General features: G+C 35.4%; 1 protein-coding gene across 2 annotated transcripts; it reads left to right on the forward strand.

The window, feature by feature from the left end:
- The first annotated feature begins 1,013 nt into the window (after positions 1-1,013).
- On the forward strand, positions 1,014-57,608 carry LOC128199920 (protein obstructor-E-like). Of its 2 annotated transcripts, none has more exons than XM_052891514.1 (6): positions 1,014-1,085; positions 25,626-25,680; positions 45,615-45,854; positions 48,464-48,652; positions 54,491-54,702; positions 55,175-57,608. In XM_052891514.1, exons 1-6 carry the CDS (start codon positions 1,029-1,031, stop codon positions 55,247-55,249), a joined length of 828 nt encoding a protein of 275 aa, XP_052747474.1. In that variant the 5' UTR covers positions 1,014-1,028; the 3' UTR covers positions 55,250-57,608. The 2 variants fall into 2 exon arrangements, with proteins under 2 accessions (XP_052747474.1, XP_052747475.1); XM_052891515.1 differs by lacking the exon at positions 1,014-1,085 and adding an exon at positions 1,092-1,234.
- The last annotated feature ends 1,450 nt before the right edge of the window (positions 57,609-59,058 follow it).

Below are 59,058 nucleotides of genomic sequence, written 5' to 3' on the forward strand. Positions count from 1 at the left end.
CCTGTCGATGCACAATCGAGCCTCAATCTACTTTCATAAAACAAAAGCTTCACCGTTTTAAGTTACATTGGAAAATGATTGACCGGAAAGGCCGGTATTGTCACTTTTCGCTGTACATTTTCCAGTTAGTCGGCTGACAATGGAAAAAATAAAGTGGGACGATCTATTTATAGAAGATGTACCGAAGCTTTGCGAAGGCTTTGAATATAAAATGAGACCGTCGCCTGAGAGGCATAACAATCGACCTCAAGTAGGTACACTTAGGTCAGGAGTCCGTGGTGACTAATTAAAATTATGAATGCTAATGTAAGTTTGGTTGTTACTCTTTCTAAGCTACTCAACTGATTATTAATAAATGTTTTAATACACAGGATCAAGATAATGGGATACCGATTTAGTACAATAAAATTAAATTGCAATGATTACGAGCGAAGCCATGGCTAGCTAGTATGCTAATATAATTTTGCAATCTACTCATCTGAAAGCATCTGCCAACTGATCCTAAATGCGATATTTATAGTAGTTGAACGGGTTGTTGCTGAGAACTCCTTGGGAAAAAGGAAAACTCGAGTGTAACCCAATATTTGACTTAGGCCTTCATAACCAAAGAAAATATGTAGAAAACCAACGAGGTAGTTTGTGCTTTTCACAAAGAATCCGAAAAATATAACTGCCTCTCACCTCTCTGATATCCCTGCAAATGACCTTACATGATTAAAATTTCAAAAGCCCTAAGCTTAGATCTAAAACTTCTAGAGTACCATAAAAAATATAAAATAGCAGATCCCCTTATTTTTTTAGAAAGGAAGGAGAATTGGCATCCAGCTCCTTGTCTACAAGCTAAGTTCAATGATTCAATACAACAAACAAGTGAAGATACACCTATCGATTTAAAAAGACAGGTTACCGATTCGCATTCGGTAAATACCAAAGAGCATTTACTAGAAGACGGGTTGCATTAACGAAACAGAAGTGGTTAATGGAGTTATAAGCCAACCGATTTGAAGAGGCAAGTAATTAATTCGCAAATGTTAATAATTATACGTGCACATATCCAGTCGTGCAGCCAAAGTGAAACAAGAGTGGTAAGTGACGTTCACATTCACCTGCGTCTGCGACGACTCCCCAGTCATACTTGGTATACCGAACAAGCCGCTTCGATTTTCAAACGCGTTTCGAATCCTCTTTCGTTTTTTTTTTGAAGTGCGTGTTGCCAGTTCCACAGTTTTGAAATGTGAGTTATTTTTTTTTTATGTAAGCTACTTTAATTTTTTATGCGTTTAGAAATAATTTATAATTATTTAAATTATTAATGTAAACTGTCTTCACCTGCATATTGTTTGATCTAGAATTTGTTACATTCTTCTTCTTTAATATCCATTTTAAGGTATGACTCGAAAAAACGGTTTGAAACATCAGTCATCACTTTATTGAAGTGAAATATTTTTATTTTTCAAAATATTTTTTTTAAATAATAGTTGGAAAATTTTGAAACAAATACAAATTTGAATTAAATTACTATCATGTAGAGGTATTAAAAATATGTCGATTTGTAGACAATATACAAATTGCATAAATGGAAATTAAGCCTAACCATAGTGCAACATAAACCACAGTTGGTTTTACTATGCACTGGTTATTCAATTTATTGGCCGGGTCACAGAATAAAAGTGGTGAAGCAGGTGAAACCTATGAAAAAAAAAACCCAACCAAACCAAACGTCACGTGTCCATCTGCATATACAAACTTTTTTCATAATTTTTATTTTAAAATTTTACACTAACAATAATTACGTAAATAAATATAATAATCAATAATTACCAATTATTTTTTGTAAACAATATTTAAAATTATATAATGATTTATTTATTTTGCTATCATCCGTGAAAAGTCAACGAACCCATGCGACAACGTCACCCAACAGAATACTCTCTACGTACGTTTCACCCCGAAACCGGAGCATCCTCAGGAGATGTTGACTCTACAACGTGCAATTGCAAAGTCGTCGTACTGACTCGAGAATGTATCAATTTTTGAATTTTGTATTTGAAACTCTATCTGCCTATTATTCTTTCATCTGTGGGCCAGGTATAGTGAAAGTTGTATTCGGTATTTGATGTCCAAAGATGTATTATTAACATTAACATAATAATATGTAATAATCTGCTGTTATATAACGCTAATTGCACTAAAATCATTCATTATATTTTAAAAACCCAGTTAAAGCACTACATTCTTAACTTAAAACTGAATCTCAAGGAAACCATTATTCTGTATAATTCTGGTAATTCAATTACTTAATTAACTGTAACTGTAATGTAGTATTAATTGATATTTTAGAAAATCATGTTAATTAATTGGATTTCTGTAAGATATTACTTCTTCCAGGATATAACTATCAAGACATATTATTTTATGATGCAAATCAGTATTGCTGTCTTCGCCTCGCCGGCAAAGACGAGGTCTCCGATATCTGACGTCATTCAGACGTGGTTTTTTTAACTCACTTTTTTTTTTAATAATGAGCTTTACGGCTCTGGGTTCTAGCCCTTTTGAGCCTTTTAACTCACGATCTCATAAGCACCCAGACTGATACACTCAGGTCAAAACACCCTTCCAGAACGGCTCTCTAAGCCGAAGTCCGAGTGTAGTCTCCGAGAGGAGACGCCCTTAGAGAGTTTTTCCGTCCATCTCTTCTGCTTTTGCCTTCAGGCCCCATCAGGCAATGCTTCTGTGCTCGCCCATCGCCGGAGACGCCGCTGAAGTCCGATTAAAGCACTTACATAATCAGAAACAAGAGGTTTTATAACTATGCCTCCAGTTGAATAGTGATGGGCGTAAAAGCAGTGCATTGTAGCAATTATGTTTTCTTCTTTCTTTGTATTTTAATGTTTTTAAATAAGTTAATAAATATGACTTCGATTCGGAGGGCGTAGGTTCGAATCCGTCCGGGGCATGCACCTCCAACTTTTTACTTATGTGCATTTTAAGAAATTAAATATCACGTGTTTCAAACGGTGAAGGAAAAATATCGTGATGAAACCTGCGTACTAGAGAATTTTCTTGATTCTCTGCGTGTGTGAAGTCTACCACTTCGCATTGGGCCAGCGTGGCCTATTATCCCTCTCATTCTTTGGCTCTTGGACTATGGAGAGGAGACTCGAGCTCAGCTGTGAGAGGAATATAGGTTGTTAATGATAACAATCACTATGACAAAAATATGTTTTGTCTTTGTCATTTAACAAAATATGTTTAGACTAATCAAACAAAGGTGTATTTATCTATGTACGAGTATCCTGTATCCTACTAATATTATAAACGCGAAAGTTTGAATGGATATTTGTTTGTATGTTTGTTACTTAACGCCGCAACTACTGAACCGATTTGGCTGAAATTTACAACAAGGATAGATAATACCCTTTAATATTATAATATAGGATTAACACATAGGCTACTTTTCATCCCGAAAAAATCCATGGTTCCCGAGGGATTTGAGAAAAGCTGAATTCCACGCGAAGTCGCAGGCGTCCGCTTGTCTACAGTATGTAGCTACAGATGGATATACTATACCGTTCGTATTAAGTGTAATTTCATCTCTTAACGATATCTTGTATAGTCTGGAAAACTTATTTACTTAGCAAATTAATATTATCAGAATCGTATAACATCAAGAAGTTATAATCTATTTGTGAGCTTGATCACAGAGCGGGGAATTCGCAGAATTTATCATTACGCCTGACCTTTCAGTGTAACTAGCTACATTCAAGACTTGCTCCAGTATTATGTTAATGTAATGTATTATAATCATTTGTATGTATATGCTACTGCACAGGCAGTGTGTTTGGGAATTGGAGCAGATACTCCTTCGTCATCTTGTAGAGATCGATTGACACTAACTGCATTATTGATGGTATGAATGTTCTGTGGTTTTTTCTGGTCTGGGGAAGGCCTACTACTATTCATATTTCTTTTTTTTTATGGAATATAGGCTTGGGCTTGACTACAATTAAGTCTGATGCTATAACAATTAAGCACGCATAGAAAGACCCCTGTTCACTCTTGCTTTAAAGGTGTTTAAATATAAGTGTAAACATTAACGAAAGATTTTTTTTATCTGAAAGGTGTGGTAACCGGTGTAATTAACAACCATATGAGGTTTAAAACCTAAGGTTGATTTTTTTTTTTTAATTTTTAGGTATTTTTGAGTTTTTGAGTAGTACTTAGTAATGTATGACTTTTTGTGGTGACTAGCAGGTTCTGTTGAAGCAATAACTTCAACAGTTGCTCTTTTAAAATCATCATTCTTTACAATATTTAATATGATTACATGAAAATTATATGGACATAAATAATTAATTCTACTTCTTGATGTTGATAAAACTAAAGCTGCAGTGTAGAACGTATTACTTTGCATGTCCTGCGAAGAGTTGCTTTGTTTGTAGCATCAGTCAATTATTACTATAAAATACCTAAATTATATTTTTATGATGTATTAAAAATATCATACATAAATAAAAATGTTTATCACCCATGCTTATGGACCAACTCGTAAAATATCTTTAAAACGCTTTAACATTAAAAACTATAATTTTATTCTCCTTTTATTATTTCTACACACAATTAGTTTCTAAATTAACAAAGTTTGAGCAGGGTATTGGACTTTTACATCCTTAATTTCTCGATTCAAACCCAATTTTCCAATTTAGCGGTAAAATACCCGTACGGTCAGGGGACGCAAACTTTAGGTTCGCCTGTTCGCATAATTAACACTATACAAGCAAACCCAGTTAGTTATTTGAAAGTGAAATATTCTAGTGTTTATTTTAGCAGGACCACTTTGGAAATCGATTAAGGTAAACGACGGGGCTCTTCCTTTGCCCCTTTTGTTGTAGCGGATAGTATTAGTTGCTGGGATATCTTTGGTACTTAGTAATTTAGGTACCTCTTCCTTGGTAGGTTTAGGTTAGTGCCTCCTTGGTCCAGTGATTAGTCTATGTGGCTTCGAATCACGAAGTCTAGGGTTCGAGTCTTGGGTAGGACTAGGAGATGCACTTTAGTTTTTTCAGTTCTCAACCCAGAGCTTACATTAAGCGCATCATCAACATTAACAACTCATATTCGGCTCACTGTTGAGCACGAGTTGGCTCTCGGAATGAGAGGAGTTAAGTCTTAGTCCACCACGCTGACCAAATTCGGATTTGCAGACTTCACACACGTATGTTTGTTTACACACGATGTTTTTTCTTCACCATTTGAGACTAGCTAGTAGTAGCTATAAAACAAAAAGGTGTGCATTTCGAAAATCTAACAATTTAGCTACTTATCCTTATCTGAAGTGCTGATTGAGTCATTTTTTTTATTTGGTGGAGATACTCAACAACGTGCAAGGTATACTCCCTCATACTCGTATTTATCTGCTGCGCTCGAGTTAATCCAAAAATGCCCATTCGGCCATGCACCTTTAAATATGGTCGGGAAAATATAGTCTTCACTGTAATTTTCTTCACTTACCATCTCACACAATTGCCCAATCGCAATGTAATGCTAATGATATCAACCTCTAAAATAAATGTAATTCGATACACGTAAGTAAATTGACTAACAGTTAAATGCTAATATGCAAGCGGCCATAACTAAATTAGGATAAAGGACATGCCGTGCGTACACACTGACATACATATAGTCTTTGTTGAGTAATGGGGACAGTAGACTAGTGGCAAGTCATACACACTAAATAAGCAATGCTTATTCTAAAGTATTTGGATTGAAATGAGAACGTCTAATGAGAAAATCATCGTCTATTCATCAAAAAAAAACAAAAAAAAAACAAAAATTCATTTATTTTAAGTAGGCTCAGTATACAAGTATTTTTGATACGTCACTTGACTATTTGCTTTATTTTTTTTAAAGATTCCGCCATCATCATCATCATTATATCAGCCAATGGACGTCCACTGCAGGATATAGGCCTTTTGTAGGGACTTCCAAACGTCACGATCCTGAGCCGCCTGCATCCAGCTAATCTCTACGACTCGCTTGATGTCGTCAGTCTACTCCGAGGATAGCTTGTTCCATCGTCCGCTGTTCTATTATGTACATCGTTTTGCAGGAATTTTCTTGAACAACTAGTTTTCTTGTAAAACAAAATCACTAAATTCTTTGTTATTTGTGCGTTCATGTTTATAGTTCATTTATTGAAAACTATCACATTTAATGTAAGGAAGCTAAAACTGTATGAATTTTCATCTAATTACGATAAAAGATTTTTAATAGATTTTGAAATTTTATAATCTGTAATTATATCTATTTCTTTATTGCAAATATCCAGTCAATCTTCTTTTTTTATGTATAAATTAGTTAACGTTGAACTTATTTACTCGAATGTATCATAAAAATCAATATATTCAAACCTAGTCATCATCCCTATTGAAATAGGGGGTGGGGAATTTTCACTAGGCCCCGGGCGGCGAAAACTTCGGCGAAAAACGCCACAAACTAAAACAACGTTGCTGCTTGACTGTAAAAGTAATCATGGTATTCGCTAATACAAATGCTGCTACTTAAAAGATACGATGGTTTAGCTTATTTTCTTGATACGAATATATGTTACTCCTAACTTAAATTCCTCTGTGGACTTATATAAATCAAGCTTATCCGACATTAAATAAATTAGATTATATTCTACCTGCACCTCTTTCAAAAAGATTTATCTGACAGGTCGTAACATCTTCGGGACAAACTCATAGTGTTTTTGTGACGTCGTGTCTAAAAATAGCTTCTTAAAATGGTCTCCGCGTATTTATTACTGACAGCTTTATTTAGATTATATCGATGTCTCGAATATTTTATAGGTATAACAAAGTGTGCTACTATATTTATGAGCCGCGATAGCCCAGTGGATATAACCGAAGGGTATAGGTTCGAATCCGGTCCAGGGCATGCACCTCCAACTTTTCGGTTATGTGCATTATGAGAAATTAAATTTCACGTGTCTCAAACGGTGAAGGGAAAACATCATGAGGAAACCTGCATACTAGAGAATTTTCTTAATTCTCAGCGAGTGTGAAGTCTGCCAATCCACGTTGGGCCAGCGTGGTGGACTACTGGCCTAACCCCTCTCATTCTGAGAGGAGACTCGAGCTCAGCAGTGCAAATATGGGTTGATAATAGTATTTATGGACTAGCATTTTGTCTGTCTATCACGTCCGTCTCCTAACGTCCAATTGAGGATGCTAAGCAGTCCAGCAGGCTTATTCACTATCTTTGTCGTATGCTAGTTGACATACTTATACGAAGTTGAGATTCTATGTAACAAATGTCATCCGGTGCATACCTACTGGTGGATATCATACAGTAGGTAGATGACATTTCTCAATTGATTTGATGTTTATTTTAATAGGTTGATAATAAAGACCAGCATAGTGAATAGGCCAGCTGGGTTAGTCTATATGTTATTTAAGCAATTGCTTAGGGCATCGGAGGGAACCAGAGACAGTCAAGAAAAAAAACGAGCAGAGTTTAAGCAATTTCAAAATCCGCGCGTTTTATTTATTTTATTAACCGACTTCATTAATTCTTTGTAGTTGCTATCGACTACAACTTCCCCTAGAAATTAGAAGGTCTCCTATTTCTTCATATTTCTAGCCATTGGCTATTAGTGGAAATCAGAGGTATGTGAGAACGTGTGATTACATAAAGACCTAACAGGCTCAAAAGTGTTAGAACCCCGAGCAATGAAGCAAGAAAAAAAAAAATATTGCAATATGTCGATGATATTTAAACCGTACTTATAAAACAAATCTACAATTCCGATATTATTGTATAACCAGTAGAAAAGGCAATAAAAGTGGTTATTAACATGAATAACCTGTCACCAAGACGGCTACCGAATTAGACGCAGTGCGAATCGTAAATGGTGTTACATAATCTATACTTTACGACTTATGTACAAAGAATAAGCATATTTAATACGTTTTAATCAAGATTTTATACTATTAGATATGTCATTAATAAGTCTAAAATGAGGCGCACAAAAGTGGCTAATTGTCTTAATTTAATTTAGTCGCATACGACGATATTTTATGCTATAGATATGTTATATAAAATCACAGCAAAAAGTGATCCACACATGCATAATTTTGTTTTAATCTCATCATATATTTAAGTGTATAGTTTTTACACTTCCTGAACACATAACTCAACATTATAAACAATATTTAGGTACTTATTATTTGTTTAAATAACGTTCATTGTTTAATAATAATTATTTAACTTTGACGGCCTCCGTGGCGCAGTGGTATGCGCGGTGGATATACAAGACGGAGGTTCTGGGTTCGATCCCCGGCTGACCCGATTGAGGTTTTCTTAATTGGTCCAGGTCTGGCAGGTGGGAGATTTCAGCCGTGGCTAGTTACTACCCTACCGAAAAAAGACGTACCGCCAAGCGATTTAGCGTTCCGGTACGATGTCGTGCAGAAACCGAAAGGGGTGTGCATTTTCATCCTCCTCCTAATAACTTAGCCACTCACCATCAGGTGAGATTGTCAAGTCAAGGGTTAACTTGTAAAGAATAAAAAAAAATAAGCGACTTTAAGACAATTATGCACATTTGTGAGCCTCAGTTTTGATGCGCTGTCTCTAGTATAAATTAACGTTGGTCGCATAGTTAACAACGAAACAAATAATACCTAAATATTGTCTACAATGTCTAGTTGTCTCTCCAGGAAGTGTAAAAATCTATCCATAAATGCATTATAATGTAAGTGCATGTCTGCGCTCAGTAGTGTAGCTAAATCACTTTTTGCGTTGATTTTGTTTCGATGTAACATATCTACAGTACTAAATATCATTACGTTTAAACGAATAAAATAAAAAGCCGTGATAGCCCAGTGGATATGACCTCTGCCTCCGATTCCGGAGGGTGTGGGTTCGAATCCGGTCCGGGGCATGCACCTCCAACTTTTCAGTTGTGTGCATTTTAAGAAATTAAATAGCACGTGTCTCAATCGGTGAACCTGCATACCAGAGAATTATCTTAATTCTCTGCGTGTGTGAAGTCTGCCAATCCGCATTGGGCCAGCGTGGTGGACTATTGGCCTAACCCCTCTCATTCTGAGAGGAGACTCGAGCTCAGCAGTGAGCCGAATATGGGTTGATGACGTCGACGAAACGAATAATATTTGTATAATAACTGGAAAATAAAAATGTACATGATGTTCATGCAAATTTATAAACATAAAGATTATTAAGCGTAACATTATTTCGTAAATTACATCCAAAGAAATGTAACGACAAGGAATATTAGCAACTCAATGCATATGAGCTTTCAACATTAGGTACACGCCGCGTTAAGTAATGTCATTTATGTCATTATGTTGACAATACATGTTAGATAATGGTATATAAGTACTTTATATGTCTACGACATATTTTCTAATTCAAATACCGTTAAGATATTTTCCGTTTTTTTTTCCGCGACTAAGGGACTGTCTATCTCTAAATTTTTTTTTTAAATTGAAGCAGTTGTAAGTTCCTGTTGATTAGAGCGTTTGATCAAACAAACAAACTAACTCTTCAGCGTTATATTGTTAGTATAGAGATAGATATAGATAGTATATACTTATTAGAAAGTATAGAATCTATATTTTCTAACAAGATCTATCTTGTTAGAAAATATAGATTCTATACTATATGCGAACAATACGCTCAATTTGAATCTGAAGATTCATATTTTGTTATTTTTATTGTGGTAGATATGTTTATAACTTAACAACTACTAAACATAATCGGCTGAAATGTGGAGTGAAAATAGATTACACTCTGAATTAAAAAATACTTTTAATTTAATGGTTTAAAAAACATCAAAAAAAATTAATGGAATTTCTGAAAACTACAATTTCATATACGTAGTCTAGTCATAGATGTCCGCTAATATTGTAACTATTATATAATGTTTTTTCAAAACCATTCGCTACAATTAGAATGCAACGTAATTATATCAATCGTAGCTTCTGTCAAAACAGTCATCTATCTTTAAATATTTTTTATTACAAATGTCATAACTACACGTCGTTTTAATTTCTAACAATAAAAAGTAAAACCAAACACAGCACATAAACTAAAATGACATATGAAATTACTTTCAACCAGTCATATATACAGGAAGAAATTTTTTTTAGTGCGGATATTTTTATATTTTGTACATAAACAAAATTTAATGATCACGTATTTTTTCTTTTTTTTTTAACTCAAAAATAACAAAATTATCGTTAGCTAAAGTTATTTACTTTTGAACAGAATTTTAGGGTCACCCTATTGTGCGTTTATTTTATTTTCGTTTGATACCTAAAGGACGTCACCAGATCACTTTTAAGCTGAATATCTTGTTTAGTAATAATATGTACATTATTTTGTTATTTTAGATACATAAATTAAAAAAAAAAATTACATAAAATGTATCGAACTGTTTGTAGATTTATATTCTATTAATGATACAGAACCACGAAAAAAAATATCCGCACTAAAGACCGAATCACCCTGTATATAAATTAACTATCATTTTGTCATGTCATACAGAAAATTGGCGATCGCACAATCAAATCTAAGCACTTGACAGTTTAACGGCAAATAATTACCCAATTATAGGCGACATAGTAAAGATTTCTGTTAGTTTCTTTGCGGCTAGAAATCTATCCGTAATATGTCATAGTCACGCAACTGTCATGTAAGCGAGCTAGTACATTCACCTGTTACATACCGGAAAATGATGCTAACAAACAAATACGATTTATTATTATAGACGGAGAGCCCGTGAACTGATTTTCGTCATTTTATAAACACTGAAAGTTTGTCAGCTCATGCTCCTACCTTATGTAAGTACGGTAGCCAATTATAGAGTTTGGACCGTGGTGGCTTTGGGAGGTAGCAGGTTTTAAGGATCCAGACACTCAACCGTCTTTATCGGCATATTATGAGAACTGATATCCCCTTTTGCCAGACACTTGACTTCATGGCAACCGTTTGCTAGAGCCCCTGGAAGTTTCAAATTAAGAAGTGTTTTTCGAAGGGTTGCCGCAAAACTAAGTGACTGGCGACTGGGAATATAATTTCTCATATTATGCCGAGGAAAATATGAAAAAATTACACTTTATACTTAGACGGTTGAGGGTCTGGATCCTTAAAACCTGCTACCTCCCAAAGCCAGCACGGTCAAACTCCATAATTGGCTACCTTACCCACTTATGGTAGGAGCATGAGCTAACAAATTTTCAGTTTTCATAAAATGACGAACGTCTGGAGTTCACGGGCTCTTAGCCTATTATGCCTGTCAAAATCTTTTATTCTTTGAATATTATTTTTATTTTTATTTCCAAATCATTGGTAATTAGATTCCTTAAGATTAGCCTTATATAGAAATTTTAGCCCCACTGCTTCTATGGACGCCCATTTTTAAACCGCGTAGTTCCTGTTCTATATAATTGATACTTGATGTTATCTTTACTGATATTGTAAAAAAAACATACGCGTTGAATTGAGAATCCTTTTTTTTGAAGTCGGTTAAAGAGGTAAAGTTTGTGTTATTGTAGGCGATAATTTCTGGATCTACTGGATTATCTCCTTAACCGACTTTATAAATTATTTTACTACTAGAAAGCCACGTTATTTGTGAGTGTACCTAGTACGAGTAGATGACGTATGTACATTATAGTTAGACAATATACACTAGACCGTAATTTAGCAAAATGTTATGAAATAAGTGTCATCGTACCCGAGCTGACTTCCAATTCTCACAAAGCGATTAGGACAAACACTTTGAATACAAATAACGGATATTGTTTTAGAAACTCGTTAGTTAACACACATAATGTTTGACTTTTATGTAACGCTCGTGACATAAAACTTAATTCTCAAAATAGAATCCTTAGTAATATTATGTCTGAAGTAAAATGTACGGCATTTGTTTTTTTTTTTTTTTGTTTTTTTTTTTAGGGAGCGAAACAAAAGAAAATATTTATCTAATTAATGCCGGTGAATTTATTGTGAACAGCCAGCCCAATACAATAGAATGACGAATAAATAAATTAAAACTAAGAATTACACAGTATATTAAATTTAAATTTATAATAAATCAAATAATTATAACAAATACACACCATCTAATTGTTCACCCAGAGGGAAGGTACCCAATACTCTAGCGCTATTACCCTTCTGGATAGCAAGGCTTAACCTTTGGGCCAAATAAGCGCCAGCTCTTGGGTCACCTGAAGCATGGACCAATTTGTCAGACATAGCATTGAAAAATTTTTTAGTATCTGTTGACCATGGGCCTAAAGTCTCAAAGGCAAGCTTGAGATAGGCTTTGTTTATTTATATTTGTTACCTATAAAATAACAATAAATTTTAAAAATATAACTCCTTTGAATATTTGAAAAATCTTATAAATGTCAGAAATTATTTTTGCACGGCATTTATTATTAAACATTATTGTCCGGGTTAAATAATAATTTACACTTGATGCCGTACATTTTACAATGATCTTACATCTTATGGGTGTACAGATAATATTGCGACCCTTGGTTTTCGATCCCTGTACCATGTTATATGTACGACGTTTACCAGCCGGTGCTCAGATATTTTTAAAGAATATTTGCCATGTCTTAAATATGACCAATATTCCCGTTCCCCTCCAACTAGTCGGGAAAGACTGTGTTAGGAGTGGGTACGACAATAGTCCAGTGGGCGAGAATCGAACCACCTACTCTCGGTGATGATTCCGGCCCCTTCACCACTGAGCTATCGGGGCTTAAAATACTGAGGATTAAATAATATTGCGATATACTTAAGTTTTTTTTTCGTTTTATAAAAGTATGAATTTTCATCTAATTACGATAAAAGATTTTTAATAGATTTTGAAACTTTATAATCTTATTTATTTTGCAAATATCCAGACAATCTATGCTTTTTATGTATAAATTAGTTAACATAGATTTTTACATTTGGGTAAATAAGGTTACCCAAATGTATCATAAAAATCAATATATTCAAACCTAGTCATCATCCCCATACACCTTATATTTTGAAAATTTCGTGTATTTTTCATATTATATTATATCGAACTACTTTATTGAACGCCTCTGTTTAAAAATACATTAAATCTTACATGTTTGGTTGAGCCATTTTTCTTAGTAAGCAATTATCACGCTTACCTAACTATGTACATGGAATTTCAATTAAAATTATATAAAAAGCTATGTCTCCACGCAAAAGGTTAAGAATTCTCCCACGGACGTAATAAATGTCACCTCAATTAATCCTTACTTGGCAAAAATGCCATCCCGCATTCCTGATGAGTTCTTCCTAACGCATAAAAATATTTAATGAATAATACATGCAATCATTTTGTTATACCTAACTTTAATTATAACTATACTATTTCGAGGGAAAAACCGCATAAATAATGTACAAAGGAGATGGTCCAATTCAGGTCCACTCTTGTACAAGGATTTTAATAAAATCTAATATTTATATATCTAATAAAAAGAAATAAATAAAATTAAAACCCAAGTTTTAGAGTTTAATCAAGATGGCGTCCTTAATACGATTATGGTATGGCAATTGGCAGCAAACGTCAAAACGACTACTGCATTGAAAACGTCATCAATCCGCCATTATTACCCATATTAGTGTTGCATTTCTTGGGAGAGAATGAATATTATTTCGAAAGAATTAAAGTAAATTCGTAGATTTGTATAATCAAAAATAGTTTAAAAAAAATATTTTCTTTTACTTCCGCCAGGGTACAATGATTGATCCTGGGCTCCATACAATTTTGGACCATCTCCTTTGAAAAAAAAAACATTAAAATAAGCACTCATTACATTTATGTTAAATGAAGAATTGATTAATTTTGCTATTACTTGTCGAAACTAACTAATCCTAGCGACAACCCGGTCCAGTCAATTTGCCACATGCCCGACCAACATGGCCGACAGGCGTTTTGGCTCGTATTGTCAAAAACAATTATATTAAAACTAAACTTTTCATGTAATCACGTCAATTTAAGACAATGAAAGTCAAACGTTCTTTAAGATCGTAGTAGAACTTATCATTAAGCCATTTATTTGATTTGATTTATTTAACTTTAACTTAACCATTTATTTCGTGAAACGTGATAGCCCAGTGGATTTGACATCTGCCTCCGATCCCAGAGTGCGTGGGTTCGTATCCGATCCAAGGCATGCACCTCCAACTATTCAGTTAAATATCACGTGTCCCACGATAAAGTTCAACGGTGAAGGAAAAACGTCGTGAGGAAACCAGCATACCTGAGAATTTCCTTGATTCTCTACGTGTGTGAAGTCTGCCAATTGGGCCAATTGGACTATTTGGCCTAACCCCTCTCATTCTGAGAGGAGACTCGAGTTCAGCAGTGAGCCGAATATGGGTAGATAATAATGAATAGCCATTTATTTCACCCCAGTGACCGTTTTCACACAGTAAATTACATTAGAGACTTGGGACTGTATAAAAAATGTATGGTGTTTTTTTCGGTGCTAATATTAAAGCATTATACAGAGAGCCTACTTGCTACATAAATAACATTATACTGCGAGTAACGAAGACGTAGAGGCTTTTACTTTATCTAATTTCACGGACTGTGAAATTAGATAATACGGAATTAGTTTTCGTTTGTTTACTAATTGTATTTTTCTTGAAATTTAAAAAATATATATACGGTCAATACACACATCAATATACTCTGTCGTATGATAGACGTGAGAGTATAATGATGTGTGTGACGTGTTTATTATACACTAGCGGACGCCGCGACTTCGTCCGCCCTTAGACCTCTTTAATCCAGCCTTTATTGGAGTAACTTCTCCCGTTTTCCCAACATTTCGCTTCACTGCTTTGCTCCTATTGATCGTAGCGTAATGAAAAGTAATCAACCTGCCTAGGAGTATGGAGAATAATTTTACCAAGTTTCGTTAAAATCCGTCGAGTAGTTTTTGTTTCTATAACGGACATACAGACAGACAAAAATTTTACTAATTGCATTTTTGGCATCAGTATCTATCACTAATCACCCCCCTGATAGTTATATTGGAAATATAATTCATGTACAGAATTGATCTTTCTACAGATTTATTTTAAGTATAGATTAGCGTAAGTACCTACGTCTTCATATAATACTAGCGGACCCGGTCAAGCTTCGCTTTGACTTTTGTGCACTTCTACCCTATCCCTACCCTACAGTACCCTCGTAAGTTAAAGTAATCGTAAGTTTAAGTTGTCCTGACAAATGTTGTGACCTTTATTCGATATTGGTTTTCTTATTTTTGTAATCCACTTCTGATTCTGCTAAAAAGATGAGGTCTGCGGGCCCCGACCTCTTTTCTTTCTATTAATAAAGCGTTAGCTTTAACTTTCTGTATGCCCTCGTTCTAAGGTTCTGCATTTGAGAAACAAATCCTATCGGAATATACTTTCCGAAATACATAATTCAAGTAAATGAAATCACCGCCTTTATATTTTCATCAAGCCAACACGATTGTAGTAACAGTGCCCCGAATTTCATTCCAAAGAAAATATACCTGACTCAGGTCAATATTTGAACCCTCTTAATGAACCACTCCCCTTTGCCTTGTCGATATTATACCTCGTGCCTCCTTGGAAAGAGGTTTCATTTAACTAGGATCTTGTTCGCAAATCGCAAATAAATTTTTACGTGTGAAATAGGTTAGTTGTACCAAATTCAATATAAATTATTTAGTGCAGTACATGGAATAAGGGTCCGAAATATATCGATACCGATTACTTAATAAAAGTTAATTTAAAAATTATCTATTTAATCAATTTTGTGACGTCACGATGTTACTTGATGACACTAAAGGAATAAAAGTCAAACTAATTTTTGACAAACACTCCCTTTGGTTTTAATGGTTAAACTCCGTTATGGTTTAGTGTTAAAGTGACGTCATGAAACAGTTAAAATATAGACCATCATAGCCGACAGCATATTGGCTCGAATTGTCAAAAAAAATCAAAATTGAAATTTTTAATGTGTCTCAAAAAATATACATTTTTTTTAAATCTAGTAATAAGCTTATAAACAATTTAGGACCCTTTTAAAAAGTCAATTAGCCTTTTGGTAATGTAACTCATAGTTTGAGGCAATTCAGAAAACTAATGATTACGCTACGGAGGCATACGGTTTATTTTTAATTAAATGACAAGTTTGTCCTTGAATGCAATTGTAACTGATGTTAAAATGACGGCCATGCAGTATAAGGTTGAAGCAGACTTACTTGAAAGATGTAGAACTTTATCTACCCATGACGGTTTTTACGCGGCATCGTACCAGAAACGAACCGGAACGCAAAATCGCTAAGCCTTTGCCGGTAGTTAGCCATGACCGATGCCTACAACAAGAACTGAATAGACTTGTAAATTATGAAATCTCAAAGTAACAGGATCACTTAAGAACCGCAACACTACGATAACCTAGGTACTGTGCCAAAGAGGTCGTCAAGTTGTTATAACATGTGTATAAATAAAAAGAAATTGTCTTGTATTTATGACGGGAAATCAGAAATTGTTCGGACGATGTCGCCGATATATTATAATGAGAAAATAAATTGCGTCCCTCGAAGGTCACACGTGTATCGGAACGTGGCCATTTTGGGGCATACGAAAACCTTTTTGGCACTTAACCGCTAAAGCGACAAACAATGGTGCAAGGATTGTACCTAACATTAAACTGACGTGCCTAACATAACAGTCATTATCCCTTTCAAAATATTTCTTATTCAAGAAAATCTCACACTTCATCATCAACAACCCATATTCGGCTCACTGTTGAGCACGAATCTCCTCTCAGAATGAGAAGGGTTAATAGTCCACCACGCTGGCCCAATTGGCTTCACACACATTGAGAATTAAGAAATTTCTCAGATATGCAGGTTTCTTTACGATGTTTTTTCTTCACCGTTTGAGACACGTGATATTTAATTTCTTAAAATGCACACAACTAAAAAGTTGGAGGTGCATGCCCAGGACCAGATTCGAACCCACACCCTCCATAATCGGAGACAGAGAATTGTTTGCATTGAATAGGCTCCGAAACTACTGAACCGATTTGAAAAAATCTTTCACTGTTAGGAAGCTATACACTATCCCTAGATGCTATAGGCTATATATTTTATTACGCGAGGGAAACCGTGGCTTTAAGAAATTAAAATGAGGAAAATTGACTCATCCGAGAATCGAATACGGGATACTGCTTTGCCAAAGATACAACATTGCGAAATATTTAATATTCCTTTTATTCGGAGATGTCTTAAAGGAAAATCCCGAAACATTTGAGGAAAATTCTGTTTTCCCTTCTATTACGTAATTGCGTCCATTTTGCTTGACAACCATTTATCTCGTTATTTGAGTTGTTGTTATCCTGATTTATTTTGTCGTGATATTATTACAAGTTAATTAATGCAATAGACACGACATTGTTGTTTTGTTTATCTTAATTGTTTCCCTGATCTGATAAAATTATATCTATCTATATCATTATCATTATAGCCCAGTGGATATAGAGCCCCTGCCTCCGATTCCGGAGGATGTGGGTTCGAATCCGGTCCGGGGCATGCACCTCCAACTTTTCCGTTGTGTGCATTTTAAGAAATTAAATATCATGTGTCTCAGGAAGTGAAGGAAAAACATCGTGAGGAAACCTGCATACCAGAAAATTTTCTTAATTCTCTGCGTGTGTGAAGTCTGCGAAACCGCATAGGGCCAGCGTGGTGGACTATTGGCCTAACCCCTCTTATTCTGAGAGGAGACTCGAGCTCAGCAGTGAGACAAATATGGGTTGATAATGATGATATCATTATCGATATAAAGTCACTGACATAGCTCAGCGAGTCGCGGAGCTGAAGTGACATTGGGCAGGCCACATAGTTCGATGAGCCGATGGACGTTGGGGTCCCAAGGTACTGAAATGGTGGACCACTAGGTGGACCAAAGACATTGCTAGATGATGATGGTTGCAGGGAGGCGGCTCGAGACCGATGTGCTTGGAAGTCCATGCAAGAGGCCTATGTCCAGCAGTGGACGTCCATCGGCTGATATCCTTATCTCTCTAAACACAATCCTATTTTCTGTGTTTATAACCTTTTACCGTACTTTTTTTCTATTACCGGGAGACGATTTGACTCTGTCAAACGCTTGCCTAATGGCATGCCTGGTACCATGAAGTTGGATTTTCCTTTTTAAAGTCAAAGTTTATTTATTTCCTTTTACAAGCACTTTCGAAACATCAGGCAATAATATTATTAGATAATAGTGATAATAATTGATCGAAAGCTTAGAATTAAAGTTACAAGGGTTCCAAACGCGCTTTGGTCTGAGAGTTTAGGGTTCCGTAGTCAAAAAGGAACCCTTAGGATTTCGCCATATCCCGTCCCGTCTTTCCGTCCGCGGTTTACCTCAGCGATTTGTCTTTAGAAAACTTTAATTTAGCACAAAGACACGTGACTTTTTCCTTCAAATTTAACTCCTTTAATAAAAGTTTTCACACAGAATAAAAAGAACCAATTATCATAAATATATTATTAAGACATTAATTCATAATTTGTAATTTCCTTTCGACTAGGAAATTGCGAATGTCACCTAGATGCATAGCACGTACGTCTACATACTATTTAGAAAGGAAAAATAGCGATCATTCCCAGCCGTTTAAGGCATCATCAGATTATCCGGTCCCGGTCTGGAGCGACCGATCGTTACGTCATCGTCACACGAGCGCTTTCTCTTGCACATTGCGACAGTAATTTTTTCCTGATGACCATACTAGTGTAAGGTTACCAGGCGTCCCATTTTCCTAGGATTTTTTAAATGAATGAGGGCTTTTGAAAAAGGAAGCAAAAAGGAGGTTTTCTGATTGTGTAATTTTATGCAGTCCTTTAAAGATTCTCCTTACCTAGACCTTTAAAGATCTAACCTCTGCCAGACAACGAGAGCATAGCAGAATGTGGTAAATGGGATGATGGAATAGGCCTCTTTTGTGGGACTCCGACCTCGGCTTATGGTAGGCATCCACAGATCTATAGTGTAGGCACGTATCGGATCGCATCTAACGGATTTTTCATTTGGGTAGATAAAATCGGTTAGATGCGATCCGTACGATGCGGATCAGTGGACGCACGTGTATGACTTTCTATACAAAGAATGCGAAAAACTCTATGATGCGATGCGTCCAATGCTTACGATGCGGATCTGTGGACGCTTGCTTTTAGAGAAATGTTCAGACTGATATGGTATGTGCGCTGAGCGAGATAATTCGTACCTCCCAAGTGGCTACAATCCATGTGTAGAAGGATTAGGATGAGCGGCAAGACATAACGAGAACAAAAAAAGTGATAGTATAAAATAATTATTACCTACTCTCTTTTTCATTGCAATTTTTCAAAACGACAGAAAAAAATATATTATCTCTTCCCGCGCATTTTAATATATGTCGTAAAAAATCTGGAATATTTTTAATTTATGTCCACAGTAAAGTCTTGTTTTTATCTCCTTTAAATATAGTATCCCTAGTGTTACGCAATCCGTGCGTGAGAATACAGTTATAAAACATTTCAATAAACCCCGCGCACGGATGTAGCAACGCTGAAGCGATGCTATCGGTTTACCCGACAATCGCTCGCTGCCATTGTCTCGGCGATTTCCATCGGAACATAACCTTAAGCCTGTGAAAAACTACCTTTTAGCTAATGTATTGTTTGTTATTAACGAAACGTTCCTTGCGTAACTTGAAGTTTTATCTTTTGGAAGGTCTAACTAGCGGAACCATGAAAGTCATTAGTATAACTTGTCTAAACATATTTTTACTAGTACCCCCATGTACTTACATAAACGTGAGTTGAGATTCAAACCTCAATTTTCTTCGAAGTAAAATGGATCTAATCGGTACTGAATAAAGTTCAATTTACTTTCTATGTTCATAAATAAAGTATATATTTACGTGTCAGGTCTAGACCGGGATTGTTTTGGTTAGCGACCAGCTGCTACTTGTGATGATGATGATGATGATGATGGTGATGATGATTACTAAACGTAATCAAATCTATATACATATATAAAAGAAAGTCGGGTTTCATACAACACTTAAAACTCGAGTCCTGATGGACCGATTTTCATGGTTTTTTATTCGTTGGATTTGTCTCCGCCAAGAATAGCATCTTAAAAACAATGAAAATTCGACGAAGAAATAATTATGAACGATGAATAATTTTCCGTTACTTTGTTTAGTACCTGTCAAACATTTGTTGTCCTTCCTGTCAAATACTTTAAGTAATGATTGACATTAATACGTGCGTTAAGAAATACTGGGAAATGACTAACATTTTCTCGTGCGTAGGGGTAGGGTAGGGGTAGAGTAGGGGTATTGTAGGGGTAGGATAGGGGTAGGAGTAGGGTAGTGCAGGGTAGGGATAAGGAAGAAGTGCAAATAAGTCAAAGCGAAGCTTGACCGGGTCCGCTAGTTTCATATAAATCAAAGCTTAGTTTGCAAGCACTTTTCAAACGTAAAGGTTGACTATTTGTAGATACTCTACCACCTATCCACTACGAAGCTATTATAGTACTTTTAAATGGTATTTCCATTTTGATACCTTTAACAAGGCTATCGCCATCCGAGACTGCCCGACGTTTTGAATTCATAATGTCCTCCTATTAGTCTATTCCGTTTTCGTTCATTTACCTCTCTGTTGAGTTTCTACATAATCCGCTTAACAGAGTCAACAAACTGAATACATAAATTCTTTGTTTAGTTTCCTTTATGTTAGGCATTTTTATCGCTCGCTTACAACTCGTTACTAGCTATAACAATCTGGACATTATATGACTTGTAATTGCACAATACACAGTCAGTCCCTCAAATGTAGTAAATATTCCAGTAACTATATGCCAATATTGCAAACTAGCGGACGCCCGTGACTTCGTCCGCGTAAAACCCTACTACTACCCTACCCTTCACTATACAGCTACTCTACCATACAGGGAATGTGTAGGGACTCAACCCTACCCCTATCCTACCCCTACTCCTGCCCTACTCCTGCCATACCCCTACCCTACCCCTGCCCTACCACGCGACGGAAGCTTAAAAACTGGAGTAACTTCTCCCGTTTTCCCAACATTTTCCTTCACTGCTCTGCTCCTATAGACAGTAGCGTGATGAAAGTATACTATAACCTGCCCAGGAGTATAAAGAATAATTGTACCAAGTTTCTTTAAAATCCGTCGAGTAGTTTTTCTTTCTATAACGAACATACAGACAAAAAAAAATTACTGATTGCATTTTTGCCATCAGATCGGTCACTAATCACCCCCTGATAGTTATTTTGGAAATATATTTCATGTACAGAATTGACCTCTCTACAGATTTATTATAAGTACTTATAGATTAAGTATTTCATAGAACGCCCAATATGTGGTTCACCAAAACAGCAGACATGAATACCTAACAATGCCGTTATACAGTAAGGATGAAATAAGACAGAATGCTGAAAACATTAATAAAGGCTACAATATAAACATTCTTGCTAAATTGCTTACAACGTCTGGCAAGGTAAAGAGAGAGACGAATATCTTAGCATTCCATGGATTCACCGTGCGGTTGCCGGGTCCATTGCGTGGTAGAGAGAAGAACTCCGAGCAGAGTCCTGAACTTGTGACTACAGGATGTAGGGTTAAGGAATTCCTTAATGCTAATGCTATTAAAACTAAAGAAGAGTCACTTAATTTATTAAACTTTCCCAAAAACATTCTGGATTAAAACAATTTTTATTAATTGATTATGAAACACGGCTAAAACTCACGTGATATTAGGTCGGAGTATGCCCGACTAGCGCTCAGTTTGGATCGTGCCGCGATGCAAGAACCAGCTCATGACTAAGGGCCCCGTATGGGTTCGAAACTAGTCACGATAGTTTAAATTCTAAAAAACAATTTTTATATTTTAATTTTGTGTTCCGGTTTCATTGGTTTGCGGCAATTTGTGGGACGTGTTTGCATACCCTGTAGTGTTTTTGTTTGTATATACTTGATGTATCACTTACCATTTGGTGTATGTTACTGTAAGAAAATATTTCCCCCACCTTTACTATTATTATCATCAAATTCCATCAGCATAATTATCGCAAAAAACAACTGCAGAACCACTATCCAAAACAATTCCATTTTTTTAAAAATGACAAATGTACCAATTCGCAAGACGTGTGACATTTTCCACGCAGCAACAAAAAGCTAAGAGGCAGTCAATTATGTAACGGCGAGTGCCCCTTATGTAGACACTTGCACACTTACATAACCTTTCCTTCATTTGGTAGTCATAGGTTTACGCTCGAGGTGACTGGCATCTGACCTCACTGAGATATTTAAATATTGTACAATGACAGACAGGCCGGAGAGTAAAACACATTGGCAAACTGGCCAATTGGCTACTTCTCACTGTTAACACATAATCTGATTAAATAGTGTCTATCAAATGTGGTTATGTGCTTTATTTTTTTGTTTACAAAATACTCAAATCTGAATATTATGATAAAGATACTTATTATAAAGATGTTATTGTTACATTTGCCATGATACCATTTGCTATTAATTCGTAATTATTTGGTTTCATTGTTTTACCGATAAATAAAACTTAAATTGGACTTTACTATGTGACACAAAAGTATGCTTATTAACAAATAATTTTTGTCTTTATGAATAGAGTTGTAACTTCTCTGATTGTAGGTTTCGGTCGTACTTAGTTACAACCTTGCAGAGAAATGTCTACAAGTTATGTATCCATACAAAAAACAGTAGGGTATATCACCATAACCATCTTCTAAGTAAATCGTCATTTATTAGATGAGATCATGTCAAGCCTTATCTTGTTTTGAACAAAACCATCGTCCAAAACAAATATCTACCTTTTAGCTATTATAAGTTAAACCAGGAAATTCTAATTAGCCAATCTATAATTTTTCGTTGTATCTTAGTCAAGAAGGCAGGCAGTACGCGACCTCTTCATCAAATATTCAATACCATTGCCGGGGGCGGCTTTGACCCACAGCTGCTTTCTATCACGCCCCAAGGCTCTGAATTTGAGCAAAACTAAATAGCAAACTAGTACAATACAATATTAATATGTATTAACTAACATTTATAGGCATCCTTCGTAAGCCTGAATGAATTACAAACAGAGCAAATTACTATAATCAATTAGATCAATAGCTAACTGAAACGCCTCATCGTTATCATCCTAATCTACATCATTATCATCATGATCCTAGTTGGAGCCCGTTGGATCAGCTTCCACCTTCACACAGGAAGTAAAACTATAAGAAATGTAAACAGTAATTGTTATCAATTGTAAATTATAATACTGTATTTTGACTTTTTCAAAAGAGCAACTGTTGAGTTTCTTGCCGGTATCTTCTCAGCAGAACCTGCCTTCCGAACCGGTGGTAGAATCTTTACAAATAGTCAACTGACGTGTCAAAAGTGCTTGTAAACTGAGCCTACTTGAAATAAATGATTTTTGATTTGATTTGATTTGATTTGATTTAGTTTATAGAACATCGATTCTAAATCAACAGTTTTTATAAACGCGTTAGATCATTCATTTTTAATCTTTGCCAGAGGGGTAACGGTTTGCGAGACAGGTCCTGTTAGGCCTCCAAGCATCTTTCTCTTTACAAAATTAATTCATTATACAAAAATAAGGTACAATAATGGATACTCATACCTAAAGAATAAGTGTAGACGAAGTTTCTCACCTTGAGTCCTTGTCCCAATAAATATTTGTAGAAAATAAAGTAACTTTTGATAACTGATTTATCACTAAAATCTGGAATCAGGTTATTTCATTTTGGCAACGGTCAAACGTCGGAAGAAACAAGTTTTCATCCAATCTCCCCACGTCAAACGGAACGCAATTTTGATCGGACATCGTGCGTAATTAGATATGGTCCACGAAATCCTTTGCTGATATCGACAGGTCCGATTACACAAGTTAAACCATCGATCCACTTAGCAAAGAGATTTGTTTTTTTTAACTATTTGACAAGTTAGCCCTGACATGAGTCTACTCCTTCGGTTTCTACGCCACATCGTACCGGGACGCTAATTCGCTTTACGGTACGTCTTTGTAGAATAGTTAATAGCCATGTCCGATGATTGACTGGTGGGAGACTTCGGCCGTGGCTAGTTACCACCCTACCGACAAAGACGTACCGCCAAGCGATTCAGCGTTCCGATACGATGTCGTGTAGAAACCGAAAGGGGTGTGGATTTTCATCCTCTTCCTAACAAGTTAGTCCGCTTCCATCTTAGATTGCATCATCACTTCCATCAGGTAAGATTGTAGTCAAGGGCTAACTTGTAAAGAATTAAAAAAATGTCTAATACCAGACCAGACCTGAGCCAATAAAAAAATATAAAACCCTAATTTGAACCAAACTTGGAATCTAATTTAGGACTTCTCTGTTTGTTATGATAAGCATAAAATGACAGTTATAGTAATGTAAATAATTAGTTTCTATAAATGTCTTAAAATACCAAAAGGAAGAAAGTATTTTGAATATTTTTATAAATCCATTAAGGTGTTAGGTATACAACTGTTGATACCTAAAGAAAATCTTAACAATAACGTCGAATTTCCATTCAGCTTTTCATCTTAGCCGTTCATATTTCAGGCCGACCGTCCCTTGATTAATGGTAGTTCTAATCGAAAGTAGGTATTGAATTCCGATTTACGACCATTTGTCAAATCCACCCGTTCGTGACGTCATTGAAACATCGATTTCAAAATAGAAGCTGAAGAAGGACACATAGACGAAGAAGTCAATAGACAAACAGAAAGCAATAAAGCATTTCTCCTCAAAAAAGCGAAGTACTTATGCGTGGACTATAAAAAAAAAACAAGTCATTTTGTTGTACAGACGCCATTTTTTCAGACAGAACGATGGTCACAAGAATAAATCGAATCTGGGTCGCTAATACGCTAGAGGCAATCCCTTCTGGAATTTCGGCTATTTTTTTTATGGTCAATGCCTTGCACTTGACTATAGTCATGCAATGATAATGTCTATAGTCTGGCAAGTTCGTTGATGACACTCCCATGATATGCGGGCGACGGGGGGAAAGACTACGCGGGTGTGAAATCGTGCGTACGGGGAAATGAGGTACATAAGTCGTGGGCCTTTCATTCACACGCCCCCCAGCCCGCGCGGACATATGCTTACATAAAAATCGGTTGTCTGTACTCTGTAAAGTCGGTTTACTGACGATAGTTGAACGTGACAACGTCATAATAAGTAAATAAATAAAATACTGTTCGTTTTTTAAAATACTGTTTAATATACTCTATTTCTTCTAAAAAATGTTGACAACCCTAGAGCGAGGGAACGACGCATGACGTCATGTTTTTTCGAGTTTGCAACCGGCTTTATTGAATTACAAGACGTTCTCATGTCAAAAAGTACCTATTCTTGCCTTGAAGGTGTTTAGATTGTAATGTTAGCATGTAAACAAACTATATTGGAGAGCAATAACTTGACCAATAACCTTCTTCATTGCAGATACTAGACACAAACCGCAAAATGTCGACGCAACAGTGCCGGGCGGGTCTCTTCGGTGAGTACTAATATAAACACCAATACACTATAACACCGGCATTCCACCAAAAGCGGGATATAGCTGAGCTATAAATCGCTTAAGTTATTCAAAAGATCTTTCTACTACGTTGATAGATACGACTAAATTAATTATTATCTACACGAATTATTTCAACTGAAAACGCGCAAACCTCTTAAACCATTTGTTAGACTTATTATAATATTTTTATTAAAGACATAGAAAATCAAGTAATTCTAAAAATTTCAAGATTTGCTGAAAAGTCAAAAAATTTTTAAGCAGTATTTATTTTCTGTTACTGTGTGTACGCAGGGCAGTGTATAAATTAATAATGCCACAGAATACATATTAGTAATACAACTAGTAATACTTATTTGCTTATTAGCTAAAATTTAGAAATGTTCCAATATCCTCAAAGTGAAGCCCCGGCAAATTCTAATTTAATTTTTGTTAAAAACAGAATTGTACAAAATTATTTAAAAACAAATAAACAAACATGTTCTCGAAACAACACAAAATGTTATTGAGCTATAAAGAAATGGTATTTAAACCTTAGTATTATCATAAGGCTAACTTACATGATACATACTCGTATAAATTATTTTGAGTAAGTATTACATAACGTCGGCATTCTGAGGCGTATCGATATCAACCTTGCGATGGTAAATCGACTGTAAATTTTGTGGTTGACGGACCTTAACCCCGCCGACAGATGGCTGTGGTTTGCTGTATCGATATTGAGTTCAAGTGGCCAACTGATGATGAACACAGTTTGCCAATAACAACACTAAATATAGCTATAAATAAAAAAAAACTATTCTAGGAAATAGTAGTCTGAGATGGATATGACGTCGCTCAATCTCGTGTTAGGTTGTGCCAACACTAGATGACGCGACTTGTTTGCGTAAAGAGTGGGGAGTTAGAGAGGGGTAGCGATCGGGCGGGAACAACAGGCGATATAGGGCGTTCGCCGTACGGTCGGCTTCAGTATTCTCGTGGCGTTCGAGCCGTCCGCATTTCTTGTTGTGTAATTCTTTATGTGTTACTTGGGTAAGGCGGAAAGAGTGACTTGAGCGGAAAAGGAGAGTGTTGGTTAACTGTCAAGGGCGCCCTTAATCCTACACACAACGTTCACAAGTGCGTAACTCCACTCAAGGTTATTCTCTACCATTTTATTGTCTTATTTTGGTTACAGTTTAATTTGTTAATTACCTTTGTACGACATTGGTTTTCTTATTTTTGTAATCCACTTTTGAATTTTCTATAAGTAGTATAAAGGCTTATACAAATAAACATAATCTATTAAGCATCCATTCACTTAATCTCACGAATCGGCTAAGCACAAAAGCATACACCCCGGATAGCTAATGCCCTAATGGCGGGCTATTACATTGTAATTGCGTTCTCGGTCATGCCATAAGCAATCTCCTAAATGGACACTTCGGATAATAACACTGTAGAGTTCACGTCGTGCCTCGTTCCTACACTGTCGCTTCACTTACTTACTTACGCTGTAATGAAAAAGAAAAACTACTATACTATCTACGCTACGAAACATGTCCCATAGACACGGCAGTAATGTCTTAATGGCGCCCATTGTCATTTGGTAATGGCGGTCTTATTGTCATCTGTGTAAGGCGCTGTCAATTTTAGTTCAGGTTTTAACTACGGTACTTCTTTCGTAGCGCGGAGTCTAACAGATGGGCACACACAGAGATAATATACTTGTGGATTCAAGCATAGGTACAACTGCTTGCCTGTAATAACTAATCACTAATGTGAATGCATTGTGAAAGCCTTACATTATGCTGCCATGAAAGGATATAAATATAATAATAGCTAACTATAATCAGCACAATCTCAGGTACAATAAATTCAGGCACTAAGCTACGATGAAATTCAGGCACAGATTTAAATGCCTGAGCTTGCCTTTATCCTGTAATAATTAATCACTAATGTGAAAGCATTGTTAAAATCTTACATTACGCTGTACTGAAAAATAATCTATAATCAGCTGGCCATAACCATAAACACCATAAATTTAGGCACATTTACTGCCTCATGCCTGAGCTTTACTTACGCTTTAATGAAAAATATAAACTACGATCATCTGGCGACAAACACAGATACCTACGTAGCATGAAATTCAGGCACAGATATAACTGCCTGAGCTTGCCTTTGATCTACACGAATTAATTGATAATAGTTTGAGTCACTCTGTTCATGCGATCTTTAATACTCGGTAAAGGCGGATTAATATTTGTCTGACGTGTCGTGATTTGTCACTTTACACTTATGTGTTGTGACATGTCGTGATGGTTTCTGATGTGCCGCATACAAAATGTATGAAACCGATTCTGTTCTGATGCGTCACAATACGACACGTCAGACAAATATAAATCCGGCTTAACACTTTATATGAATAAAAAAAGCACGCGGAAATTATTATACGCATTACAAATTTACAACTTTCGATTTCTACGCCGTTTTCGGCCAAGACGAAAGTGATTCAACCTGTTCTTTCTCAGTTACGATCTACTTCAATGAACGGTAAAGGAAAATTATTATTAGACTACATGAACAAGCAATTACGTGAACTCACATAATCAATTAACTTTAAAAATTTTTATCTTTCTAAATCTATACTAATATTATAAAGCTGAAGTGTTTGTTTGGACGCGCTAATCTCAGGCATTACAGGTCCGATTTAAAAAATTCTTTCATTGTTAGATAGCCCATTTAACGAGGAAGGCTATAAGCTATATATTATCCCCGTATTCCCGCGGGAACGGAAACCACGTGGTCGAAACCGCGCGGCATCAGCTAGTTTGTACATAACTCGTAAAACGTTGCATTTATTACCATAGAATGACTGAACGGTGACCGTTACATTTCCCTTTTAATTTAAATATGACCAATTCCTTCCCCTACTAATAAATTATGAATTAGGTAGGTACGAGAAAAGTCCAATGGGCGAGGCTTGGACTGTTGACAAAAGTTCATGGGTTCGTGATCTTTTGCTTTGAGCCAAATACCATTGAGCTATAGAGGCTTGTATAGATTATAACCTAGAATAACACATATGCATTATTCTCACGTAAATAGTTATCTAACCAGGTTTATACTTGCTATAACTACATAGGATTTATATAGATACATACATAGGATTTTTGACGGCCTCCGTGGCGCAGTGGTATGCGCGGTGGATTTACAAAACGGAGGTCCTGGGTTCGATCCCCGTCTGGGCAGATTAAGATTTTCTTAATTAGTCCAGGTCTGGCTGGTGGGAAGCTTTGGCCGTGGCTAGTTACCACCCTACCGACAAAGACGTATCGCCAAGTGATTTAGCGTTCCGGTACGATGCCGTGTAGAAACCGAAAGGGGTGTGGATTTTCATCCTCCTCCTAACAAGTTAGCCCGATTCCATCTTAGACTGCATCATCACTTACCATCAGGTGAGATTGTAGTCAAGGGCTAACTTGTAAAGAATAAAAAAAAAATTATATAGACTCTATCCCAAAAGACATTCATTCAGGTAGTTATAATGGTGTAATAGATTAGGTAAAATTTTACAATTTATCACGTCATAATAGAATGGTTCTAAAAGAGCGGAGAAGTATACCAGCTGTGCCCTAATGAATTGGATCCATCGCTAAATTGAATGGCATGAAATCATAAGCTGGTGCCGTCCGGGCCTTTATCCGGGACGTTATCAATTATTAAAAGTCCGGGGTGTCCGTGTCACCTTCATGGACTAAAAGCATGTCATGGTCAGACATACTACATTTTAACAAAGTCAAAATTTTGTCAGCAAAGATTATAGCCCTATAGCAACCATTAGATTTAGACCATCTTTTACGTTTGCCACGACGTTAAGCGACTGGCTAGGTGATATGATTCCTCTATATTTGTTTATTTTATTTATTTACTTAAAAAATACTATACAAAAAAATATAATTCCTTTTACGCTGGTCGGCTTTTATGAACACTGCAGAGTGCACATTCTTCTTATAAACTATCAATGTACAATGATTTAACTTGAAAAATTTTAGAGTTTCAAAATCTTCTAGAAATCTTTAAGTAAAAAGCTAATTTCTGTATTTTTTTTTAAATTTTTAGATACAGTAGTTTCGGAGAAAAAGAGCATGTTCAATTGTCGCCTATTCGCTTAAATAACTTAAAAGCATTTTTTTTAAAATTCCAAAATCTTCTTTTCAAGACCTTTCGTTTGATGTATCATGAAGTTTAAGTAGTAATAAGTGCCCCCATAAGTGTTTCCCATATTCAAATTTTGCCTATTCACGATACATCCTTATTTGGGTCACAAGAATTTATATGTGTGCCAAGTTTCAACTGGATTAGTCCAGTACATTCAGAGAAAACAGACAGACATTAAAATGTGCGCGAGTGATATTATAAGGGTTCAGTTTTTGTACTACGTACAAAACGTTCGTTCGTGACCCTAAAAAATATAATATACCGAGAAAAAAAAAAAAATTTACGCTTTATTTGCGAACGGATCATGGTATGGACCTCTGAAACTTGCTAATAACGCCAACACGGTCCAAACTCCTTAGTTGCCTACCGTATGCCATAAGCTATAAATGTGTCAGCCCAAGTCTCTACCTAGGTAAGTATACCTAGACACTACCAAGGCCTGACACATATAGCTTTTATAAAATGAGGAAAGTCAAGCCACCACAGGCTCTAATTCTATTGCGATTACGAGCAATCATGCTAATGCTCGAGTGACGTTTGCTTTTTTACGACTCGTAAAAAGCTTATTATTCTTACTATATAAAATTTCATAGCCGTTTTTTTTCTTGTAGTGTGAAATTGTTACAACTATCGTGTGTGGAAAACAAAGTATTTCGGTTTTTACCCGCGTGGTTCCCGTTCCCGTAGGAATACAGGGATAAAATACAGCCTATAGCATTCCTCTCAGACCAATTATAGGAGGACCTGTATCGCACTCATAGTCACGAACAAAATTGTCTGTCATTTTCTGAGGAAAACAATCTTAGATTTAGTATATATCTTATACTAAAATAGAAGTTTTTGCCCGTTTTTTACACAATTAAATTGCACTAAAAGGTATTTTTACGGAGCTCTTTAACCGACGAACACTTTACAACTATTTAACATCGATTCTATAGAGACAGTTTTTATAATCGCATTAGATCGTTGATCATATACTTTGACAGAAAAATAACGTCTAGCGAGGCAGGTCCTATACAATAATTGGTCTGCGGCATTCCTCGATAAATGGGCTATCTAACACTGAAAGAATTTTTCAAATTGGACCAGTAGTTCCTGAGATTAGCGCGTTCAATCAAACAAATAAACTCTTCACCTTTATAATATTAGTATAGATACATTTGAAAGCGTTCTTGCTTTTCGACAAAGACCTACGGAACTACATTCGTTGTAACTACCTAATTTCTTAATGAAATGAGTCCATCACGAAATTGGGGTTCCTTTACATCAAGGAAGCGGGTCAATTATTAATTGATTACCTTTACCTTCTAGCTACATACCTACGCAGTATTCGAAGTAATCGGGCTAATGCACGATTTGTAACGGACGTTGAGTCGCTGGAATTAATTCACGTTATACCAGTAATGCCTACCTACAATAAAAACTGTATCTGAATTAAGTTGCTTGGCAAATTTTCTTTTTAATATTTCATTAGAAATTAAAGCTAGCGTGTAAATTGAACAAAATTGCACAAAACATAAGCAAATTGAAATAAAAGCATAAAAGGTTCTTAAGTGTTCTTAAATCTTAAAGGTTTTTTTATTAAATTGTATATAAATTAAGAGTATGCTAATAGTAAAGTAATTTTGTAAATGTAACAGGGTATCTGCGATCATTAGTTTCGGAGCTACAGGGATTTAAAGGGTCAAAATTGCGGCACTGCCGCGGATTTCTGAAAAACGCCCCATACAAAATGGTACGAATTAATGACGTCGTAGGTACATAACGATCGTTAAATTTGTATGGACGTTCAAACAAAATTACTAATATCTTTATTATTTGTGCGTTTATGCTTAATTTATTTAAAAATGTCACATTTAATATAAGGAAGCTAAAACTGTATGACTATCTAACTGCGATAAAAGATTTTTAATAGATTTTAAAATATCCAGACAATCTTTGCTTTTTATGTATAAATTAGTTAACATTGACCTTATTTAGCAGACGCCCTTAAACCTCCTTAATCCGGCTCTGTCACAAAATCTTGTGTTTTTAGCGGACGTCTACAAACTATTATTACCTGCCTGACAAATTTCATCTTTGTACATCAATTGGTTTTCGATAATTCATGATGTAAACCTTTCACTTTTTTATATTAAGATTATCCTTTTCCTCAAGTAAGTAAGAAACTGTGTTTACATCTATAGTAATATTATAAAGCTGAAGAATTTGTTTGTTTGATTGAACGCGCTAATCTCAGGAACTATTGATCCGATTTGAAATATTCTTTCAGTGTTTGATAGCCCATTTATCGAGGAAGGCTTTAGGTTATATATTGTCCCCGTATTTCTACGGGGATGGGAACCACGCGAGTGAAACCGCGCGGCGCCAGCTAGTAATAACATAAGTCATCTAAGTTGTAATTGCTGGAACCTACGGCACAGTCATTGCAGCATCCACGCAATAGATCAGACATTAAGTTTCGTACAGAGAACAATTAACTGTAGGTGTAGTTCACACGACCTTGGGCGGCAAGTGAATGCCTAATTAAATTCTGCATACATCACGTGATGTCCACAGAATGCTGAAACAAGGAGAAATGCTAAGGAAGCTCAATTGGAAACGAAGGCAAATGCTAATTGCTTAGGTATTTTCGCTCAATCGCAGAGGGAGATATGTGTAAGCGAAGTAAAGACATCTCCTAGGACTTTGCGATTTTAGGGGCCTGCGTTCCCCCGAAAAACGTGTCTAAAAATGTTTTTTTTTTCGCGAAAAAAAAACATTTTTAGACACGTTTTAGACACGGCTTCTTGTACCCAGATTTTCACGAATAAATATCACTCTGATTCTTTTAACCCGTGCCATAAGTTTGTCAGTTTTGCAACATTAGTACAATTAACTACCCTATAATGATTATTCTTGGTATTTATCCTCTTCTGTTTGTTAATCTGTTTATTTATCCTCTTCTGTTTGTTAATAATGTTCTGTTTGTTCCTAAATATTGTATTATGCAATAATAACCAGTGCACAGTAAAATCAACTGTGGTTTGTGTTGCACTATGGTTAGGCTTAATTTAAATGTGTTGTTTGTTGAATAATAAATAAATAAAAAAATAAAATAAAATAACTAAATTTTTTTTTTTATTATATATACATTCTGTTTTCGTGTGCCATTGAATGACCTTGCAAAATACTTAGGCAGCTTTTCCACACTTCTTCTTAAACTGGCTAGAATTTCAAAGAAGATTTCCAAACGATCATTTTGGCACCTTGAATTATGATCATATCAGCCCTGAATATTGACCTATTGCTTTTATTTTACCACTTTCAAAGGTCAGCTTGTCCAGACTCGATTAAAAAATCCCCAAATATAAAGAATACTTATCCTTAAATAATATAAAGCAAACATAGAGCATATTTTAAGAGAAAACCATCACTTTCATAATAAATTCAAGCAGAGCACACATAGATAACATACTTTCTCGGAAAGCGCCCTATACGCTGTCGCCGAGTTAATGTAGTCCTCCACTTTTCATTATCCTTAATTCAAATTTAAGAGTGCTCTTCAAAAGAACACAAACCACGGCCGAAAAAAAAGCAAAGCTTCACCTTAATTAACTCTGAAACACGCAGGTCAAACTTGGAAATGTGAACAGAAATACGGTTAAAAATACATACTCAGACTTTGACGGCCTCCGTGGCGCAGTGGTATGCGCGGTGGATTTACAAAACGGAGGTCCTGTGTTCGATCTTCGGCTGGGCCGATTGAGATTTTCTTAATTGGTCCAGGTCTGGCTGGTGGGAGGCTTCAGCCGTGGCTAGTTACCACCCTACCGGCAAAGAAGTACCGCCAAGCGATTTAGCGTTCCGGTACGATGTCGTGTATAAACCTGTGACATTGTAGTCAAGGGCTAACTTGTAAAGAATTTAAAAAAAAAGAAAAAAAACGGTAATTTTTACGCTGTCCGTTCTCGTTACATAGAGTCTGCAGTGTTTAGGAAAATCGACCATCGCTTCGACTAGGGACACTCGATGGAAATAAAAATAAAATTTTATTTCACGACCCCATCGTATTGTAGTCTATTGTAGCAAAGAGCGGCTCTATCAAATGGCGAGCTGCTTTTTGTTTCCTACCTTCAAACAAAATACCCACCCACTTGGTCAATCTTGTTTGTTTTACAAAGAGTATTATCTTTTCATTATAATAGTCATCAAATGCGGGTAATATTTTTAAAGGTGCTTTAAGTCCTAATATTTACGTAGGGTAAATATTAGGAATCGTGGACTTATAAAAACATTTATATTAAAAAAAACTCCCCTATGTCATCTCGTCTATAAATTAACTGGTTGACATTATCTGTTTTTCTGCCATTCAATTGACGGACTTTTTAAAGAATCTCAAATTAATTGGTCCATTTTTTCTGGGTATCTAAAACGTCTGACGACTAACTACTTCTGTCGGACAAAATATCAGAAAACGCACATTGTCTAACCTCCATGATCTAATGAGAATTTGGGAAGAACACTCGTCATAATTATTGTCCCTAAGTCGGTAATCCAAAGTAGTTTTCTCATTGTTGTGGTTTGTCGTCTCTTAATGCGCGTTGCTCATTGGTCACTAGGTACATTGTCCGCATGCAACGAGTATAAAATGTCGGGCGTCTGGACCAATGCACTTTTTACACAAATTACATTCACATACTGTTCGTTCAAATCTCTGGGGATTATGAAATTTGCACGCTCGCAACAGAAGAACTGTTTTCCTATCAAAACGATGTAACGACAATGTAAAACAGACTTAATCCAGCTTATAATAAAGCCTAAAATAATCCACACTAATTCCTCATTCAGCGCTTCTAGCGAAACGAGTGTAAAATAAATATGAATAATAGAGAATGAGGACTTAAGCCTTCGATAGATCATACATCATTTTGTGAAAGCTGAAAGTTTGTCAGTTTGTAAAGTTTGGATTGTGGTGTTGATTTTATTCGCTGATAATGTAGCTTTCCATTGGTAAAAGACGTTTAAAACTGGCTTAGTCATTTGCGTGATTCGCAAATTGCATGAAAAAGTAACGATAAGCACTAAGCAACAACTTAGCGAGAGTGAATGAGCAAAATCTTCAGAGTATTGAAAGACTAGCAGACGCTCCACGGTTTAATCCGCATAGTTCCAGTTCCCGTGAGAATATGAGGATAATATTCTATCGCTTGACGCCAAATGACGTGGCTTTTTATAGGTGAAAGATTTTTCAAATATCCAGAGATTATCCCTCAATACAATACCACAAACTTTACCTCTTTATAATTAGTTTAGACTAGCTGACGCCGCGCGATTTCACGCCGCGTGGTTCCCGTTCCCGTAGGAATACGGGGATAATATATAGCCTATAGCCTTCCTCGATAAATGAGCTATCTAACACTGAAAGAATTTTTCAAATCGGACCAGTAGTTCCTAAGTTTAGCGCGTTCAATCAAACAAACAAATTCTTCAGCTTTATAATATAAGTATAGATTAAGAAAGGTAGAATGAATTGAAGTTTTCGAACCATCAACTTATAACTTGCACCACCACCTAAAGTATATCAACTATTGATAATCGTAAAGCGTTTTCTCTCACGAGTCTCACGACACGGACGTTGTGCACTCACGGCTCACGTCACCTCTAGACTACTTGCAGACAGAAATTGCTCACGAACGTGAGTTTTAACATTTCATCGTGAAGATTGTACAGCGTTTTGCACTTCGCTGTTTTGTTTATGATAGATTTTATCGTTGAGAGTTTTCTAGAAAGTTTTATAGTTATTATTTTATGAGGCTATTGACGTTTGTATGAAAAGTTCTCTTTATAAATACGCTGAGTTATTAAAATTTATTTTTATAATTTTAACTTATTTATTTACTTAAAGTATTTAAGTAAATAAATAAGGCTCTAATAACTTTGTAAATTTAGTAGTAACTACCTAATTGCTTCGGTGTATTGAGAAAACTGCTGATTTTGCACACAGATAAGATTTGATTTTTTATGTGTTTGTTGCGATTCAACTCAAAAATTACTCGACCGATTAAAAACAATTTTACCATTAGAAAGCTACTTATTCAGAGAGTGAATTACATAGCTAAAATTTTTTGTATGAATAATTTAATATTGACTTATTTTTCCCGAAATTTTCATAAAAATCAATATATTCAAAGGTCATATACCCCTATTGTAAGTAGGTATAATATTTTTCGAATCCGGTCCATGCACTTCCAAATTTTATAGTTGTGTGCATTTTAAGAAATTAAATATCACGTGTCTTAAACGGTGAAGGGAGGAAGTTCGTGAGGAAACCTGCACCACAGAATTTTCTTAATTCTCTGCGTGTGTGAAGTCTGCCAATCCGCATTGGGCCAGCGTGGTGGACTATTGGCCTAACCCCTCTCATTCTGAGAGGAGACTCGAGTTCAGCAGTGAGCCAACTAAGGGTTAATAATGATGATGATGATGATGATAATAAATTTCATGTAGTGTTTGTTTGTTTTAAAAAATTAAAGAGACTTGACCAGTATAAAGGAGCTGGCCCTGACAACATACCCCCAATATTTTTAATTAAATGCGCGTGGCCACTATCTTTACCGCTTTGTATGATATTTAACAGGTCCCTGAGAGATGGTCAGTTTCCTGATGTTTGGAAAGAAACTAGAGTAGTTCCTATTCACAAGTCTGGTAAACAAAACGATGTTAAGAATTATCGCCCTATTTCCATTATATCGACCATGGCAAAAGCCTTTGAAGCATTAGTTTACCAGCACATGTATTATCACTTGGAAAAATACATCAGTGACAAGCAGCATGGTTTTATGTGCCAACGCTCCACAAACACTAATTTACTACTGCATGTAACAAATATTGCTGAATGCTTAGATAATGGTTACCAAATGGATGCTATTTATACTGATTTCTCAAAGGCTTTTGACAAGGTAAATCACAGTCTGTTACTGTCCAAGCTCCATGCTCATGGTATCTCAGGCACTTTGTTAATGTGGAGTAAATCATATCTAGCTAATAGAAAGTCAGTTGTGGTAATCAATGGATTTAAATCAGGAATGTTTATAGCTCTATCAGGGGTACCACAAGGATCCAATTTAGGGCCTCTCTTTTTCAATGTTTTTATTAATGATATATCCAAAATATTTAAAAACAGTAATGTAAGCCTATTTGCAGATGACCTAAAATTAACGAGAGTTGTTCGGAGTGAAACAGACATAAAATTGCTACAGGAGGATTTGGGTAGATTGAGTTGTTGGTGTAAGATGAATAAAATGTTTTTAAACGTCGAGAAATGTCATCACATAAAATTTACACGAAACAAAAATAAAATATTATCATTGTATGATATTAATGGCAAGCAATTAGCTGAAGTTGGTACAGTTCGTGATTTAGGTGTTATTTTTGATAGCAAGTTGAGTTTTGTACCTCATATAGATAAAACTTTAGAATTAGCTAATAAATCCTTGGGATTTGTACTGAGAAGTTCAAAAAACTTCAAGCACAAGTCAACTATAATAAGATTGTTTGACTGCTATGTTCGGAGTAAACTCGAGTATTGTTGCACCATCTGGTCACCGTATACTAAAACTCATATACAAAGAATTGAAAGAGTACAACAACGTTTTTTAAAACAGCTATCTTATAAATTTAAAGTCAATCTGCATAATTATACAGACAGACTGACTTACTTTAAGAAAGAGAGTCTTGTAGTTAGAAGAGGGTTAATGGCTATGACATTCTTATTTAAATTATTTAACCATCAAGTTGACTGTTCTGATTTGATTCAAAGATTTCCGATTAGAGCACCGCGCATTAATAGGCCTCGATACCCGTGTAATCTGTTATATCATAAGACCTACAGAACAAAATTAAGCAAATTTTCTCCCATTCCTCGGATGTCGGACCTATATAATGAGTGTGTGAAACATCAAAAGGATATAGATTTATTCCACAATAATCTCAATAATTTTAAGCACTCAGTAATTGATGTACTGAATGCTAATACTTAATAATAATAATATTGTGACATCCTATAATGACTTCTTAAAATTAATAATTTCTTCATATTGACATTTAATATTAATAATAATTTCAGTATGTAAATATAATTGTATTGTATTCTTAATGTATTGTAATTTTTAGATTTAATTTTCTTGTTTATTTTTTTTTTAATTTTATGTGACTTATTTTTTATTTTAATGGCTTTTAATTTATTGTAATCCGACATTTTTTTTTAGATATTAATTTGCATTGTATATTTTTTGACATTTCATTGCTGACAACTGTAGTTTTGACATAAGTTATTTTAATTATTGAATGCTGTGATAACCTGTAATTAGCTGGGCAATAACTTAGTATATTAATGTAAATTATTGACATGTGACATTGTATCAGCTGTAGGTTGTCCTTATTAAATAAATAAATAAATAAATAAATAAATAAATAAATGTAGTGTAGCAGTGTAGAAGCAAAAATGAAGAAAGTTTAGAGCTTCCTTGCCTAGAAAACGCCTAGAAAATCCATAAAACAAAACCTCGTATTTATTAGGTAATTTATTTAATTTTTACCACGTTGAATGCTAACGAACACAATGTAAACGCATCTGGAAATTAAAAGGTCCGTATAAATTATCGACCCAAAAATGTTCCAATTAATTCCAACAAAACCGTACAGAACAAAAGCAACCCGCATCAACATTATAAGCAAGTCACTGCGCCTACTGCCTACCTTGTCCCCATGTTGTAGGAACACAATACTTCTGCGTTGTCATGGATAAGTCCTTATTCATTATTTTTTTTTTAAAGAATATTTGCCATATCTTTTAAATATGACCAATATTTCCATTCCCCTCCAACTAGTCGGGAAGACTGAATACAGTCTTTCCCGATTAGTTGGTATATTGTCATTTGTCGTCACCACTCCTTATAACCAACGGGGCGGGAATCGGACCACCATCCCTCAGTGATGAGTCCGACCATTCTTACCGTTGAGTATTGAGGTACTATCAACGCATTCGGCTATCTGTTTATCACGAGTTTCCTCTTAGAGTAAGAGGGGTTAGGCCAGTCTACCACGCTGGTCCAATGCGGATTAGCAAACCTCACACACGTAGACAACTAAGAAAATTCTCAAGTATGCAGGTTTCCTCACGATGTTTTTTCATCACCGTTTGAGACACGTGATATCTCTAAAGATATTTATATACATTTTTATTCTCTACAAGTTAGGCCTTGACTACAATCTCACCTGATGGTAAGTGATGATGCAATCTAAGATGGAAGTGGGCTAACTTGTTAGGAGTAGGATGAAATCCACACCCCTTTCGGTTTCTACACGACATCCTACCGGAACGCTTGGCAGTACGTCTTTGATGGTAGATATCTCTTACTTTTTCCTTCTAAAATAACAAGCATCGTAAATTATCCAAGTTAATCAACATAATACCCATTTGAATGTAATAACTCAAAAATTGCTCCATAAAACCTGCTATCATATAACCCATGTATGAAACATAATCGGCTTACGCAAAGTGGCTCCAATCAATTCGTAGGCAATTTATTTGCTGACTGCCGACATGGTCTCGTGACCTTTCACGATATCATATTCTAAACCGACCAATTAGATGAACTCTACCATGTTATAATCACACTAGCTGCTACCCGCGGTGCTACCCGCGAAAAATAACCTAACCGTTATTTAATTTATCTGCGATCAAAAGTAGCTTGTGGTAATCCGGGTTATAATCTATCTTCATTCGAAATTTCAGCTAATTCGGTTTAGTAGTAGCGGTCTGAAAGAGTAACAAACATTCATACCTAACCATCAGTTTTTCACAAATCTCGGGACTAAAATTTGCCGAGGTATTGATCCCTGGTATTTGTTTTAAATTTTATCCAAATGGGTTAAGTAGTTGCGGCGTTAAAGAGTAACAAACATTCATACAAACTTTCGCGTTTATAATATTAGTAGGATTCTATTTATAGGTAAAAATTGTGAATTGCTTCACAGTAAAAAGACTGGACTCACACCAAGTGGTCATGTGTTCCAACCCTGCCCGCTGGATCAATGTCTAATCCTCTAACATACTGTTTTTCAGACTAATTACAGGGAAACGGTTATAATTAATTTAATTTATAAATGTTCTGAACGTATAACCTATAAATTATGAATCAAGAAATCAAATCATCATCCCCAAAGTTTTTTTTTTAAATGAAGTATTGTTTTTTTTTTATATTCTCCCCAAACAATGAATAGGGATGATGACAGTTTTTTAAATTGTATATAAATTAAAAGTATACTAATAGTAAAGCAATTTTGTAAAAGGAACAGGGTATCTGCGATCATTACTTTCGAAGCTACAGGGATTTAAAGGGTCAGATTTGCGGCGCTGCCGCGGATCCCTGAAAAACGCCCCATACAAAATGGCTTGAAATAATGACGTCATAGGCAATGTAGTGATCGTTAGATTTGTATGCGCGTTCAAACAAAATTACTAATATCTTTGTTATTTGTGCGTTTATGCTTATAGTTCATATATTAAAAAATGTCACATTTAATGTAAGAAAGCTAAAACTGTATGAATTTTCATCTAATTACGATAAAATATTTTTAATAGATTTTGAAATTTTATAATCTCATTTATTTTGCAAATATCCAGATAATCTTTGCTTTTTATTTATAAATTAGTTAACATTGACCCTATTTACCCGAATGTATCATAAAAATCAATATATTCAAACCTAGTCATCATCCCCATTCAAGCAACAACTATAACCAGAAAAAGACCTACGTACGTCTCTTTTTATGGCCATTAGTCTGTGAAAACTCTCCGGCATCCATTATAGACAATGAGCTGGCAAACAAAGTCTGTCCACACATCCAATTGTCACATAATATAGTTTAGGAGTCCAACTAATTCGTCACCAGTCAAGTGGAGACTTGCGAATAGCCTAGTCAATGTCATAAGCCGAGATGTGTCCATTACATAACTCGGAAGAGCTTTCACCTGCGCGTGTGCGCATATAACATAACCAGAGCCATAACATAACGTAATATTTGGTTATGATTATGTTTGAGCACATTATTTACAGCCAATTGGCGTAATTTGTGTTCGATTGCAAACATTGAACATTATTTTGGATCAGTAGGTCCCATCCTTTCCGCTTTTATTGGTGTGACGTGTATTTATTGTACAAGCGGAAACCTGCGACTTCGTCCGCGTGGAATTCAGTTTTTCACAAATAATGGATTTTCGGGACTATAGTCTGGCAAGTTCGTTTTTTTTTATTATTCTTTACAAGTTAGTAGTCAAGGACTACAATCTCACCTGATGGTAAGTGATGATGTAATCTAAGATGGAAGCGGGCTAGCTTGTTAGGAAAATCCACACTCCTTTCGGTTTCTACACGACATCGTACCGGAACGCTAAATCGCTTTGCGGTACGTCTTTGTCGGTAGGTAACTAGCCACGGCCGAAGCCTCCCACCAGCTAGACCTGGACCAATTAAGAAAACCTCAATCGGCCCAGCCGGGAATCGAACCCAGGACCTCCGTTTTGTAAATCCACCGCGCATACCACTGCGCCACGGAGGCCGTCACGTCGTTGATAACAGTCCTATGATACACATGATGATGAAACATACACACACAAACTATGCTAGTGTGAAAAGCAAGGTGAAGAAATAAACAAAAATATAAATAAACACGAGGAAAGGCTCACCTTATCCCTATGAGCGATCTCCTCCAGACAACCTTTAATTAGAGAAACAAACTTAATCCACGGTATTATGGAAAATGGAACGCTTTGTCATGGATGCCTTTTCCACTTATGATCAACTGGGTTATACACTAATGCGTTGTCTTTCGGAGCATAGACAATCGAGTCCGCTTGTACATTTTTAACACCTGACGCTACAAGAGGTTGTACACTTAATACCTGTGACTTCTATGCATAGACTTATAAAATAGTCAGACGGTATATAGCTGTCACGCAACTTAATCTCCATAATGGCACCGATCTATGTGTGAGTGTGAAGTGTAATTGCTCGATATATGAGCTACTAGCAAACGCCCGCGACTTCGTCCGCGTGGAATTTAGTTTTTCACAAATCCCTTAGGACCATGGATTTTTCCGGGATAAAAAGTAGCCAATGTTAATCCATGCTACAATATATCTCAATACCAAATTTCAGCTAATTCGGTTCAGTAGTCGAGGTGTGAAAGAGTAACAAACATTCGTATCATCAAAATCATCAGATTTTTTCGGGAATATATAAAGTAGCCTATTTCTAGAGTAAAATCTATTTCCATTCCAAATTTTAACCAAATCGCTTCAGTAGTAGTGGCGTTAAAGATCAACAAACATCCAAACATCCATACAAACTTTCGCGTTTATAATATTAGTAGGATTGAGCTATAGTCTGGCAAAGTTCGTTGATGATACTCCCATGATATGCGGGCGACGGGGAGAGACTGCGCTGTTGTGAAATCGTGCGTGCGGGGAAGTGAGGTGCATCAGTCGTGGGTTTTTCATTTATCGCTACACACCCCTTGCCCGCGCGGGAGTGTTACAAACGAAGTTGCCAAGCTATATTGAGGTTATTTGCATGGTGCTGGATGGAAAAAATAACAATGGCGATAATTATTCATTGAACAAGCTCTATCACAAAGAACCCTAAAAATCCAATTAATAAAAACATCCAACATCATTTTTTTTATCCTGATAAAGTATTGCTATTACGAGATACGGAAAGCTAAATTGTAATAAAATCCCATTTCCCGTGGGCAGATTAATTTACATTGAAAACAAGGCAACAAGGCAGTGTCTATTTATACTTTACTGATTAAAACAACAATTTTCGTTTGCATTTTCATTCAAACTTTCAACAATTAATTAATTATTTCGCGAAATACAGTAGAGTGTATACTGTGAGTTCATTTAAAAATAATAGTAAAAAAAATCTTTTGTAGGTTTGGGTGTACTCTTCTATAACAAGATCCTCAAGATGGATGGACCTACCAATGCATAGCTTTAAGCAATGTGTTAAAAAACATTTACTTTCTCGAGGTTACTACACCATTGATAAGTTCCTTAATGATAAAGAAGCTTGGAGGCCATTCGATCAGCTTCCACCTTCACACAGGAAGTAAAACTATAACAAATTGTAATGTTGTTATCAATTGTAAATTATAATACTGTATAATTCTTTAAAAAAACAACTGTTAAGTTTCTTGGCGTCTCTTCTCAGCAGAGCCTGCCTTCCGAACCGGTGGTAGAGTCAAGAGAAAGAGTCAAGACAAATACCCAACTGACTTTTCAAAACTGAGCTTACTTGAATTTTATTTACGAGTATGATAATTATATATCTGATATTTTAGAGTAACTCTGTCATCTCCATCAAAGGTTGTAATGTAATTTTTCAACCGATTATGATGCTCTTTATTTACTTGAAAGCTGACGTAATAGATTTGGTAAACTAGCGGACGCCCGCGACTTCGTACGCGTGTAATTTAGTATTTCACAAATTCCTCGGAAACCATGGATTTTTTCGGGATAAAAAGTAGCCTATGTGTTAATCCATGCTATTATATATCTCAATACCAAATCCAGAGTAAAATCCATTTCCATTCCAAATTTTAGCCAAATCGCTTCAGTAGTAGCGGCGTTAAAGAGTAACAAACATCCAAAAATACATCCAAACATCCATACAAACTTTCGCGTTTATAATATTAGTAGGAAGTAGGATATGATGAAGAGTTTTCATGGACCACTACAAAACCCGCTTGATGTCCTCAGCGGGTTGCAGGGGGACACTGGATGCTGGCGGCTCGAGACCATTGTGTTTGAAAGTCCATGAAATAGGCCTATGTCCAGCAGTGTCAGTCCGTCGGCTGTTTATGATGACTATAGAACCAGCCCCTAAAGGAAGGGGGACTTACAGCTTAGCTAATACACTGCTCCAATACAAGTTAGCAGGCAAGGGGTGTTGATTGTCATTAATAAAGTAAACGAAAGTTTCCGCGAATGATTTAAGTGGCTGTAAAAATATTGGAAAACCTATATACCTCGAAATGTAATCCACTCACGCATTTATAACACTGACATCGCGTGCCGAGGTCATGACTGTGCCACGTATCGATCTTGGCGTTATAGGAACCATATTTTTCCTCTGCTAAATAAAAGTAGGAAAAGTCAGAGTTTTTTCTTTTTCTTATCTTTGACAACAAATAATTTGGTACTATGGAGTTGCAGCGCTATTCGCTGACGTTGTTTTCGACGGTGTGTGTACGAATTCGTCTCTATCTCTCTCTGTCTAACATGATACTATAAATAGAGAGAGATAAAGACTTTTAATATCAGCGCCGTGTGATTCCGCTATTTTACACTCGTCGACTAACTATTCGCCTATAACATGTCTTATTCGAATTTGAATTCTTTAACGGATGCTGAAAGTAAAATGTACTATTCGTCTTTAACAACGAAATTGCCATGAAAACGAAATCCGTCATAGCAATGTGACTTTACAGAATCACAGATGATTTTATAACTTAACAGAGTGAGTTTCGAATTTCTATCTCTCTCTGTCTAACACAATCACGATACTATAGACAGAGAGCGATAGATACGAGTTAAAAACTCACTCTGTCGAAGCAATAAATACATCGTTACAGAATAGCGCTACTGATAGTCATAGGACACTGCACAGTGCTGGATTAAGGAAACTTGATGCCCTAAACAATCTTCCGTTTTTCTAACACGCCTAAATTATCTTCACTATGTATGTAAGAAAATCAAATCTTGGAATCTTAATTTGACCCTCTTCGATTACGATGAAATGACAATACATAATAAATAATAAATAAATAATAAATATACTTAAACAATACACATCACTATCTAGCCCCAAAGTAAGCATACAGAGTAGCTTGTGTTATGGGTGCTAAGATAGTTGATATTATAATATTAATATACAATTATATACTACATATAAATACTTATATAATGTATAAATACACACAGACACTGAAAAACACCCATGCTCATCACACAAATATTTTCCAGTTGTGGGAATCGAACCCACGGCCGTGGATGCAGAAAACAGGGTCCCACCCCAATGCAAAATAATGCAAAACCCAATGCAAAACCCACTGCGCCACACGGCCGTCAAAAATACATACATGACTAGCTAAGAAACGTCATTACGAATCCAATATGGCGGCCTCCCCAATCATTTGTAACTATGTATATAAGAAAATCTTGGAATCTTAATTTGACCCAGTTCCCGGTCTTCGATTAGAATAAAATTTTTCACACGATCTGAGTTCTAATGACAATACATGACTAGCTAAACGTCATTACAAATCCAATATGGCGACCTCCCCTAGATGGCGGACTGGCTGCTTGAAATCCACCCCCATGATATGGATATCAAATGTAAGTGTTTGCTGTCAGGAATACGAAAAAAATTGTCACGTGACTTAAATCCAATATTTGTAATATTCAGTGCGTGATGGAGGCGTGTCTTTTAGTTTTTTTTTAACTATTTAAAGTTATTTCTTGCTCGTCTCTATTAGTGCTGCCCTAAACGGGATTCAATAAGCAATTGCTGCTACACTGAACATGATAAACCCTCTCAAAAACATTAAAAAAATGTTTTTCTTTTTTTTTTAATTTACTTTTAAGAATGAATTTGTTTTCTTTCCAGTACTCGTAGCGAGTTTAGCAGTGGTGTCGTGCGCGCAAGTTGAAGACCCTTGTAAGACTAAATCAAGAGTGGTCGCCGACGACAAATACTGCGACAAGTACTGGGAGTGTGACGGTGGTCAACCGGTGCAGTATGACTGTCCCAACGGGCTGGTCTTCGCTGGCAAACACCGAGGCGTGACAGAGGGGTGCGATTACCCTTGGAGATCGAACTACTGCGAATATCCTAAAGCGCAAATAAGTAAGTCAATGATTTTTTGTCAATGATAGTGATGTAACTTTCCTAACCTTTGATATATTTTTTTTTATTTATTAGGAAGCCAACGTTGTATACAAAAAACTTATGACATGCATCATAAAAATAATATATTATATCGTACACCCCACTTACAGGCTAACTCAACATGCGTTTAATTCTAGACAATTCTTAAGTTATCATTAAAAAAAACTAAATCTAAAATTAAAAAATCTGCAATTACAATAATAATAATGGGACTTTCTTCTTTGATAATTTTTTTTTATTTATTAGGAAGCCAACGTTGTTTACAAAAAACTTATGACATGCATTAAAAAAATAATATACTACATTGTACACCCCACTTACAGGCTAACTCAACATGCGTTTAATTCTAGACAATTCTTAAGTTACCATTAAAAAAAACTAAATCTAAAATTAAAAAATCTGTAATTTCAATAATAATGTGAATTTAAAATAAGAAAGAAAAAACCATTATTATTATTGTAATTACAAATAAAAAATGTGCATTTATATGATGAAAACCTTATCTAAATTGTATTACTAGACATCCAAGGATGTTCACTAATATTACAAAGAGGAAAGATTTATTCGTTTGTATTAGGCTACGAAACTACTGAACTGACCGATTTAAAAAAAAAACTTTTTTTTATTTATTATCTTCATCATCATCATCTTCATCATCATATCAGCCGATGGACGTCCACTGCAGGTCTTTTGAAGGGACTCCCAAACATCACGATCCTGAGCCGCCTGCATCCAGCGAATCCCTGCGACTCGACCAACACTGCGCTTATTAGTGCGGGGTCGCCATTCCAGCACCTTGGAACCCCAACGTCCATCGGCTCTTCGCACTATGTCCCCGCCCATTGCCACTTCAGCTTCGCGACACGTCGTTGAGAACCTCAATTTTGAGGTTGCTAAAAATTTTAAACTTTAACTTTGTACACATCTTTGTATTCTAAAAACCTTTATTTTATTTCTAAAATTTAATTTATTATACACTTGATATCTTGTGATTTATTTTAAAACATGTAGATTAAATAAATAATGTATTAATAGCATTAAAATAAACTATTAGACTTCAAAAGCAACAACAAATAATCAATTGACAGTCGCGCGGCTTAAAATCATACCTACTTACTTTTAAATAAATCAAGCTTAGATGCTCGAGACATCTTCCAGACAACCTTATTTGAGAGGACTATCGGAATAGAAATTATATACCTAATACAAATATGTACCAGTCTAATAAATACAACTTTGAAATTCTAAACATACTATAAAGTAGAGATGCGCCGAGTAACACTTTTGCCGAGTAACGAGTACTGAGTTTTACTCGGTTCAATTTTTTTTCAACCGAGTACTCGGCCGAGTAGCTCGGTTCAGTCAAATTTCTATTTCGCGCGCGTAAACAAGTATTAATTCAATTCAATTCAATTCAAAATTGTTTATTTCAAGTAGGCTTAGTTTACAAGCAGTTTTGAAACGTCAAGTTTGACTATTTGTAGTGACTCTACCACCCAGCTCAGAAGGCGCAGTCTGAGAGGGCGAGAAACTCAACAGTTGCTCTTTTAAATCTTTCATTTTAATTTTATTTAAATTTAATTGAGATTTTCAAAGATTTTCTAAATTACTAATAAATACTTTTTGAATAACACTCTTGTTCTAATTATATCTACCTAAATAATGCTTTTCTTAAACAAAGTATACTCGGCATTCACCGACCGAGTTATTCGGCCGAGTACGAGTATCAAAAAATCCGCCGAGTACGCCGAGTACCGAGTATCAACCGAGTACTCGGCCCATCTCTACTATAAAGTATTATTTATAGCTGTTATTCTAGAGTATGTTAATACATAGTGTTCCAACTTTAGCAACTAATAATACATATAATGGTCTAATGGACTATTATTATAAGCGTTAATTACTAAAGATGAGATTATCCCCTTGACGCTAGGTGTGGTCGACCAGACCGCAATGACCCAAGAGAATTTAATTATCCTAGCGTCGTATAATCGTATCAGGTCCCTTAATAACCCTATACTTTAAACGCGATACTTTATTTTGCATGTAGCAAGATTTTAGTACTTATTTAAACTATGTAGATACATAATGCGCATACAGTGGCTCGTCTTTCGGCTATAATATAAAATATAAATATAAATAAAAAGTATAAAAATTCATCATTCCTTTATCCTCAAAATAAGTCTAAGCTAAATCGCATTATTATTCGTTTCAGTATATTCAATAATGCATTCAGGTACTTAAAAGCTTAAACAAAATTCGAATTGTCATTTGATTCGGCGCATAATTTATTTAAGCACTCAGGCACGTTGAAGCAGAAATATTTTTACGATATTATTAATATTAAATTCGTATCCACTTTTATTTCTAGAGTATCTCTGATACTCATATTTCAACAGTAATTCTAATGCATATTACATTAATCTGTCTGTTGAAAATTAGATCAAAAATGTGACATAAACTATGCATATACCAAGGAGGACCACTAGTTCCCAAACTGTTTCTATTATATAAAAATGACCCACTACTCAAATGTCAACTTAATGAATATTTCACGCAATTTCCAGATCCACCAATTGGCACTGAGCACTGCGACTGGCTGTACGGTATCTTCGGACATGAAACCTCTTGCACCAGATACTGGACGTGTTGGAACGGAACTGCCACTGAACAACTGTGTATCGGCGGTTTGCTTTACAACGAGAATGCTCACTCTTGCGATTGGCCGGAGAACGTTGATGGTTGCCAGAAACATCGTAAGTTATTACCTATAACCAATTTCTTGGTGATTCTAATTATATAAATTAAGTGTAGTTTGGAAAAAATCTAAGTCGGTTAAAAATATTACGTCTGACCTTAATCATCAGTATCAAATAAAATGATCTACTATTTGGTAATAAGCTTCATTTTGTAATTTCTTATAAGCTATTTATTGTTACTACTAACTAATATATTATTTTAGTAGAAATTATTTGAAAAAAATACTATTAATGAACCGTATTAGGTTTAATAATCAATCGAGCGTTAATTATTATTATCAATAGCTTTTTTGGCAACAGGAATAAGTATTCTATATGTTCATATCAGAGAAAACGGTTTATAATATAAATTAAGCTTAATAATTACTACTAGTGTTTAAGTACCGAATACCATTTGCAATAATCCGATAAGAAAAATAATGATCTGGAATAATGATACAATAGTATTTTAATTATAAAATCAGAGATTTGCGTAACGCACTTGCAATGAATACGCATGAGAAAAACATGTCTCACAATGAAGCCATTGATTACCTGTGCAATCAACTGAATGGCATTTCCTGAGATCCAAAAAAAAGCTTTACAATTGCATGTATCGTAACACAATATCGTGTTCAAGATCCATATATAGAACGTTTCCTAGGAAAAGATATTTAGCAAAAATTCTATTTTTATCCAACCACATACACCCACGGTGCGATCTCCTACATTACCCGCTGTGTCTTGGGAATATTCTAACTTTGCTACAAAAGTTAAGTAGTTCAGTTCCCCTAAATTGGTTTTCTTAATATAATAACGTTTTGCAACACACGAGGGTATAGGGTAAAATAAATCGTATGCCAGAGGTCAATCCATTAGTATAATGGTCTTCCTCAAAGGGTCTGTATACGCTTTATTGCCAATCTTCATTACGATGATCGTAATTTATAGGACACAAGGCACGCTACCAATTTTTTATGACATTTAATAGTTCGCGGTCTGGATAAATTGTATTAATTTAGTATTAGTAGGTTTCTTTTTGAGAGAGCTCTTCCAGGAAAGTGCTGGAAATTTTTTACTTAACAATGTTAACATTACTGTGTCAATCGCAAATTTACCAATATTCGCAATGCAATTCGAACCTGTGAACAATTAGTTTAACTTTCTTAAAATACCATATTAACCGTTATTTGTATTCTAAAAAGATAATACTAATAAAATACTTTGTATATTTTCATAGCAACATAAAGCACCTATTAAAATGTTGTCAGTGTAAAATTACCATAATAATCCTAAAATTAAAGTCACTTTTATTATTCTTTACTTTTAAATCACAAAGTTTTGTCTAGAGCCTCTGATTAACATAATTATCTAACCCTAAAATAGCTTTAAAATGTGTTTCTCTTAGAATAAAAAGCGTCTTTTTAAAACTAAATTCTTAATAAAGATTTTTCATTTCTAGAACTGAGAAAGACTTGTGACGTACGTATAATATAGTGCTCGGTCACTCCTTCACTAGACTAGTGAATGGGATAATTTGTCTAGCCACTTTCACCCTAATTACATTGAGCACTAAAGCGGATAATAGCATGCGGTCAATGATTTATTGTTTTGTACAAAATGTCAGTTAACTACTAAACATTACAAAGTGACAAATGGTTTCTAAAGACTTTTGCATTGTATTTTAATAGCGGCCGTTAATCATTGCTAATGCCATATTGCACTTACATTATTATAAGAGATTAATTAATAATTTTCTGTTAACAAATTGAATAGTAATGAGAAAGTAGAGTGAGTAATCAATCATATACGGTACAATCGCATTGCAAATAATAATAATAATTAATCAATTAACGTCGTGAAAAGTCTCATTCATTATTTCAACTATTTTCTTGTCTGATTTTAAAAATAATAACAGGAAGGATTTTTAAATTATTATGTACTTTATTTTATTATTTACTATTCTTAGACACTGTTAATCATGTATTACTTGAAGGGTTTTTACAAAATTAAATATCTGGAAAAGTATCTCTAAACTGTATTAAGTATTAGGTATGTTCCATTTATTCCATACAAACTTCAATGATTTAAGGTTTGGATTTTTGTTAACAACTACCTCCATCCCAAAGTCACCATTTTTTAAAGACTGGCTGGCTATCACTTACAACTAAACAATTACGAGAAAACTATGAAACTCTTCGTGGTCTGTTGAATTTGTTTTTTTAAAAACATCATTACAATACGTTAACTCATTAAAAAGTTATTATCATACTTATCCACTCCTGTTGCGAAGTTATTTCGCTGTGTACTTACTAAACAAACCGCACTCCGATACCTTTTTAGTTACCTACAATAAATCACCCTAAAATATTTTAATACGAGAGAATCTAAAAGGTCCCTTTCACCCCTAAAAGATCCCCAAGGACCTAACAAACTTTTGATTGAAGAGAGCTAAACTTCGCAGCACATAATGAAATATGTTTTGCTGAAAGATTTTCTTAAAGGAAATCTTTTTATACGTTTACCTGCTCAAGTTTTGAATGAATTAAATCTTAATTAACACAAAAATCTCAAATCTTGCCCCTATGATAAAGCTTCTTTAAATATTATGTTTTATGTTTGAGCAATTTTCTTTCAATTCCATTTGAAGGAATTATGAAACTTGTAAATTTGGTACGTTTTAGTTAAATTTTACTTAATATAACTACAAATACAAACTTGTAAAAATTTGGCAAATGGCTGTTTATCAATTAAAATAAAGCCTCAATATATTTACAGTTAACAGGTAAAAGGCTATAACAAGCTAATTATCTGCTAAAACCTATTTATAGATGAAATCCAACCATTTCCGAGTTAACGAAATAATACATGCAACATATTATATACTCTATAAACAAGAATTGCTCGTTCGTATCGAGCATAAATAAGGATTGAGAGAACAAAGCTTTCGATTAAAATACACCAGATTTACTTAATAGAAAAGACCCAAGTTCGCGTTAAGCTAAAGTCCTAATATAAAATCGAACCACGCTCCACAATCTTAGAGGGATCTCGAATCGAATACAGACGTCCAATTGCGTATTCAATACTGCGATGAATCAACAATGGGCATTGTTGGTCGGCTGGGAATTCCTTCATAACTTTTGTATAAATTAAATTCGGGATCCGTGCCCAAAGGCCCGCCTAATGTATTCAATATTTATGCTACTTTTGTTAACCCGTAAGTTCAAAACTATTAGGGCTTTGGTATTTATAATGATTTAGTTTTGGGTATCTGTTTTCTGTGAACTAGACACATTTAACGCCATGATGTAAAATTCTGAAAGCTTTTCACCTACTTCATCATCATCACTGTCTAGCTACTTTTAATTTTTTCACTACAGGGCGCAAAATATCCTCTCGCATTTTCTCGTGTGAGAGATAGAGCTTAGCGTCCACTACACGGAGTCTAACACCATTAATGTCTTAAGTCCCAGATTTTATTAAACATTTTTACGTCAAAACTTTTCCCCTATTTTTCTTTTTAGATTATTGAAGCTTTAAATAGTAATATCCAATCTATAAAACTGGAATTTTGTATGTCTACTACCTACACGTTTATTTTGGTCAGTGGTCGATTAGCTAAGAGACGTCATTCTAAATCCAATTATGGTGGACTCCCAAAGATGGCCAGTTGTTTTTTAGTTCCCTTACTAATTTTTGCTGTCACACGGAAAGGTCTAAAGGGCCCCCTGCCCTTTAGTCCGGGGGCCCGTATCAATGATACGGCGTTAACTATGCTCCTGGTGGCCAGTTACTTTGTTCATCTCCAGAATCCTTGTACTAGTAGGTATAATATAAGGTCTTGCTATCAGAAATACAAATAAATAACGAAGTCACTCTAAAAAATGTTTTTTTTTATTCATCATCAATTTAAGCTGTCGAATTGTCTGACCATTTAATAAATAAGCCCAACTTTTCTTTGAGGTATGGTTAATCGTTTGAAATTCCCTGTCTAGTACTTGTTAAACAATCTATCAATAACAAAAGTTAAGAATTCCTCAGAAAGTCATCTGAATGTCTAAATTGAAAGCTTTTGTCCAAGTTTGCGTAAAATTTCAAAGTACGTTGCTACTGAAAATGGCCGCGACGCAACGTCGATATCCCAGAAAATTACTTTACAAAATAAATTCAATTCTGGTGTAGGAAGATTGAAGTGATGACACGGTTATATGAAATTGTGACTGAAATATTGTAACATATCCGTTTTTCAAGATAATCGTATTATTTTATTGGAGCGAATTGATTTTTTGTGAATATTACTAATTTGATTATATATAAACAGCTTTTGTTAAATATAAATATACAAGGAGGGTCATGTCTAGACGTCTCTGCAAGTTTGAAAACCTATAATTACGATGGTCTAATTTAAATTAATTGGGATGTTAATGTAGTACGTATTAATTCTTTCTTCTTTGAGCTTTTTCTTGACATATTCATACATCAAGAAGCACCATTTTAGGCCAAAACTTTCTTATTAATCGTGTTTTTTTATGAAACTCATAATTTCAAAAACCGTTGTAATTTTGAGTTCATTTAGTTCAAAAAGACAGTCATGGCGGACGTTTACAAAGTGATAATTTAGAAATGGATTCCAGTTTCTTATTTTATTTATTTTCCACAGTTTCTGAGTTGATTTTAGAAGTTCTTACGGTAAATCAAGGCAAAGTTTAGTGGGTAAAGTCTCAAACAGATCCATCCATCATTAGATTTTCGTTAAGTTTGGTCGAGTTGTCAAAGTAAAACGTTCCTTAGTCCTTTTTACATTTATTTAGTAGGTAATTTGAATTAATTACCAAAGCATTATATTTGGATGTTGAAACTTTTACATTTTAATGTTTTACTCCTACAGTATAATTTTATAAAAGCTGACCAAGTGATACGGACGGTTGAGGTTCTTGACTTTTGAAATCTACTATCTCCCTACCTCTCGCCACCATGGTAAAATATCCACAGTTGCCTTCCGTATCTATGGTAGGAGCATGAGCTAACAAACATTCAAAATCAAAATATCTTCAGTAGTTTTTTTTTTGTGAAATAGTAACAAACAATCCTAATTAGTACACCAATCCTCATAACATTCACTTTTATAATACTAGCAGACGCCCGCGACTTCGTCCGCATGGGATTCAGTTTTTAACAAATCTCGCGGGAACTATGAATTTTTCCGGGATGAAAAGTAGTCTATGTGTTAATCCGTACTTTAATCTATCTCTACTTCAAATTTCAGGTGATTCGGTTCTGTAGTAGCGGCGTTAAAGAGTAACAAATTCCAAACAAACATACAAACTTTCGCGTTTATAATATTAGTAGGATTATCCAGTGGCAATCGATATTAATTCTTCGCAATTGAACATTATAGAATCTCTGGTGGATTGTCTGATTTAGGAGTACTTGGACTTAATCGATTTTTCGAGGAAGATAGCAATTCTATTTATTTTTAAGACAAGCTATAGCTTGGCAAATCGGTTTGTAAAACTACCGCTGGTTCGCGCGGGCCGGGAGGGGGGTAGCAATGCTCCACGCGCACTACTTAATTTCTGCGCAGTCCTTCCCGCTGGCCCGTGCGTACGACTTCACACCCACGTAGTCCTGCCCCCCTCGCCCGTGCGTATGACTTCACAGACACGCAGTCCTCCCCCCCTCGCCCATGCGTACGACTTCACACCCACGTAGTCCTCCCCCCCTCGCCCGTGCGTCCGACTTCACACCCACGTAGTCCTCCCCCCTCGCCCATGCGTACGACTTCACACCCTTCCCTGCCCCCCTCACCCGCATATCATCAACGAGTCAAGTAACGTAAGTGTTTGTTCACAGCCCTTTGCAACGAGGATCCCAACGGCAACGTGCCGCTAGGCAAGTCCTGCAACCGCTACTGGCAGTGCCAGGGCGGGTACCCGCGTCTGCAGCGCTGCCCCGCCATGCTGGTGTTCGACAGACGGTCGCTGAGATGTGTGGTACCACCCACTGAGGACTGCGATGTGCCTACCACCACCACGCAAGCGCCGGAGGAGGAGGATCCGAGACAGGTATGTTAAACATTCGTCAGCATCTTATCAGCTGATGAATGTCCACAGCTAGATAGGCCTTTTGTAGGTATTTCCAATCACAATGGTTGCCATAAAACACAGGCGGATCAGAACTGTTAAATTATAGATTTAAATAACCTACAAAAGGGAACCCCTTACTGACTAATGAAACCCAAGAAAAAAATAAATTTGACCGTTTGAAATGTCTTTGTAATATCTATAATGTATTTTATGTTTCTTGTCATTTTTAACCTTAATTCTGACTTGGTATCTGTTATCAAGCCATCATTACGTAAATCTTGTCGCGAACCGTCGAATGGCAAACCCCTAGGTTCACGTATACCACTTTGAGAAACCTTGACCTAGAATTACTACTGTTTCTAAAAAAAAAACAGAACAGAAAAGTGCAGCAGATGATGTTGATGATAGAGGAATCATGAGTGTATTGTTGCTAATGATGTTTATTTTCCAGGGACAACAACCATCAAAGAGGCCGAACAACAACGAGTATCAAGAAGGTCAAGGTCGTCAAAGACAGAGGAATTAGGGACATTTCCTAAATGTCCATAGTTTATAAGTGTTTCGAATGGGCATAAAAAAATTCTTTTACCAAAACCAATGGACATAATATATATCACTTATGATGTGATCAATAACCTATTTGTAACCTATCATTTAGTTTAGCAACAAGCAAGTTATCAACTATTTGTAATATAAAATTTATACTTACGATCTACAGGACCTTCAAAATTTACGTATCGAGATTAGGATCATTTGTAGCTTTACCTTTAGTATGCAGTTACGCCGATCTGTTTCCAAGTCATTGTCATGTCTTTTACCTAAACTTTCTTAATTTTTTTTTAATATTACACGTTCTTTGTTAATAATTACGACGATGCTGACTATTCGACAGATTTATTTAAATAGGTTATTGAAAACGGCGAGCCACACAGCTACGTTTAATTAAAAAATACCTGAATCATCTATAATTATTTTCTCTCTCTTCATTTAAGTTTAATCAAAAATGCGAACCCTTTACGAGTTTTGTTCATAAAAACGGCAAAAATGCAAATACAATTTTATTTATTTTACGTACGCTTTCATAATTAGCACGAACAGATAGAAATACACCTATTTTTAATAAAAGTTTTTTGTTTCATTATTTTTTGGTAATTTACCTATTAATTGAAAGTCACTTCTTCTAGTTTGACGGGCCCCTAATTATTATTAGTTAAAGCATCGTAGGTACTTCCCAACCATTGACGTGCACTTCATAGATCCAAAAATGCGTTGCCTACCTTGAAGACACATTGCGAACCACATTCGGAGAAGGAATTTTCCATTTTGTATATTTTGTTGTATAAGTGCTTACCCTAAAAGCTTTGAGCACGCCACTGCTAACCTTGAACCAAAACAATCCAAACTCTATAGTTGCCTACCAGACTTTCAGCTTCTATAAAATCACGAAGATCTAGCTGTCATAGGCTCCCCATCTTTTTGTTAGTAGGTACCTATAGATAGTCTAAAGAGCTTAATTAAAAACCTGAAATTCTTTCATGAAAAACATAACTAATTAACAAAAGTCTTAATTGAAAATGTACACCTAAGTAGTCATCTGGCATCGCTTTTTAATGGAATACCGAATTCATTAGCTCCCACTTCTTTCATTCGATTTTTAATTATCGCCGGCCATTTTTTATTAATTTACGAGATTATATTTTAAAAGTCCATTTCTCTGAATCGCCTTTAATTAGTAGTATTTATACTTTTTTAATTAGTCATACCTACTTGTAGACTGTATAAGATTATTTTAACTTGGCAAGTCAACACAGACACATTGTAGGTAGAATTTTCAAAATACAACTGTGAACATGATACAACATTCTTCTTGTTCTGAGGGCCTAGTGGCAGTTTGATACTCTTACTATCGCGTTAACGTAAACGCGAAATTCTAAGGAATTGAAACAGCGCCATCTAGTGGCACTACTGCACAACTGTTTCAATTCCATATAAATTTGCGTTTACGTCAACACGATAGTAACAGTATGAAAATATTGAAAACTCTCCTAGGCACACTGTTTAAAAATGGTTGTGGTCGTTTCATTTTCTTCCAGTTAAAATTAAATTAAGTTTAGAGAAATAAAATGTCAAAGTTTGTAATGACATGAATGCGTTGCTATAGTTATGCAACACCCAAAAATGAGTTTCTGCGTATAGTTCCACTTACAGGCCACGACTTATGCCGTATTTTTATTTGTCTGGTATGTCGTGTCGTGACGCATCAGAACAGAATCGGTATCATACTTACATTTTGTATGCGGCACATCAGAAGTCATCACGACATGTGTGAAGCCGGATTTATATTTGTCTGACGTGTCGTGTCGTGACGCATCAGAACTGAATCGGTATCATACATTTTGTATGCAACACATGAGAAGCCATCACGACATGTCACAACACATGTGTAAAGGCGGATTTATATTTGTCTGACGTGTCGTGTCGTGACGCATCAGAACAGAATCGGTATCATACATTTTGTATGCGTCACATCAGAAGCCATCACAAATATAAATCCGGCTTTATACTTGGATAGTTTTGAAAACCGATTCTGTTCTAATGCGTCACGACACGACACGTCAGACAAATATAAATCCGGCTTTATACTTGTATAGTTTTGAAACGAATGGAAGTGCATCTCCACGATGATTGCAGACACTATAGAAGTACAGTGTGTGTTGACGTGCCAAGCTAGAATACCTAGTCTAGATAAAGTAAACTTTATGTCTGTCAAAGAAATACTCATTTTAAGGTAATATACCTGAGTTGTCAATTTTATTAGATTAGTCAAGTTAGTGTAAGATTGTACTGTGCTAATGTTAAGATAATAAACATAAATATTTCCAAAATATGGTTTACTTTTCAAGCCCTTTTTACCCAACTGCAAGAATGGTAATGTTTTTCGCGCGTATCTTGTATGTATGTATGTAATATTCTTTATTACCTCGTATCCTCCAAACCACTGAACGGATTTACGTAATTAGGATATCGTTAGATTTGTCTCAATGTGTTAATAGATAGGTGAAAAAATAACAAGATGAAAATTTTTTTTCTTCTAATATTGCAATATTGGTATCAAATTCAAGAACTTTTTGTGAGGATTCTAAAATGGTATAATATCATGGCCATGTTTAAAAAAAAACTACAAGTAGAAAAAAGGTATTTATTAGTTGTCTATACAACAGGTGCGAGCAGGTTTGTGAAATGAAGATGTAAATAAAATAGGCTAAATTAAATATATTGATTATAAAAATCGGCTAAGTGCGAGTCGGATTCGCCCACCGAGTGTTCCGTAGATTTTTTTGAATATTTGCTTAACCTCGGTTGGGCGTATAAATTATCGTACTTTGTAATAAACGTAATAAATAAATCCGAAATTAACCATCTATCGTAACTAAAAAGTGTGAAATAAATATATTAATTAAACAAATAAAAAACCTGACTGCATAAAGTATAAAAAAAAACTGAAAAGAAAAAAAACAAGCTCAGTCCAGAATTGTAGAAAGCAATTAGAAAACAGTCGGGTTTTTTTATTTTTTTAATTAATTTATTTATTCCATATCATAAGTTATTAATTCGTACAATTTTAATACTTCGTTATTACGAATAACGAAGTATGAAAATCTGCTCATTCCTGCTTCGTTGTCACAGAGAAACTCCAAGCATAGCTCAGTCCATTCATCTATTCATATAAAAACAGATATACATCAAAGGTCACACATCCGTAGAAAGTTACAAACACTTCACCGGTAATAGGGTCAGTCACAAAACGTAGGGCGTAAAAGTGTAGTGTTTCACCCTTTATTTTCCCATTTTATTTCCTTTTTATTCCGTCAGACACCATTAATTTCAAGATCGGGGCACTAAGTGCTTGTGTAATAATGGTTTTTTAACCGAATTTCTACCATGGCCACAGAATTTAATAGTACAAGTATGGTGGATCTTATCATAAATCCCCGCGGTTTCACTCGCGTAATTCCCGTAAGAATATGGGAATAAAATATAACATATGACGTGGTTTTCTAGTGGTAAAAGAATTTTTATAAAAGGGATTTCGATAAAAACTCTCAGATGGTTTACTTTTTCGTCATTTCAAAAAAATATTATTACTTAACCATTGATGAAAATCCGTTCAATTGTTTTCGAGTTTACCTCGAACAGATAGTTCACGATCTAGGACAGGACACGTGATCAAGTTGTCGATCGGATCTGTCATTTCCATTCATTTTTTTTAATTTTCGAAGCGTTTGCTAGCCAAGTGCCACGTCGATTATGTTTATTATGTAAGAAAACGAACAA

This window comes from Bicyclus anynana, chromosome 4 (genome assembly GCF_947172395.1).
Source record: "Bicyclus anynana chromosome 4, ilBicAnyn1.1, whole genome shotgun sequence".
NCBI lineage: Eukaryota > Metazoa > Arthropoda > Insecta > Lepidoptera > Nymphalidae > Bicyclus > Bicyclus anynana.

Coding starts and splice junctions, on each gene's coding strand:
- LOC128199920 (XM_052891514.1), top strand. CDS start 1,029: ATGTTAATAATTATACGTGCACATATCCAGTCGTGCAGCCAAAGTGAA. Junction 45,855..48,463: donor ATATCCTAAAGCGCAAATAA/GTAAGTCAATGA, acceptor CGCAATTTCCAG/ATCCACCAATTGGCACTGAG. Junction 48,653..54,490: donor TGATGGTTGCCAGAAACATC/GTAAGTTATTAC, acceptor GTTTGTTCACAG/CCCTTTGCAACGAGGATCCC.